At 45.2% G+C, this 71312-nt stretch overlaps 1 protein-coding gene across 1 annotated transcript; it reads right to left on the bottom strand.

The window, feature by feature from the left end:
• Window positions 1-16269: 16269 nt before the first annotated feature.
• Window positions 16270-56535, bottom strand: LOC139162500 (seizure protein 6 homolog). The gene is made up of 15 exons (XM_070742917.1): window positions 56446-56535; window positions 48699-48891; window positions 44418-44603; window positions 40972-41140; window positions 38490-38656; window positions 38185-38379; window positions 33999-34137; window positions 30146-30342; window positions 27015-27209; window positions 25218-25409; window positions 22061-22258; window positions 19809-19847; window positions 17481-17601; window positions 17262-17364; window positions 16270-16305 (listed from the first exon to the last, which is right to left on the bottom strand). Exons 1-15 carry the CDS (start codon window positions 56518-56520, stop codon window positions 16270-16272), a joined length of 2205 nt encoding a protein of 734 aa, XP_070599018.1. The 5' UTR covers window positions 56521-56535.
• Between the last annotated feature and the right edge of the window lie 14777 nt (window positions 56536-71312).

Genomic DNA, 71312 nt, shown 5'->3' with positions numbered 1-71312 from the left:
CCCTGAGGCTTTGAATCCCAGCGAGGGGAACCTCAGGGGAAACCCAGCAGCGCAAGAACGGGCGCTTCAGCTGGCAACGGAAGTCCGGAGGCGGAGATTCCCAGCAGCGCAATGCAAAAGGGGTGAGTTTTGGGATTGCACGCATTATTCGCTTTTACATTGATTCCTATGGGAAACATTTCATCTTAAGAACTTTTCTACTTATGAACCTCGCCATGGAACGAATTAAGTTCATAAGACGAAGTACTGCTGTATATATGTATATAAATATGTGATACGTATATAAATATATATATATTTTTGTAGATTTTCACGGGTACAGGTATGAAGGGTATTGGCATATTCAGGTTTCTTCCCATTCCCCGCCCTGAGTCTGCGGAGAGGGGCGGCATACAAATCCAATAAATTACGTATTGTTATTGTTATTATTATTATTATTATTAATTATTATTATTATATATTATTATGGCACCGGACCAGATTATCTCCGGGACCGCCTTCCGCTGCACGAATCCCAGCGACCAGTTAGGTCTCACAGAGTGGGTCTTCTCCGGGTCCCGTCAACTAAACAATGCTGCTTAGTGGGACCCAGGGGAAGAGCCTTCTCTGTGGCGGCCCCGGCCCTCTGGAACCAACTCCCCCCAGAGATTAGAATTGCCCCCACCCTCCTTGCCTTTCGTAAGCAGCTTAAAATCCACCTCTGCTGCCAGGCATGGGGGAACTGAGATACTCTTTCCTCCTAGGCCTTTACAATTTTATGCATGGTATGTCTGTATGTCTGTTTGGTTTTTATTATAATGGGTTTTTAATTGTTTTTAGTATTGGATTATTATATGCTGTCTTATTATTGCTGTTAGCCGCCCCAAGTCTCCGTAGAGGGGCGGCATACAAATTCAATAAATAAATAAAATAAATTATTATTATTATGTAAGTTTCAGAGATTCCTGGTGACGTTTCGACGGGGTCCCACTGGTCATCTTCAGGCTGGTGCTTCTGTCCTTGTTCTAGGGCAAACACAGCGAGACCTGAGCTGCCTTCCCTCTCTAGAGGAGGGCAATCACAATGGATCCCTTTCCTGCTGGTGTTTCACTTACCTATATATGCCCATGTTTCAGCAACACTCCGCAGTCTGCATTGGTTGCCGATCAACTTCCGGTCACAATTCAAAGTGTTGGTTATGACCTTTAAAGCCCTTCATGGCACTGGACCAGAATATCTCCGAGACCGCCTTCTGCCACACGAATCCCAGCGACCGATTAGGTCCCACAGAGTTGGCCTTCTCCGGGTCCAACTAAACAATGTCGGTTGGCGGGCCCCAGGGGAAGAGCCTTCTCTGTGGTGGCCCCGGCCCTCTGGAATCAACTCCCCCCGGAGATTAGAACTGCCCCTACCCTCCTTGCCTTTCGTAAACTCCTTAAGACCCACCTCTGTCGTCAGGCATGGGGGAACTGAAACATCTCCCCCGGGCAGATACAATTTATGAATGGTATGTTTCTATGTATGTGTGTTTAGAATATGGGGTCTTTTAAATATTTTTAAACAGTAATTTAGATTTGTTGTAGATTGTTTTTTCACTTCTTGTGAGCCGCCCCGAGTCTGCGGAGAGGGGTGGCATACAAATCTAAATAATAAATAAATAAATAAATAAATAAAGCTTCCCTGAACCCTCCGGAGTGCAAAAAACAGCACAAAGGGCAAACCGGAAATTTGGAAAGCATACTTCCCATTTGCCCATTGTGTTATTTTTTGCACTCTGGGACTTCAGGAAGCTTCCCTGAACCCTCCAGAGTGCCAATAACAGCATAATGGCAAACCGGAAGTGCTTTTCCCAAACATCTGGTTTGTCCGTTGGGGGATTTTTTTTGCCTCCGGGGCTTTAGGGAATTTTCCCTGAAGCGTCTAGAAGACGTAACGGCCTTTTCCAAGGCCGAAAATCAGCTGGCCGGTGTGCACATGCGTGCTGGATCTGAAACATGGCAAAGTCTCACATGCCTTCCAAAATGGCTCTACTTGCCACCTTCTCTTCTCATTCTATTCTATTCAATTCTATTTTATTCTATTCCACTTCTCATTCTATTCTCTTTTCTCACTCTATTCTATTTCTCTTATTTTCTCTCCTCTTCTCATTCTACTTTTTTCTCATTCTATTCTATTTTATTCCCACAGTCATTAAATCAAAATTTGGACGCCTGGCAACCAGCTCCTCTTTATGACAGTCGCAGTTGTGATGGGTGTGTGTGTGTGTGTGTGTGTCACGTGATCCTCTTTTGCGACCTTCCAATATGCAAAGTCCATGGGGAAACCCGAGTCACTTAACCACCATGGGCCTAATGCAGGGGTAGGCGAGCAGTTGGCTCTTCTATGACATGTGGACTTCAACTCCCAGAATTCCTGAGCTGGCATGATTGGCTTAGGAATTCTGGGAGTTGAAGTCCACAAGCCATAGAAGAGCCAACTTTGCCTACCTCTGGCCTAATGGAATGACTGGAGATTCGTTTAACCCCGCCACACCGTGGTGAGAAAGGTAAAATGGAGCAAGGACTCATTTCACAAGTGTTCTTGCTTCCCAATGGAGCTTCGGGGGGGGGGGCACCACTGCAGTTGGAAGTCCAGGACTTCCTCTATGGGGAAATCAAAATGGCGGCCCCCAGATTCCCCTAACAAAATGGCGCCCTCAGCTCCCAGTGTCAGGCCGAAGCCAGAATGCTTGGAGGTTTTGGCCTGCCACATCCTGCTATGTTCTTTTGGGATGTTTCTTGCTGGGGGAACTTGGGGGGTGGGGAGTATGGTAGCTGCATGCCGTGACACATTCCTTTTAGGTTCTCAAAGTCAGCCTTTGTTCAGCACCTGGGCGGAAGCTGCTGGGAGTTGCAGGATTACACTGGCAGAATCATGGGATAGGCTTGTGGGAGGAGATGAAAGGAAATGAACTCTAACCCGGACGGAGAGACCCTCGTGACTTAAGAACCTAAGAAGAGCCCTGCTGAATCTAGCCAAAGCCCATCGAGTTTAGCATTCTGTGTCCCACAGTGGCCCCCCAATTGTCCAGGGGGATCTTGAGCAGAAAGAGAAGGCAAGATCCTCCCTTTCCCTAGACCCCAAACAAATGGGACCCAAGGGAACCCTGCCTGCCTCAACCAACAGAGAAGTGGCACTTGGACATCCATTTTGATAACCACCTATGATACACTTGGCATCCCTGAATCTGTCTAATTCTGCCTTGAAGTTATCAAGACTGACAGCTGTCACGACCTCTTCTGGAAGGGAATCCCATCAACCAAGGACCCTCTGGGTGAAGAAATATCTCCCTTGATTTGTCCCCACTTTCTTACCTATGAACTTTAGGGAGGGGCCCCCTCCTCCTAGTATTGTGTGATAGAGAAAAGGATTGTTCTCCATCCACCTTTTCTATCCCATGCAGGATTTTATACCCTTCGATCAAGTCCCCCCTTAAACTTCGTCTTTCAAGGCTGAAGAGACTAAGGCCTTGCAACCTGGTTTTGTAAGGGAGGGGCTCAGTTTCCTTGATAATTCTTGTTGCCCCCTTTTTACACCTTTTCCAGTTCCACTAGATTTGGGTTTATCTGGTTAGAAACATAGAAGACAGACGGCAGAAAAAGACCTCATGGTCCATCTAGTCTGCCCTTATACTATTTCCTCTATTTTTTTTTTTAACAATGGATATATATTTATCCCAGGCATGTTTAAATTCAGTTACTGTGGATTTACCAACCACGTCTGCTGGAAGTTTGTTCCAAGGATCTACTACTCTTTCAGTGAAATAATATTTTTTCACGTTGCTTTTGATTTCCCCCCCAACTAACTTCATATTGTGCCTTCTTGTTCTCTTGTTCACTTTCCTATTAAAACACTTCCCTCCTGAACCTTATTTAACCCTTTAACATATTTAAATGTTTTGGTTGTGCTAACAGGGCCCTGTAAATAAATCAGAAACTTTGAAGATGGCAAAGCCTTGGACTCTGGATTTATTTCTCAGATGCTATTTGGAAAGCTGATGTTCAGAATCCCCATGTTTTAATTTTCTTTGATTTTCTTCTGCACTTACTATTGTGTTTTCTTTTTTAAAAGTGGAGAATGAATAAAAATATTTAAAAAGTAAAAGTAAGACCCCCCCCCATTTTGGCTTTCATGGCCGCCGATACGTCTCTGGATCCCAGATCCCTTCCAGAAAAAGCGAGTCACCAAACCAGATCAGATTTTTTTTTCTAAAACACTGGTTTTATTCATCAAACAGTCCAAAAAAGTTGGTTCTTCCGATCTTCCCATAAGATTCCCCACCCACCCACCCACCCACCACTTGCAAGGGGGGGGCGAGCTCTGTAGTTTGACATTGAATGATTAAAAAGCTCCCCCCCTGCCAGACCTGGGGGGTGGAGTGGGGGCACCAAGGATGCTCGAGACCACCCTGGTCTTCCCCAAACAGTCCAGCCTTCTCATAGAGAAGGGTGGGGGCAGAGGATTTTGGAGGAAGGGTGGGGGGGACAGACCCACAAGGGTTTTCTGTTAATCTATCCCCTCCAACTTCAGAGGGAGGGGGAAAGTCTACAAAATGTGGGTGGGGGAGTGGAGAGATGCAACCTACCCCTTTGGGATTTGAAGGGGGTGTTTGGTCATTTGTAGGGGTGGTCTAGAATGGGTGGGTTCCAGCCAGAGGGACCCCCAAAGGCGGTGGGTTTAGAAACAGAAACATAGAAGTCTGACGGCAGAAAAAGACCCCCTGGTCCATCTAGTCTGCCCTCATACTATTTCCTGTATTTTATCTTAGGATGGATCTATGTTTATCCCAGGCCTGTTTAAATTCAGTTCCTGTGGATTTACCAACCACGTCTGCTGAAAGTTTGTTCCAAGCATCTACCACTCTTTCAAATAATATTTTGTCACGTTGCTTCTGATCTTTGCCCCAACTCGCCTCAGATTGTGCCCCCTTGTTCTTGTGTTCACTTTCCTATTGAAAACACTTCCCTCCTGAACCTCATTTAACCCTTTCACATATTTCAATGTGTCGATCATGTCCCCACTTTCCCTTCTGTCCTCCAGACTATACAGAATGAGTTCATGAAGTCTTTCCTGATAAGTTTTATGCTTAAGATCTTCCACCATTTTTGTAGCCCGTCTTTGGACCCCGTTCAATTTGATCCATATTTTTTTGTAGGTGAGGTCTCCAGAACTGGATATAGTATTTGGACGTTCTCCAGAACATAGTTTCTGGACCTTCTCCAGAAATGTATGGGTCAACAAGGAAGTCCATGCTCTTTTGCTGAGATCTGGAGGCAGGGTTGATCCCTTTTGGCGACCCAGAGATCCTTCTTTTAAGGGATCCTTCCCAAGACTGGAGTTTGGAGGCCAGGTCTTGTACAGGTTCTGCCGATTCCTAGGTGGCCAAATCTTGGTGGAGATCCTTCAGAAGGATGGGACCATTCATCTTGGGTGACCAAGTGATCCTTATGGATCCCCCTCCTAAGATTGGAAGCCACATCTTGTAGCCGTTTTTAAGTGGTCAATCCTTGGGGGAGATCCTTTTTGGAGGATGTTCTTGGTGGGACCCAAGGGTCCTCCTGGATCCCTGCTGAGATTTGGAGATAGGAATCCACCATGTCTCATTGTGATCAGTGTTCCCTCTAATTTTTTTGGGGGGGTGGGCGGAAAAGTATAGTGTCTGAGCGGCAGTCCCTTCGGGACTGGGCAGCACTCTTTCCCTCTCACTCTTTCCCTCTCGGCTTCTGGGCAGGTTTGAAAAACTCTGAGTTGATGATGATTTTTAAGTGAGCCATTGCTCACTGCTCAGCTTAGAGGGAACTATGATTGTGATCCCGAGTCAAGCCTGGGGGATGGGAGGGGTGGTTAAACCAATTAAATCCTTGTGATCTCTCTCCACTGCAGGACATGCTTTTTTCTTGAGGGGAGGCCGCTTGTCAAGCTGGTGCAGAAGTTGTTGATAAATCAATGGCTTGCCACATTATCTTTGTAGATGTTGATGGGAATTTGGGAGGGGGGGATTTTCAGGAGGGAGGAGATGCGTCTACAAAGCATTCTTTCGACAAGTTCAAGGTCATCCTATGCCCACCCACCTGGCCGGAAGTGGAAGGAGGACCAACCACGCTGGCACAATCTGAGTGGGCAACATGACAAATTTGTGGGTGGGGGGAGAAGGGATGTGAGCTTTCAACAGGGTGGGAAACTGAGATCCAGGTTCCCCAGTGTAGGTGCCAGCATGGCTCCAGCAATAAATTGGAATTTTGAGAATTACTTTGACTTGGATTCTGATTCAATCTGGAACCTTGACAGCTGATCCTTCCTAAGTGGCCAATTCCAGCCGGTGAGTGGGGAGGTGGAAGGGCTTGAGATGGGCTTTGCTTTGAGTGGGGAACTCTGGGTGTCTGCTCTCTTTAGACTCTGCAGGACACCACGTGGCCATCCATGGTTTTAGCATGATGTTCCGTCAAAGCGCTGATGAGATCCAGTCGCACATCAGGATCGGATTTGGGGTAGGAGGGCAATCCCGAAGAAGACCTTAGCTGGGTCAAAGCTGGCTTATATCAATTCCTTACAAGATCTGGCTTGGTCCTTACTGAAGGGTTCGCTCAGGATGGCACAACTAGTCCTCGACTTACCACAGTTCATTTAGTGACGGTTCGAAGTTAAAACAGAAACCAGGAAAATAATGGGACCGTTTTTCAGGCTTATGACCATTTGAGGCATCCCCGCGATCACATGATCAAAATTCAGAGACTTGGCAAGTGTTTCATATTTATGATGGTCGTCGTGTCCTGGGTCACGTGGTCCCCTTCTGTCAAGCAAAGTCCACAGGGGAGGTAGACTCACTGTACAACGATGTCCCTAACCTCTGCAGTGATTCGCAGGAAAGGTCTTCAAATGAAGCCAACTCACCTGTCTCATTTAGTGACATAAATCTTAGCAATGTCATTTAGACTTATCTACCACTTCCTAGTGCTTTTCCAGCCCTCTATAAGTCCTTTGCAGAATCAGCACATTTGCCCCCAACAATCTGGGTCCTCATTTGACCCCCCTCGGTGTTGTGGTTAGCTCTGGCCCAGCTCCTGCCCCAAGGACTGTGGATGTGGGGGAGAGATCCACATGCTGCAGGCCTGTTTTGCCCCAGGTGGAATCTGATGATGAGGGCTCCTCTGACCAAGAAGACATGAGTGACAGGGAGGAGGAGAGTAGGGCAGACAGCTCAGAAGGAGATCAATTCTCTAGCTCCTCCTTGGATTCAGAACAAGAGTTGATGATACAGCCACGCATGTGGAGAGTGATGCGTAGGCAACAACGACTGAGAGATTATTATCAAAGAAAATGAGGCCACCTGTGGTTGGGTGGGGCTGTGGTCATTAGTGAGGCTGCTATAAAGAGCAGCCTGTGGGTTTGGCCATTGTGGAGGATTATCTGATCGTTGTGTTTCGTGACTGCTTTACTGACTTTGACCTTTTGTGTGCTGATTTTCCCCCGCTTGGAAACTAAACCAGAGCAAAGTATGTTTCACTTTGTGAAAGAAGAAGGACTGTGAATTGCCTCACAGCTGCAAGCTAAGTATCTCAGAACTGAGAAGGGACTTGTACAAATTACCAGGTTGTTTGGAGATGAGTGCTCTTTGCTATACCAAAAGAGGGGGGCTTGGTTTAAGTGAATTTTCATTATAAAGAACATTGTTTTGAATTTTCAAATGTGTGTGTGTCTGAAATTTGTTCCTGTGAATTTTCGGGAGGATTCTACCAGAGAGCCCGACAGAACACTCGGAAGGATGGAAGGCTGAGTCAACCTTGAGCCAGTGGTGAGATTTGAACTGCTGAACTACAGCTAGCAGTCAGCGGAAGTAGCCTGCAGTGCTGCACTCTAACCACTGCACCACCCCGGCTCTAATTTTGAGCTCAGGTGCTTAGATTGCAGGATTGCAGGCTGACTCTGCCCACTGCCAATAGTTCAATCCTGATCAGTTTTGAGTTTGGCTCAGCCTTCTGTCCTTCTGAGGTCAGGAAGAGGAGAACCTGGATTGTTTGAGGGGGCTGTGGCAATACGCTGACTCTGTAAACAGCTGAGAGAGGGCTGTAAAACCCTGTAAAGGGGCATATAAATCTAAGGGCTATTGCTTAGGAAGGAGGGAAGGGAAAATGGGGAAGGAAGGAAGGAGAATGGGGAAGGAAGGAAGGAGAACTGGAAAAGAAGTGTTAATTGTCGGTTTTAAATTGTTTTGCACTGTTTTTAAGGGGTTTTACATTTTATGTGTATTTGGTTTTAAGCTGCCCAGAGTCCTTTGGGAATGGGATGGCATATAAGTACAAACAGACAAACAAAGGAAGGAAGGAAGAAGAGAAGGAAAGAAGGAAGATGAGAAGGAAGGAAAGAAGGAAGGAAGATGAGAAGGAAGGAAGATGGGAAGGAAGGAAGGAAGATGGGAAGGAAGGAAGGAAGATGGGAAGGAAGGAAGGAAGATGGGAAGGAAGGAAAGAAGGAAGATGAGAAGGAAGGAAGGAAGATAAGAAGGAAGGAAGATGAGAAGGAAGGAAGGAAGATGGGAAGGAAGGAAAGAAGATGAGAAGGAAGGAAGATGAGAAGGAAGGAAGGAAGATGGGAAGGAAGGAAGGAAGATGGGAAGGAAGGAAAGAAGATGGGAAGGAAGGAAGGAAGATGGGAAGGAAGGAAGATGGGAAGGAAGGAAGATGAGAAGGAAGGAAGGAAGATGGGAAGGAAGGAAGGAAGATGGGAAGGAAGGAAGGAAGATGGGAAGGAAGGAAGGAAGATGGGAAGGAAGGAAGGAAGATGGGAAGGAAGGAAGGAAGATGGGAAGGAAGGAAGGAAGATGGGAAGGAAGGAAGATGGGAAGGAAGGAAGATGAGAAGGAAGGAAGGAAGATGGGAAGGAAGGAAGGAAGATGGGAAGGAAGGAAAGAAGGAAGAAGAGAAGGAAAGAAGGAAGATGAGAAGGAAGGAAGATGGGAAGGAAGGAAGATGGGAAGGAAGGAAGGAAGATGGGAAGGAAGGAAGGAAGATGGGAAGGAAGGAAAGAAGGAAGAAGAGAAGGAAGGAAGGAAGATAAGAAGGAAGGAAGATGAGAAGGAAGGAAGGAAGATGGGAAGGAAGGAAGGAAGATGGGAAGGAAGGAAAGAAGGAAGAAGACAAGGAAAGAAGGAAGATGAGAAGGAAGGAAGATGGGAAGGAAGGAAGGAAGATGGGAAGGAAGGAAGGAAGATGGGAAGGAAGGAAAGAAGGAAGAAGAGAAGGAAAGAAGGAAGATGAGAAGGAAGGAAGATGAGAAGGAAGGAAGGAAGATGAGAAGGAAGGAAGGAAGATGGGAAGGAAGGAAAGAAGGAAGGAAGGAAGATAGGAAGGAAGGAAATAAGGAAGAAGAGAAGGAAAGAAGGAAGATGAGAAGGAAGGAAGAAGAGAAGGAAGGAAAGAAGGAAGAAGAGAAGGAAAGAAGGAAGATGAGAAGGAAGGAAGATGAGAAGGAAGGAAGGAAGATGAGAAGGAAGGAAGGAAGATGGGAAGGAAGGAAAGAAGGAAGGAAGGAAGATAGGAAGGAAGGAAATAAGGAAGAAGAGAAGGAAAGAAGGAAGATGAGAAGGAAGGAAGATGAGAAGGAAGGAAGGAAGATGGGAAGGAAGGAAAGAAGGAAGATGAGAAGGAAGGAAGAAGAGAAGGAAGGAAAGAAGGAAGATGAGAAGGAAAGAAGGAAGATGAGAAGGAAGGAAGAAGAGAAGGAAGGAAGATGGGAAGGAAGGAAAGAAGGAAGATGAGAAGGAAGGAAGAAGAGAAGGAAGGAAAGAAGGAAGATGAGAAGGAAAGAAGGAAGATGAGAAGGAAGGAAGAAGAGAAGGAAGGAAGAAGAGAAGGAAGGAAAGAAGGAAGATGAGAAGGAAGGAAGATGGGAAGGAAGGAAAGAAGGAAGAAGAGAAGGAAAGAAGGAAGATGAGAAGGAAGGAAGATGAGAAGGAAGGAAGGAAGATGGGAAGGAAGGAAAGAAGGAAGGAAGGAAGATAGGAAGGAAGGAAAGAAGGAAGAAGAGAAGGAAATAAGGAAGATGAGAAGGAAGGAAGATGAGAAGGAAGGAAGGAAGGAAGATGGGAAGGAAGGAAAGAAGGAAGATGAGAAGGAAGGAAGATGGGAAGGAAGGAAAGAAGGAAGAAGAGAAGGAAAGAAGGAAGATGAGAAGGAAGGAAGATGAGAAGGAAGGAAGGAAGATGGGAAGGAAGGAAAGAAGGAAGGAAGGAAGATGGGAAGGAAGGAAAGAAGGAAGAAGAGAAGGAAAGAAGGAAGATGAGAAGGAAGGAAGATGAGAAGGAAGGAAGGAAGATGGGAAGGAAGGAAAGAAGGAAGAAGAGAAGGAAATAAGGAAGATGAGAAGGAAGGAAGATGAGAAGGAAGGAAGGAAGATGGGAAGGAAGGAAAGAAGGAAGATGAGAAGGAAGGAAGAAGAGAAGGAAGGAAAGAAGGAAGATGAGAAGGAAAGAAGGAAGATGAGAAGGAAGGAAGAAGAGAAGGAAGGAAAGAAGGAAGATGAGAAGGAAGGAAGGAAGGAAGATGGGAAGGAAGGAAAGAAGGAAGATGAGAAGGAAGGAAGATGAGAAGGTAGAAGGAAGACAGAAGGGAGGCAAGAAAGAAGGAAGGGAAGGAGGGAGGGGAAAATCGGGAAGGAACAAAGGTGAAGGGAAGGGAAAAAGGAAGGGAAAATGGGAAAGGAACGAAGGAAGGGAGGAAGAAGGGAGGCAAGAAAGCAGAAAGGAAGGGAGGGAGGGAGGGAGGTTAACTGTAGTGGCATAGTTGTTACAAGATGGTATTTCAGGCCGACTCTGCCAACTTCCAACAGTTCGATCTTGACCGGTTTTGAGTTTGACTCCGCCTTCTCTCCCTCCGTGGTCACCAAACTGAGGACCCAGTTTGTTTTTTGGTGGGGTGGCAATATGTTGACTCTATAAACCACTGGGAGAGGGCTGTAAAGCAGTCTATAAGTCTTAAGTGCTGTTGCTGCTGCTATCCCCAGGACCAGAGGGTCTCCTCCTTCTCTCCTTGAAGTTCTCCACCAAAGAGGGACATCTCCTCTTTCACGCATGGTTGACTCTGTCACCAGACTCTGGTGGCTTAACGCCAGCACCAAATCTCCATTCTGGGACACTGCCACCCACCCACTTTCCTCGAGGTATTAAGAACAACTTTGGAGCAAGGAAATTTTTGGTGGAGTTACAAAGGGAAGTTAAAGCTTTCCTCATGCGTACTTTGATTGAAACCAGAACACCCTGACACAATCCCATATGGCAGTGTTTTTCAACCAGTGTGCCGCGGCACACTAGTGTGCCATGAGACATGGTCAGGTGTGCCGCGAAGCTCAGAGAGAGAAAGAAAACAAGAGAGAAAGAAAGAAAGAGAGAAAGAAAGAGGGAGAGAGAGAAAGAAAGCAAGAGAAAGAGAGAAAGAAAGAGAAAAAGAAAGAAAGCAAGAGAGAGAAAAAGAAAACAAGAGAGAGAAAGAGAGAGAGAGAAAGAAAGCAAGAGAGAGAAAGAGAACAAGAGAGAGCAAGAAAGAGAAAGAAAGAGAGAGAGAGAGAGAGAGAGAGAGGAAGGGATAGTGGGAGAAAGAAAGACATAAAGGGAGGGAGGGAGGGAGAAAGAGAGCAAAAAAGAGGAAGGAAGGAAGGAAGGATGGAGAGAGAGAAAAAAGAAGAAGGGAGAGAAAGAGGGAGGGAGAGAGAAATAGAGCGAAAGGGAGGAAGAGAGAGAAATTTTTTTTGTCTAAACTTTTTTTAGCCGCCCCCCCTCAATGTGCCCCAGGGTTTTGTAAATGTAAAAAATGTGCCATAGCTCAAAAAAGGTTGAAAATCACTCCCATATGGGACTCAGCCTTCCTAACGCTGCCTTCTGCAAATTGTGGCTTTGGTTTTTGCGCCCAGGATGGATCAAATAGCTCAGGGCACAGGCCAAGGACCCCCAAGGACCGCCGTAGCCCTCTTTGCTTCTTGTTCTCCTACACCAGTGATGGTGAACCTATGGCACGGGTGCCACAGGTGGCGTGTACTGTATAGCCATATCTGCTAGCACGCAAGCCGTTGCCCTAGCTCAGCTCCAACCTGCATGTGTGTGCCGCCCAGCTGATTTTTGGCTCGCACAGAGGCTCTGGGAGGGTGTTTTTGGCTTCCAGAGAACCTCCAGGGGGATGGGGGAGGGCGTTTTGATCCTCCCCTGGCTCCAGGGCAGCCTTTGGTGCCTGGGGAGGGTGAAACACGAGCCTACTGGGCCCACCAGAATTTGGGAAACAGGCCACTTCTAGGCTCCAGAGGGCCTCCAGGCAGTGGGGGAAGCTGTTTTAGCCTTCCCCAGGCATTGAATTATGGATGTGGGCATTCACACATGCGCGTGTATGCGCTTTCAGCATCCGAGGAAAAAAAGGCTCGCCATCTCTGTCCTATACCTAGGTTGTTGTACCTGGTTGGGATGTTTGATGGTTATGATTGCAGTGACATTTGCTGGCTGAGGAATTCTGGGAGTTGAAGTCCAAATATCTTCAAGTTGCCAAGGTTGGGAATCACTGCTGTACAGTGTTGGGCTCTTGCTGGTACGCAGCTCTGGCACGCGAGCAAGGGATTGAGCGCAATTTTGCTTCCTGCACCTGTGCAGGTAGCAAAATCTCACACGGGGATGCATGTGTGTGCATTTCAGAGATTTTTTTTGCTTCCACGCATGCGTGCAGTTAGCCATACCGGTAGGAGCACACCACTGGTTTTATATTGCATTAATTAATTGTTGTATTTTATCATTCTGTATTGTTTTTGTCCTTCAGGATTGGGCAGCATACAAATCTAATAATAATAACAAGAGAGTTGGAAGGGACCTTGGAGGTCTTCTAGTCCAACCCCCTGCTTAGGCAGGAAACCCTACACTACTTCAGACAGATGGTTCTCCAACATCTGCTTAAAAACCTCCAGTGTTGGAGCATTCACAACTCCTGGAAATAATTTATTAGAGATACAAGTCGTATTATTATTATTATTATTATTATTATTATTATTATTATTATTATTATTATTCTGGAGGCAAATCCTGTTCCACTGATTAATAATAATAATAATAATAATAATAATAATAATAATAATAATAATTTATTAGATTTATATGCTGCCACTCTCCGAGGACCCGGAGTGGCTTAACTGTTCTGTCTGTCAAGAAATTTCTCCTTAGTTCTAAGTTGCTTCTCTCCTTGTTTAGTTTCCACCCATTGCTTCTTGTTCAGGTGCTTTTTAGAATAGCTTGACTCCCTCTTCTTTGGGGGCAACCCCTGAGATACTGGAAGGCTGCTATCCTGTCTCCCCTGGTCCTTCTTTTCATTCAACTAGCCAGGCCCAGTTCCTGCAACCATTCTTCATAGGTTTTAGCCTCCAGTCCCCTAATCCTCTTTGTCGCTGTTCTCTGTATTTTTCTACAATCTCAGCATCCTTTTGATCTAATAAATGAATGAATGAATGAATAAAATCAAATAAATAAATGATAGATAGATAAACAAATAAAAATAAATAAAATAAATAAATCCAGGATTCCTAAGTGTGTGTGGGGTGTCTTTGCCTCCTTGCCCTTTAAGACCGGGCCCAGCAGCTATGGGGTGCCACTGAGACCATTGCTTGTGCCCCCCAGGGAATGCCCCCTGATCCCAGTATCCTCAAATTGGCAGCACAGTTTCTCTCCCCCCAAAAAAATCTTGAAAGGGAAGCCTCTCCTTGGAATACAAAAACTCCAAAAGCAAAAAAAACCAAAACCCCACCGAAATTCAGAAGCCAAGAGGCAGATGCCAAACCCATGTGAGTACAGAGAGAGCCCACCCACCATCCTCTTCCTCTGCTGGGATCCCCCCTGGCCCCAGCCAAGTTGGCTCAAACCGAACCAGAACCTCAGCTTCGTGGGAGGGATCCTGGGAGGTCATCTAATGCAACCCTCAAACTCCTTCCTGGACATTGATGTAGGAAAATCTAAAATTCTCCTCTCTCTCTCTCTCTCTGTCTCTGTGTGTGTGTGTGTGTGTGTGTGTGTGTGTGTGTGTGTGTGAGTGAGTGCTCTCCACAGAGGGATAGACAGCTAAAGGCCTCTTGAGATGGTATTGTAGCCTTCCTGCCTAGACATGAATGGGGAGAGGACAACCAGTAGAAACATACTCCACCCTGAGTCCACTTGGAGAAGGTTGGCTTATAAATTGGATTAAATAAATAAATACGGGACTTTTGCCAACGTCAAGCCCATCTAGTTTTGCCTCTGCCATCTTTGTGGAAATTTCCCTGAATTTCTCAGAGTAGCCCCCAACCAGGGCCTGTGGGTGGTTGTGTTTCCAGGGTAGTTTTCCTATCTATTTATTAACCCAGTCCAAGTTGGAATCTCCCCGTGGTCCCCTTTCCATGCCCGAAGCAAGTCCAAACCTGCTTAGCTGCTTGGATCAACACCAATGAAAGAGAATCTTTATAGCTCAGGGTTGAACTGCGGGGTTCCTTGGTGCTACCTGATTTTGGTGGCTTTGTTGCTGACGTTTCATTACCTGACTAGGTGACATCATCAGTGATAGAAGGGGGGAAGGAAGAGGAGGAGGAGGAGGAGGAGGAAAAAGAGGAGGAAGAGGAGACTGGGGGTCCTTGGTACACTGTGCTTGAATGGTGACATCGCCAGTGCCAGAAGGGAGGAAGGAGGAGGAGGAAGAGGAGGCTGTGGGTTCCTTGGTGTTCTCTGAGCTTGGTTGTTTTCTTGCTGACGTTTCATTACCCTACTAGGTAACATTGTCAGTGCTCCGCCGAAGCTGACATCTCTCCCTGAAGATCCAGTGCATGATTGACTCCTCAGCCTTTTTGTTGTGAGTGAGCCTGGATCAAGTTTGATAATGTCGAATGAGGATGAGCCAGGCCTGTCTGGGGACACTGGGCCCATCGCCTTGCCAGCCGATGCAGAGGGTGAAGAGGTGTTAATGCAGACTATTTCCGAGTCGGAAGAGGAAGAAGAAGGGGGTGTTAGAGACAATGACCCACTGCTGGATCCTAGATTTAGAAGTCTTCAGAGTAGACAGGAGGAATTCTAGAGGGAAAGGAAGTAATCTGTACGGTGTAATTCTAGAGTTGCTGATTTGGAATGGGAGTCTGGGTAAATGTTTGTGGAGTTGCAACTTTTCAAAAATGATGGTCCATTTCCGTATGATCTGATAAATCTGCTGAGAAAATCCTGGCCTTCTGCTCTAAAAAGGCCCCTCGCCTGAAATGTTGACATGCCTAGACGTTTGGTAAACTGCCGGTGCTAATTTGATGTATTGAGGACTTATCTAAAAGCAGGCCGCAATGATTTAACCCTTTGGCGAGGGTCCCGGAGTAATTGTTCAGAGGCTTCAGTTTGGAATGCCATGTTACAGAGACATAACAAGCTGCTTGGGGGTGAGATGATGTGACTTCTTGGAGAAAAATTAAGTTTGTTTAAAGAAGTGGAGAGTGTTTCCAATTTGATTACGCCTGGCATAGAACACTTTTGGGTTGTTGGTTTTTTTTAAAAAAAAAGGGGAATTATTTCTGCAACTTGTCACAAACCAAGGCAAAATTTTGCCCTTCTACACTCGGGTATGGTTTTCAGCCAGTCCCACAGAAGAAGGCAGAGGGGTGAGCAGAACCGAAGAAGCTTCTTGATATGGGGAGCGAAAGGTTTTTCAAGGAAAAAAACAGAACAGAAGAATTCCAGTAGCTGCCTTTCAGGGGGAAAAGCCCCTTTGGTTTGACCACTCCAGCCTGGAGAGGATGGAGAACCCCCGTAGATATTTATTCCGGAGAGGAAGCAGAGGGGTGGGGGTCTAACAGGAGGAGGGGTCTTGCTCCTGGGGACCCTCACTGGTTGCAGGCTGTTTTGAGGGGGTCTCATCCCAGGCTTGAAAAAGTTGGGGATCCCATCCGGGTTGCTGAAAATTGTCCATTTTTAGAGAGGTTTGCAGGGAAGATGGACGGGAGGATCCCAGGTGGCTTTAGCAGGACAGGAGCCCCCACCAGCTGAGAAAGGGCTGGGGGGGCAACGTTGCAGCTGCCTTGAGGTCCTGGAAAGGGGGTGCACCATCCGCCAGCAGCCCCTGCTGCCCCCCCCCCAGCTGATGATCCTCCAGGGAAGTTCTGACCGGGAGGTATTTACAGGTCCTTTCTCAGTGCAGTGGGGGGGAGGCTTGGGGGGAAGCCTCACATGATCCAGGCGGGTGGGGCTGGCCCCCTCCAGCTCCCCCCCCTTAACGGGCCACGGCTTCTGCCCTAGATGGAGACTTCATACGCTGCCGCCGGCATCTCCTGCAGAGAGAAAAGTCTGCAGAGGGTTGGGCCCTTGGGGGGGGGGGGGGTCAGGCGCTCTGTCTCCCCCCCAGGAACAAGTTAAACAAGGAAACCCCTCCCCCAAAGCAGAGTGGGGGGGTCTCCTGCTGATTGGTCTAAAGTCATTATGTACCTAGCTCTTTGTCTGTCTGTCTATGTATCATCCATCCATCCATCCATCCATCCATCCATCCATCCATCCATCTACTAACTAACTAACTAACTAACTAACTGTCTGTCTGTCTGTCTGTCTGTCTGCCTGCCTGCCTGCCTGCCTGCCTACCTACCTACCTATCTAGCTATCTATCTAATCTATCATATATCTATCTCTCCATCCATCCATCCATCATCTGTCTACTAACTAACTAACTAACTAACTAACTAACTAACTAACTAACTAACTAACTAACTAACTAAATGTCTGTCTGTCTGTCTGTCTGTCTATCTATCTATCTATCTATCTATCTATCTATCTATCTATCTATCTATCTATCATTCTATCTATCTCCTGCCTGTCTCCCTGCCTGTCTGCCTGTCTGTCTCCCTGTCTATCTATCTATCTATCTATCTATCTATCTATCTATCTATCTATCTATCTATCTATCTATCTATCTATCTATCTATCTATCATTCTATCTATCTGCCTGCCTGCCTGCCTGCCTGCCTGCCTGCCTCTCTATCTATCTATCTATCTATCTATCTATCTATCTATCTATCTATCTATCTATCTATCTATCTATCTATCTCCCATCATTTGTCTCTCTCTAACCACCTTCCATCCATCCATCTATCTATCTATCCTATCTATTTATTTCTTTCTCCCTCTCCCTCCTCTCCCTCCTCTCCCTCCCTCCCCCCTCTCTCCATGCACACACCCCCTCTCCCCCACTGAGTGCCCCCCTCTCTCTTTGGGCAAGGAAGCCCCCCCCACTTACTCCAGTCTCATAGGTGGGGTTGTCAAAGGCCGCCTCGTCCGCCATCTGGTCATAGGAGGGTGAAGCCGAGAGGGCTGCTGGCAACGAGGACTTTCCCTGGTGCCTGGGCAGACGGAGAGGAGGGGGCCGGTGGGGGTCAAGGCACAAGGGTGGGGATAAGGGTGCCCTATGTCCCCCCGTCCCTCCGGTCAGCCCTCCTGCCCTGCCACGGCAGCTCACCTGGAAATGCACAGGTAGATGGTGCCCAGAAGGAGCCCCACCATGGCCACCGGGAGGAAGACGGCCAAAGCCACGCTGGAGCCTTGCAGGGGGTCCCTGGCCGGCATCACCTTGGCCATGGCTGCAGGGAGAAAAGGGGACTTTTGGGGAGCGACTTCAGAGCAGCAGAGAGGGTGGGGGAGGGCAGGGGGGTCAGGGTTCATTTCAGTGAGGGTCCCACCTTGGAGGAGGGCTGGGCAGGGGCATGGGGTGGTGGTGGTGGCTATGGGCAGGGCTACAGTGGGCGCATGTTGGGGGTACCTGTGGTGGCTAAGTACTAAAGACTTCCTGAGACCCCCTTTCCTCCCTCCCTCTCTTCCTTCCTTCCTTCCCTCCTTCCCTCCTTTCTTCTTTCCTCCCCCTTCCTTCCTTCCCTCCTTCCCTCCTTTCTTCTTTCCTCCCCCTTCCTTCCTTCCCTCCTTCCCTCCTTTCTTCTTTCCTCCCCCTTCCTTCTTTCCTTCCCTCCTTCCTTCTTTCCTTCCCTCCTTCCTTCTTTCCTCCCCTCCTTCCTTCCCATCAAGCAACTGTGTTCTTTTTGCAGACGATGTAAAACTCTTCAACACCACCGATAACACAACTACTGTACAAAAAGACCTAGACTCAGTTTCTGACTGGTCCAACACATGGCAACTCCACATCTCAACCAGCAAAGGCTCTGTCCTACACATTGGCAAAAAGAATCAGAACTTGAAATACAAACTTAATAAACAAATTATCACAGATAATCCCCACTCGGTCAAGGACCTCGGGATACTAATAACAAAAGACTTAAGTGCCAAAGTCCACTGCAACAACATAGCCAAGAAGGCCTCAAAAGTTGTTAATCTAATCCTACGTAGCTTCTGCTCCGGCAATCTCACACAACTAACCAGAGCTTACAAAACATTCGCCAGACCCATCCTCGAATACAGCTCATCCGTTTGGAACTCATATCGCATCTCAGATATTAACATCCTCAAAAATGTCCAGAGATACTTCACCAGAAGAGCCCTTCACTCCTCCACTTGAAACAGAATATCCTACGAAACTAGACTTTCAATCCTGGGCCTAGAAAGTTTAGAACTAAGACGCCTTAAACAAGATCTAAGTATTGCCCACAAGATCATATGCTGCAACGTCCTGCCTGTCGGCGACTACTTCAGCTTCAACCACAACAACACAAGAGCACACAACAGATTTAAACTTAATATTAACCGCTCCAAACTTGACTGTAAAAAATATGACTTCAGTAACCGAGTTGTCGAAGCGTGGAACTCATTACCGGACTCTGTAGTATCATCCCCTAACCCCCAACACTTTACCCTTAGACTATCCACGGTTGACCTCTCCAGATTCCTAAGAGGTCAGTAAGGGGTGTGCATAAGCGCACTGGAGTACCTTCCGTCCCCTGTCCAATTTTCTCTCCTTTATCTCATATTTCTTCTCTACTATATCTCTATAACCTTCATTGTGTATTATTGTGTATTGGACAAAATAAACAAATAAATAAATAATTTAAAATAAAATAAAATAAATCTTCCTTCCTCCCTCCCTTCTCATCTTCCTTCCTTCTCTCCTTCATTTCCTCCCTCCTTCCTTCCTCCCTTTCCATCTTCCTTCTTTCCTTCATTTCCTCCCTCTCTCCTTCCTTCTTTTCTCCTTCCTTCCTTCCCTCCTTCCCTCCCTCCCTCCTCCCACTCTGCCTCCTTCCTTCCTCCCTTCCTCCCTTCCCATCTTCCTTCTTTCCTTCATTTCCTCCCCCTCTCCTTCCTTCCTTTCTCTCCATCTTCCTTCATTTTCTCCCTCCCTCCTTCCTTCCTTCTTTCCTCTGCCCTTCCTTCCCTCCTTTCCTCCCACCCTGCCTCCTTCCTCCCTTCTCATCTTCCTTCCTTCTTTCCTTCATTTGTTCTCTCCTCCTTCCTCCTTTCCTCCCCCCTCCCTTCCTTCCTCCCTCCCACCCTGACTACTTCCTCCCTCCCTCCCTCCCCATCCTTCCTTGGACAATGTGACAAGGTTGTGGGTGGGTGGGGGAACAAAGGATGTGAACTTTTAACTGGATGGGAAACACAGATTCAGGTTCCCAGTGTGGGTGCCAGGGTGGCTCCGGAAATACATTGGAGCTTTGAGCCTTGACTCAGATTTAGCTTGGATGCTCCCTGGAACCTTGAGAAAGATCGTCACAGCCAGGTGGATGCACACAAACACTGGCAGAGTGTGGTTGCACCTGGCCATCCTGCACACACCCCTCACACCCCCAGCAGAAGAAGGCAGCACCTGGGAAAAGGAGGTTTTGGGGACCCCCCCTCTTACCGTCTAGCTTCGGGTTGGCATAAAACTCATTGCTGGAGGCTGCAAAGGAAGCAGAGGGGGGGCATTATGGAGGGGCATCACAAGCTGGCAATGCCCAAAGCGATTTTAATAATAATAATAATAACAACTTCATGGACTCCATCTGTAGAGTCTGGAGGACAGAAGGAAAAGGGGGGACATGATCGAAACATTTAAATATATTAAAGGGTTAAATAAGGTTCAGGAGGGAAGTGTTTTTAATAGGAAAGTGGACAGAAGAACAAGGGGACACTATCTGAAGTTAGTTGGGGGAAAGATCAAAAGCAACATGAGAAAATATTATTTTACTGAAAGAGTAGTAGATGCTTGGAACAAACTTCCAGCAGACGTGGTTGGTCAATCCACAGTCACTGAAGTGAAACCTGCCTGGGATAAACATTTATCCATCCTAAGATAAAAATACAGGAAATAGTAGAAGGGCAGATTTATTTTATTTATTTATTAGATTTGTATGCCGCCCCTCTCCGTAGACTCAGGGCGGCTAACAACAATAATAAAACAGCCTATGACAAATCTAATATGGATGGACCAGGAGGTCTTTTTCTGCCATCAATCTTCAATGTTTCTAACAACAACAACAGAGTTGGAAGGGACCTTGGAGGTCTTCTAGTCCAACCCCCTGCTTAGGCAGGAAACCCTACACTACTTCAGACAGATGGTTATCTAACATCTTCTTAAAAGTTTCCAGTGTTGGCGCATTCACAATGTCTGGAGACAAGCTGTTCCACGCATTAATTGTTCTAACTGTCAGGAAATTCCTCCTTAGTTCTAAGTTGCTTCTCTCTTTGTTTAGTCTCCACCCATTGCTTCTTGTTCTACCCTCGAGTGCTTTGGAGCAGAGGTCCCCAACCGCTGGTCCGCGGACCGGGCCCGGGCCGTTGGGGTTTGCCAGCCGGTCCGCGGCGCCGCTGCCCTCCCGGCAGAGGAAATTATGCAGGACAGGGTGGGGCGTCGGGCAGGGCGGGGGGAATCAGGAGGCTCCTTTGGCGGCTGGGGGCTGCCTGGCTTTGTGATTTTGGCTGGGGGGGAGTTAGGAAGGTCCTACTTCTCCCCCCCCAGCCAAAAACTCAAAGCCTATCTGCTGGATACGGGCGATGAGCGGGACGAGCGGCGCCGAAGCCGGTGGCTGTGGCAGCTGCTGCAAGAGGCTTCCGCGCCGCTCTGTCCCACTCATCGCCCGTATCCAGCAGATAGGCTTTGAGTTTTTGGCTGGGGGGGGTGACTTAGGAAGGTCCTACTTCTCCCCCCCCAGCCAAAAACTCAAAGCCTATCTGCTGGATACGGGCGATGAGCGGGACGAGCGGTGCCAAAGCCGGTGGCTGTGGCAGCTGCTGCAAGAGGCTTCCACGCCGCTCTGTCCCACTCATCGCCCGTAGCCAGCAGATAGGCTTTGAATTTTTGGCTGGGGGGGGGGAGAAGTAGGACCTTCCTAACTCCCCCCCCCCAGCCAAAATCACAAAGCCAGGCAGCCCCCAGCCGCCAAAGGAGCCTCCTGATTCTCCCCGCCCTGTGGAGAAGTGTGGAGGGCTGCGTCACTAAGCTCCACCCCTCCATAACCCCACCCCCATTTGACCAAAGCCCCCCCCCCCCCACCGGGCCGTGGAAAACTGGTCTAGCTTAAAGCCGGTCCCTGGTGCAAAAAAGGTTGGGGACCTCTGCTTTGGAGAATAGCTTGACTCCCTCTTCTTTGGGGCAACCACTGAGATATTGGAAGATTGCTATCCTGATCCCCCTGGTCCTTCTTTTCATTAAACGAGCCATGCCAAGTTCCTGCAACCGTTCTTCATATGTTTTAGCCTCCAGTCCCCTAAAATCCTCTTTGTTGCTCTTCTCTGCACTCTTTCCAGAGTCTTTTTGCATCGTAGTTACTAAAACTGAATGCCATATTCTAAGTGTGGCCTTACCAAGGCCTTGTAAAGTGATATTAACACGTCCTGTAATCTTGATTCTCTCCCCCTGTTGATGCAGCCTAGAACTGTGTTGGCTTTTTGGGCAGCTGCTGCACACGGCTGGCTCCTATTTCAATGGTTGTCCACTAGGACTCCAAGGTCCCTCTCGCAGTTACTACTACTGAGCAAGGTACCACATATACTGCACCTGTGCATTTTGCATATCTCGAGGATTACCTGGAGAATGTGGGGGTCTTCCCACTCCATGCAGAGGGTTCCGGATAACTGACCCACCATGTCCCCCCCAACCCCACAAAGACTGACCGGCTTTGCAAAGCGGGGTAGGGCCACTCCAGCGCGAGGGGTGTCCAGGCAGGCATCGGAGGACGGCGTTGCCCAGCAGCAGGTAACCGGTGGCACAGGTGAAGCGCAGGGTAGTCCCTGTTTGGTAGAGCCGCTTTTCGGGGTGCTGAGTGCTGTGTTCGGGTCCACCTGGGTTGGAGCAGGGTTCATAGACCTCGGCTGGAATTAAGAGAAGGTCAGGATTCCGTCAGGGTGAGCATTGAAGAGTGGGCTAGCCAAGCTGGCCAGGGGAATTCTGGGAATTGAAGTCCTCCAGACTTAAAGTTGCCAAGGTTGAAGACCCATAATTTAAGAGCTGACCAGCTACTACGAGGATGTAGTGCTAGGAAAGAGTCAGCAAGGTGTTTGGACTGGTATCACTTTAAGAGGCTGTAACAAGAAGGGGCCTGTATCTCTCTCTCCCCCCCATCCCCCATGGGTACTTCCCTGCTGTAATTGCTGATTGTTTGAGGTCTGATTGAAGTATGTCTATGTATATATCCTTTGTAGATAAAACTTGTGCTGGCCCAGTGCCGAGAACCCCAAAATAAGATGTACACTGGGTGTTAGTATTAAAGGTTTTAGTACTAATAAAAGTCTTAGCAGCTAGCCAGGGTCCCAAGAATAAGGAAACCCAGCAATAATTACTAGATTGTAGTAATAGTCCTTATTGTAGACTTACAGAAGTTGGTTGGAAGCCCAGAGGTCATTACAGAAACAAATAATGTGATTTTTTAAAATACAAACTGAATTCAAGAGCTGAAACTAGATTTTCTGGAACAAACTGCGTTGTTCTCTGCACCGAAGGGTCACGTGACTCCCCCTTAAATAGCCCGAGGGCGTGGCCCAATAGCCTGCAGTGCTACTCTAAGGTGACCAGATGTCCCAATTTTGGCGGGACAGTCCTGATTTTAAGCTATTTGTCCTGCGTCCTGTGGTGTTCTAAAAAGTCCCGATTTTTCGAAGAAATACCAGTCGGTTTGACCACTGGCTGGAGATTATGTTGGAGTTGGAAGGACCGGCTGTTCCTCCTTTGATGTCGGGCGATCACGTGGCTTGAAGGAATTGCCTGGCAGGCACTTCAGCTTCCGCACTGCCCGAAATCGGCCCATGCTGAGCTGAGCTTCTTCGCGGCTTCCAAGTTTCCCCCCCCTCGAGAGATTCTACTCGCCGGTGCCGGTAAAAACGTTTGAAGCCACGAAGGAGGGCAAACCGAGCTGCAGTGCATGGAGCGAAGTTTCCTTCAGCCTGGGCAGCCAAGTGGGGAGGGTGGGGGAGAAAAAGAAGAAAGTTGCAAATAGCTGTAGAGGACAATGGGATCTGATCTAAACGCTGAGGTAAAAGTCTGTAGAGATTTTTCAGTTGTCCGTCCTGCCCCCCCAGTCAATGGTGTCCCACTTTACCAAAGTAAAAATCTGGTCACCTTATACTACTCATGAGTAAACCTCCTCCTGAGTAACCACTCTTGCCTCCTAGAGGCCCTGTGCACCCTAGCATCCAGAAGAGGCTCCTCCTCTTCTCCTGAGTCACTCATCTCAGGAGGTGCAGAAACTCCTGGTTGCTCTTCAGCATCTGATACCACGTCCTCTTCGCTGTCAGTCTTGGGGGCCAGGAACACAGGATGCCTCCACTGTCTCTGAGTTCATAACTATTTGCGCAGGACGCAAATGGACCACAACAAAACCACTATTTAAATACAAACCTTACAAACTCCTTTCCTGCCAGGTACTGATTTTTCTCGTTGATTTTTTTTTAGAGATTTTTTTTTTACTCAGTCCCAGGAGAAAACCCTTCAGCCTTTTAAAGATCAAGGTTTCTCAGACCTTGCAATTTTAAAAGATGGGTGAACTTCAACTCCCAGAATTCCCATGTTGGCTGAGGAATTCTGGAAGTTGGTCCACACATTGTGAAGTTGTTGAGGCAATTTTCGTCTGTAGTTCATTTAGTGATTGTTCAAAGTTATGACAAGGAAAAAAGGGACTTATGACCGTTTTTCATGCTTAACAACCGTTGCAGCATCTCCAGGCTCGTGTGATCAAAATTCAGACCCTCATAGTTATGACTCATAGTTATGATGGTTGCAGTGCTCCAGGGTCACGTGATCTCTTTTGCGACCATTTGACAAGCAAAGTCAATGGTGAAGCTGGATTCACTCAGCAAACGTGTGAGTTCTTTCACAACTGCAGTGATTCACTTAACAACTATGTCAAGAGAGGTCATAAAACTGGGCAAGGCTTACTTAACGTATGTCTCAATTAGCAACAAAAATATTGGGCTCAGTTGAAGCTGCAAGTCGAGGACCGCCTGTGCTGATTTGGAAAATGACCCTCAGACTAAATTTTAGGCCACAATTTCGTATTTTTCATAATTTTGACTTAGCAACGCATTTGAGCTCAAAATTTCCATCCCTACACAAGACAGTCGGTAAAGGGAGTTTTGCTCCCTTTTACGACTTTTCTTGCCATAGTTGTTAAGTGAATCACTGAAGTTGTTAAATTAATAACATAGTTGTTAAGTGAATCTGCTCCTTCCAGATGACTTCCGTCGCTTTTATTCCTCTTGTTCTAGAACGTAGTCCGGCGACTATGGCGTCTGAGGTTGTTTCACGCACTGCCAGTCGAGGTCAGAAGCCAGCCAATCGCGGGGTATGCTGACCCCAAAACGGTGGGTGAGCAAGACCCCTTCTTCACCTCCCCTCCAGGGAGGTTCTGGGCCGATTCGAGAGGAATCGGCTTCTCCAAACAGCTGGGATTTGGCATCCCCCTGCAGGAGCGCAAGGGATTCCGTCTCATCGCAGTGCTGACCACGCCCCTCTCCTTTGCTGTTGTTAAGTAAATCCGGCTTCCCTGCTGACTTTGCTTGTCAGAAGGTCACAAAAGGGGATCACGTGACCCCCCTCCCCCAGAGGCAAGTGCAACCCATCATAAATAGGAGACAGAGGCCGAGTATCGGAATTTGGATCATGTGACCAACCACGGTGATGCCGCAATGGTCGTAAGTGTGAAAAAAGGGTCACATGTCTCATGTCTTCAGACAGTCACTAAATGAGTAAATGGTCATAAGTCAAGGACTGCCTGTATTTCTTTGACTGCCTGCCTCTCCTCCTCTCCCTGGCTGGAAGACCCCAGACTCAGCTTACGGATGCATTGAGGTAGCCGGTCACTCCATTTGGGCCCACCGGCTGGCCGGTCATGGCAGACGATCTCCCTGGTACCAGCCAGGAGGTAGCCTTTGTCGCAGAGGAACTGGATGGCAGAGCCCACCGGGAATTTGTTGGCGGAGACCACCCGACGGCTGTGCTCCACATCTCCGGGGTCTGGACAAGCGGTTACTAGGAGAGACAATGAGGGATCCGGTATTAGGGCAGAAACAACAAAGTTAATGACAGGAGGGAAGAAAGCGTGTGTGTGTGTGTGTGTGTGAGAGAGAGAGAAACATAGAAACATAGAAGATTGATGGCAGAAAAAGACCTCCTGGTCCATCTAGTCTGCCCTTATACTATTTCCTGTGTTTTATCTTAGGATGGATATATGTTTATCCCAGGCAGGTTTCAATTCAGTTACTGTGGATTTACCAACCACATCTGCTGGAAGTTTGTTCCAAGCATCTACTACTCTTTCAGTCAAATAATATTTTCTCACGTGGCTTCTGATCTTTCCCCCAACTCACCTCAGATTGTGCTCCCTTATTATATTCTCATTGTTTTTATTCTGTATTTACTACTTTATTATGCTTGTTGTACGCCGCCCAGAGCCCGCAAGGAGTTAGGCAGCTTAAAATTCAATCAATTAAATAGAATAGAATAGAATAGAATTTTATTGGCCAAGTGTGATTGGACAGACAAGGAATTTGCCTTGGTGCAGATGCTCTCAGCGTACATAAAAGAAAAAGAGACATTTGTCAAGAATCAGGAGGTACAACACTTAATGACTGTCATAGGGGTCAAATAAGCAATGAAGAAATTAAATTAAATTAAATTATGCAGAAGGCTGTTTTTGCAATGCCACCTTCGATAGTCCAGACTTAACAACGGTCCCCTCATCAGCCAGTAGGGGGAGCTCTTACCACACCCAACATAAAGTTCAAAGTGGTTTTGCAAGCACAATGGAGGAGCTGTAAGGAAATGTCCTCTCCCCACTCTGGCCATGATGGCGAAAGTATGGCACAGGTGACGTGCAGAGCTGTGTCTACTGGCAGGTGATCTGTTGCCCTAGCTCAGCTCCAGCATACATGTGCGTGCCAGCCAGCTGGAGGGTCTGGGAGGGCGTTTTTGGCCCAGATTGTTGGTGGCAACAGGCTGTCAAGCGGTAGATAAGTCTAAATGCTATTGCTTTTGCTATTCCTTCCTTCCTTCCTTCCTTCCTTCCTTCCTTCCTTCCTTCCTTCCTTCCTTCCTTCCTTCCTTCCTTCCTTCCTCCCTCCCTTCCTATCCTTCCTCCCTTCCTTCCTTCCTATCCTTCTTTACTTACTTATTCACTCACTTTTGCTCTCCCTCCTTCCATCCCCTCTCCTTCTCCTTCCATCTTTCTTTCTTTCTTTCTTTCTCTCTTTCTTTTTCTTTTTTTCCCTCCCTCCCTCCCATCCTCCCTCCCTCCTCCCTTCCTTCCATCCATCCATCTATTCTTCCGAGGTGGGCCTAATGAAGACCCAGATTGTTGGGGGCAAGAGGCTGATTCTGTAAATCACTTCCTTTCTCCCTCCATCCCTTCCTTCTTCCTTCCCTTCCTTTCCCTTCTTTTCCTTTCCTTCCTCCATTCCTCCCTCCCTCCCTCCTCTTCTCTTTCCTTTCCTTCCTTCCCTCCTTCCTTCCCTCCCATCTTTTATCCCATAGCCTTCTTTCCTTTCTTCTCTGCCCTTCCCTCCCTCCCTCCTTCCCTCCCTCCTTTCTACTCTCCCTCCTCCCCCTCCCAGTCCCAGACCTCCATCTCCCCCTTACCTCTCTGGCAGGAGGGCAGGTCCCCACTCCAGACCAAGTCCCAGTGGCACATCAGGAGCTCGGTGCCCACCAACTCATAGCCGGGGTAGCAGTGGTAGGTCACAATGGCCCCGTGGATCAGCTCCGGGTGGGAGGTGGTCTTCCAGCCATTGGGGATTTCTGGCAACTCCGGGCAAGTGTCGTTGCGGGGGACCTCTGCCAGGGAAGAAGACCGTATCAGAAATAAGTTTATTTCTGGAGGTTATTTTATTATTTTATTTTATTTTATTTTATTTTATTTTATTTTATTTTATTTTATTTTATTTTATTTTATTTTATTTTATTTTATTTTATTTTATTTTATTTTATTTTATTTTATTTTATTTTATTTTATTTTATTTTATTTTTTATTTTATTTTATTTTATTAATTAGATTTGTATGCCGCCCCTCTCCGGAGACTCGGAGCGGCATACAATATTGCAATGCAAGTACTGTAAATGGTTTGTAACCATAGGAAAGGCTGATGTAAGCCATAGTCAGTATGTAATCATGGGCTTACTAACTGTGCTGCAACCTGATTGGCTGTAACCTATATAAGGAGGAACACCCTTGCATGGGTGTGGTTGGTATTGAGTGGTTGCTACAGAGTGGTTTTGTGCTGGGTGGTTTGTAGTTAGTCTTAGTGGTTGCAGTGGTGGGTGTATTGGTAGTTATATAATAGTATTGTAGGTAGTTTGTTATAGTGGTTAAATGTAGAGATGATAGTTTATTTAGAGAAAACTTTTTGCTAAGAGGAAAGTAATATATATATAGTATGTCACATGTTTTTTGCTGAATTTGAAAATTAAGGGAGACTAGGATAGATCTATTTCGGCCTTATTTTGGCCTCATCAGCTAGCCATACCCACTGGGACTTGAACCTGCAACCTTTGCCTTGTAAGGCAGAGAATTATCCTCTAGGCTACAGTATCCAATCCCTTCAGCTCTGCACCAGGGAAGGGTTACCCTGGTGTATTGAAGGAACATCACAAGCTCCTTATTTGCCTCTCGGCCCAACCCAGGGCCATTTCCAAGGCAGTTAATTTTATTGATAGCCGACAATTCTATCTATCTATCTATCTATCTATCTATCTATCTATCTATCTATCTATCTATCTATCTATCTATCTATCTATTTAAAAAGCTTACTTAGTTTTTCAAATACAATAAAAAAGAAAGAAATCTCATTATATACATGCAGATCATTACCCGTTTCTATTTCAGTATACAAATATTCTATTTCTAATTGATTATATCCGTCATTAAAAAGATAAATAGGAGAGTAAATAGATACTGTCTTGTTAAACGTAAATATTTATTTGTTGTTGGCTAAATTTGTATAGATTCTATGGTATAGATTCTCTTCTGAATCCAGTTGTACCATTTATCCCAGGGTTCTCATATGTAGACGGAGTCAGTAAAATATATTTTCACAAGAAAGCCTGCTGCAGTGTTTTTCACTGAAGACTTCAGTTGGGTAGAGTTGTGAATTGTGGCTAGTTGGTGGGTTGCCTTCTACACCCACAAAACTCTCCCAACAGGCCGAAAGATGAGTGGGAGGCTGGTGGGAGGGGGAGCCCTTGGCGTCCAATTTTGGGGGTGCGTCCACAAGACCCTCTTTTTTTAATGTTTTATTTATCCATTTTTTCATTTTTAAAGCATCACAATCATATTACATGGACCTAAACCCAGTCTCGTACATTATGTCTATTTCGTTATATACATTATCGTAGTTCCATTTTTCGTATTTTCCTTTCACATTTTGTTTTTATTTTCCATCCAATTATTATACCCTTTGTTTTGAGTTTCATAATATTCTGAATTGTTTAATCCCTTCATCTCCATTCTCAGCCTGTCCCTTTCTGCACACCTATAAATGTTATCTATAATTGAGTTTTCTGATGGTATTGCATTTTCCGGTATTGCTCATAACATATCCTTGCAGCTGTTATTATAGGAGTTATTAGATATTGAATTTTGGGGGGATATTTTTCCTTCCTGATTCCAAGTAAATAACCTTCAGGGGGGGGGGATTCTATTTCAAAAGATGCAAAAAAGGCAACTAGAATGATCAAGGAAATGGAGCCCCTCCCTTATGAAACCAGGTTGCAACGCCTCGGTCTCTTCAGCCTTGAAAGACGGCGTTTGAGGGGGGACTTGATCGAAGGGTATAAAATCAGGCATGGGATAGAAAAGGTGGATGGAGAACAATTCTTTTCTCTATCACACAATACAAGGATGAGGGGCCCCTCCCTAAAGCTCATAGGTGAGAAAGTGAGGACACATCAAGGAAAATATTTCTTCACCCAGAGGGTCCTTGGTTGATGGGATTCCCTTCCAGAAGAGGTCGTGACAGCTGTCAGTCTTGATAGCTTCAAGGCAGGATGAGGCAGATTCATGGATGCCAAGAGTATCATAGATGGTTATTGAAACAGATGTCCAAGTGCCACCTCTATGTTGGTTGAGGCAGGCAGGGTTCCCTTGGGTCCCATTTGTTGGGGGTCTAGGGAAAGGGAGGGTCTTGCCTTCTCTTTCTGCTCAAGATCTCCATGGACAATTGGGGGGCCACTGTGGGACACAGAATGCTGGACTCGATGGGCTTTGGCCTGATTCAGCCGGGCTCTTCTTAGGTTCCTATGTTCCCACTTACACATCTTAATTTACTTAGAAACATAGAAGATTGATGGCAGAAAAAGACTTCCTGGTCCATCTCGTCTGCCCTTATACTATTTACTGTATTTTATCTTAGGATGGATAGATGTTTATCCCAGGCATGTTTAAAATTAAGTTATTATGGTTTGACCAACCACGTCTGCTGGAAGTTTGTTCCACTTTTACCTTCTTATTCTTTACACCTGTTCTCCAACCAATTGTTCCATAAATTCCAACCAACCTTGTCCCTAACTTAACAATGCAGTGATTCACTTAACAACTGAGGCAAGAAAGGTCGTAAAACAGAGCAAAATTCATTTTACAACTGGATTGCTTAGCCATGGAAATTTTTTGCTGTACCACCTGTCATTGCAATACCCCCCCAGACCCCGAGGCAAGTTGGAAGCTGAGCCACGAAGGCCGTTTGAGGGTCTCCAGAGAAGGCAGCTGCTCCGCTTACCGGCAAAATGGATGATGAAACCATGCCGGTAGCCCATGGCGCTGCTTCCAGGATCTGACTGGAACTGGATGGTGACATCAGCCATGGAGGTAAAAAGCTGGAAGTGCCGGTGGGAGCCCGAATACTGGCCCAGGATGCGGGCCGTCAGGTCATCCCCGTCGTAGAAGGTCAGCGTGTCTCCTTTGCCGAGGCGCAACCTTTAAGGGCAAAGAGGGAGGGGAGATAATTGGCTTAAAAATTGGATATTATTCAGTATTTTTCTCAGCTTGGCCTCCACATCTGGATCCCCATCCCCCCACTCCCTACTAGCACTGATGAGGTTACAGAGCTGGGTCATGAGACATCTGCAAAGAAACCGCCCAGCTCCAGGGACCCCAGTCTTTTTCTTAGAAACATGGAAACTTAAAAGATTGACAGCAGAAAAAGAGACCTCCTGGTCCATCTAGTCTGCCCTTATACTATTTCCTGTATTTTATCTTAGGATGGATCTATGTTTATCCCAGGCATGTTTAAATTCAGTTCCTGTGGATTGACCAACCACGTCTGCTGGAAGTTTGTTCCAAGCATCTACTACTCTTTCAGCCAAATCATATTTTCTCATGTTGCTTTTGATCTTTCCCCCAACTAACTTCAGATTGTGTCCCCTTGTTCTTGTGTTCACTTTCCTATTAAAAACACTTCCCTCCTGGACCTTATTTAACCCTTGAACGTATTTAAATCTTTCGATCCTGTCCCTCCCTTTCCCTTCTGTCCTCCAGACTACTGTATACAGATTGAGTTCATTGAGTCTTTCCTGATACGTTTTATGCTTAAGACCTTCCACCGTTTTTGTAGCCCGTCTTTGGACCCCTTCAATTTGATCCATCTCTTTTTGTAGGTGAGGTCTCCAGAACTGGACACAGTGTTATTCCAAATGGGGTCTCACCAGCGTTCTATACAGCGGGATCCCAATCTCCCTCTTCCTGCTTGTTGTACGTCTAGCTATGCAGCCAAACATTCAACTTGCTTTCCCTACCTCCTGACTGCACTGATGTTGTTACCTAGCTGGGTCATAAGACGTCTGCAAAGAAACCACTCAGCTCCGAGCGAGACCCAAGTCCCCACGATCCAACCCTGAGCTACAAATGTTCTATTGATTAATAAGACTTATCAGCTGGGCCCAGATTTGCCACTCTCGGGGCTGTGGCATCCACAAAGGCTGGGGGCTTTAGATCTAATTTTAAATGTAGGTTTCCTATGTGCTGTATTATTGCATTTATTTTGTGTTGAGCCGCCTTGAGTCAGTGGAGGAGAGCGGCATAGAAATCCGACCAAATAAATAATAAAATAAATTTAATTCATTGTCTTTATTTTTTTATTTTTTTGTTTTACCTGACTTTCTAACCAAGAGTAAAATTTATTCCAGCTTTGCTAATATTCCGACTCATGTTTATCTTTTATTTCCATAATTTGTTAATTTGTCCATTTCTGCATAGATCATGATTTTTTTCTAATAATAATTCATCGTCCGTTGTTATGTTTTCACTTTTCCATTGTTGTGCAGAAATTAATCTTGCCGCAGTTGTTATGTGCAGGATTAAGCAAGTTTGACATATTTTGTATCTTTCATGGGTTATTCCCAGGAGAAATAGTTCTGGTTTTCTTTCAATTTTCTTTTTCCATGTCTTTTTCAGTACACCAAGACAAATTCCACAAGTGTCCAATCACACTTGGCCAATAAAGAATTCTATCCTACCCTACCCTACCCTACCCTACCCTATCCCATCCCATCCCATATTTATTCTATTCTATTCCTATTCTATTCTATTTTTATTCCATTTCATTCTCTTCTCTTCTCTTTTCTCTTCTCGTACACTGGGAGCATCTGCACCAAAGACAGATTCCTTGTGTGTCCAATCATACTTGGCCAATAAAGAATTCTATTCTATTCTTTCAACCAACGTTGTCAAGTTTACTTTTCTCACGTTCTCTCGTTTACCCAAAGAAAGCAAATTCAATTTACCATCCTGGTTGGGACGTTGCCACAGGTGGGTTTAGCTGAGCCACACCGGGCACCAAACATGCCGGTATTTCTGACTCATGTTGGCTTAAACAGCCTTCACATCCACCCTGCCTTCTGTTGTCATGTAAATACTAGTGGGCTGAATTTTGGAGAAATGACAAAATTTTCAAATCCCGCAGAGGCAGATAAGCGCTCCTTCAAATGGAACGCTCCATCCCCTTCCTCCCTCTTTCAAATCCCAGGAGCCACCATGTGTGTGTGTGTTTGTGTGTGTGTGTGTGTGTTTGTGTGTGTGTGTGTGTGTGTGTGTGTGTGTGTGTGTGTGAGAGAGAGAGAGAGTATAAAATAATACACTTGGGGGAAAGGAATCCTCAATCTGAGTGTTGTATTGGCAGTTCTGTGTTAGCAAAAACTTCAGAAGAAAAGGATTTAGGGGTCGTGATTTCTGACAGTCTCAAAATGGGTGAACAGTGTAGTCAAGTGGTAGGGAAAGTGAGTAGGATGCTTGGCTGCATAGCTAGAGGTATAACAAGCAGGAAGAGGGAGATTGTGATCCCAAAATATAGAGCGCTGGTGAGACCCCATTTGGAATACTACTGTGTTCAGTTCTGGAGACCTCACCTACAAAAAGATATTGACAAAATTGAACGGGTCCAAAGACGGGCTACAAGAATGGTGGAAGGTCTTAAGCATAAAACGCATCAGGAAAGACTTCATGAACTCAATCTGTATAGTCTGGAGGACAGAAGGAAAAGGGGGGACATGATCGACACATTTAAATATGTTAAAGGGTTAAATAAGGTTCAGGAGGGAAGTGTTTTTAATAGGAAAGTGAACACAAGAACAAGGAGACACAATCTGAAGTTAGTTGGGGGAAAGATCAAAAGCAACATGAGAAAGTATTATTTTACTGAAAGAGTAGTAGATCCTTGGAACAAACTTCCAGCAGACGTGGTTGGCAAATCCACAGTAACTGAATTTAAACATGCCTTGGATAAACATCTATCCATTGTAAGATAAAATACAGGAAATAGTATAAGGGCAGACTAGATGGACCAGGAGGTCTGCTTCTGCCGTCAATCTTCTATGTTTCTCTTTTTCTATGATAGATAGATAGATAGATTAGATAGATAAATAGATAGATAGATAGATAGATAGATAGATAGATAGATCATAGATAAGTTGGTAGGTAGGTAGAGAGTCAGAGAGAAAGAGAGAGAGAAAGATAGATAGAGATAGATAGATAAGTAGATATAGATATATAACATTTTTTGCTGATAGTGAAATACATTTATAATCTTCTTTGGGGCAGCCCATCAAATGGATGGAGCACCCACAATTTCTGAAGGTAAGTTGTCCTTCCTTCCTTCCTTCCTTCCTTCCTTCCTTCCTTCCTTCCTTCCTTCCTTCCTCCCTCCCTCCCTCCCTCCCTCCCTCCCTCCCTCCCTCCCTCCCTTCCCTTCCCACCCAAGCAATAGCCCTTTGACCTATATACTGCTCACAATGCTTTACAGTCTCTCTCTAAGCGCTTTACATAATCAGCCTCTTGCCCCCAATAATCCGGGTCCTCATTTTACCGACCTCAGAAGGACGGAAGACTGAGACAAGCTTGAGCCGGTCAGGATTGAACTCCAGGCAGTGGGCAGTGAAGTTAACCTGCAATACTGCCTTCAACCACTGCGCCACCATGGTTCAAGTGTTGCCTTGCTTAGCAACGTCTGGGCTCAATTGTGGTCGTAAATCAGGGACGGTGGTGGTGGGAGGCTGGGTTCCAATTATGTGGGTTCGCCTGCCTTAAGGAGAGCCGGGACTGGGTGTGAAAGAGGGGGAAGGGAGAAGGAGTCCACTCACACACGTATGTCCAACATGATGCGCTTGTCCTCTTCCACGTGGACACCCCAAATGCAATCCTGCCCCTTTCCGTACGGCTCGGGCCAGTTGGGGGACAAGACCACTCCGGAGGCATCCGTGATCTCACCACTGCACACCGCTGTTGGGGGGGGGGGACACACAGGTGAGACAAAGGGGCCATACGCGGACATTGCCAAGGCTGGGTTTTTGCATTTACTGTATTGCATTTATTTATTTATTGCATTTATATGCCCCTCACTCCGAAACGGACTATAAATACAATACAAGTAAACATCACTGAAACCACGTATATAATAATAATAATAAACCCAGGGTTTCCAGCTTTTAATTTTAAAATTCAGTGCAAGATATATTTCTTTTGTGAATAATGTAAAAGTTAAAAGAAACAGTTTTTAAATCAAAGGCAAACCCACAAAACACACATTACCTTTCTGGTTCAACACCAAAGTCACTGTGCAAAGAACAATAAACAATAAAGAAAAACAACGGAGTTGGAAGGGACCTTGGAGGTCTTCTAGTCCAACCCCCTGCTTAGGCAGGAAATCCTACATTACTTCAGACAGACATCTGCTTAAAAACTTCCAGTGTTGAAGCATTCACAACTTCTGGAGCAAGTAGTTCCACTGGTTAATTGTCAGAAAATTTCTCCTTAGTTCTAAGTTGCTTCTCTCCTTGTTTAGTTTCCACCCATTGCTTCTTGTTCTACCCTCAGGTGCTTTGGAGAATAGCTTGACTCCCTTTTCTTTGTGGCAACCCCTGAGATATTGGAAGATGGCTATCATGTCCCTCCTGGTTCTTCTTTTCATTAAACTAGCCATGCAAAGTTTCTGCAACCGTTCTCCATGTGTTTTTGCCTCCATTTATCCCCTAATCTTCTTTGTTGCTCTTCTCTGCACTTTTTCTAGAGTCTCAACATCCCTTTTGCATCACAGCAACCAAAATTGAATGCAGTATTCCAAGTGTGGCCTTCCCAAGGCCTTATAAAGTGTGGTATTATATTGACATGAATCACAAGAAGAAAAAATCAGGGCGCAGCACTTGGAACTTTTGTTCTTGCTGATTAAAAAAAAGTGGAGTAAACCAATAGAAAGTGGTTAAGTTCCCAGGCTTCTTTTCCCCCTTTGAATTGTGATTAGATTGTAAAAATGATAGCAAGTGGAAACAGAAACATGGAATGAATCCATCCGGATATTAAAGACACTACAAATGAGCAGCGCATGGGAATGAAAGAAATACTGGAAGATGTGGGCTGCACAGAACTAAGACTGGGGAATATAATACAAAGAGTAATAAGCACAGAACAGATAAAGGAGGAAACTAGGAAACCCTGGAAGAGTGGAAGAAAGGAACTGGGGGGGAAAAACAAGAAGAAAGAAAACACAACAAAAGAATGATGGAAACTCCGAGGGTGAAAAATGAGATTAGAGGAGAAGGGGGAAGATCATAGGTGGCAGGGGAAAGATAAAGGAGGAAATACCAGAAAGGGAAAAAGAAGAAAAAGAAGAAAAGATGAAAGCAAAATAAAAGCAACAGGGGGAAAACAGAGGAGAGAAAAATAGACAGTTTAGGGGGAAAAAGGATTTAAGAATAGAAATGAAAGAGTTGAAAGACATTTGGGGCAGGCAACCCAAAAAGAGAAAGAAAAGAGGATTAAAAATATGGAGCAGAGTAAAAGATAAGGGATATAAAAAGAATAAGAATATGTATGTTAAATCAGTATAATAGTATGAAATAATTTTGAACAAGAAACTTTTTTGTGGCGGTAAGAATAAAAAATAATAACACTTTTGAATATATAAGATATGAATAGAGACCGCCTCCTGCCGCACGAATCCCAGCGACCGATTAGGTCCCACAGAGTGGACCTTCTCTGGGTCCCGTCAACTAAACAATGTCGGTTGGCGGGCCCCATGGGAAGAGCCTTCTCTGTGGCGGCACCGGCCCTCTGGAACCAACTCCCCCCGGAGATTAGAACTGCCCCTACTCTTCCTGCCTTCCGTAAACTCCTTAAGACCCACCTTTGCCGTCAGGCATGGGGAAATTGAAACATCTCCCCCTGGGCACGTTTAATGTATACATGGTATGCTTGTGTGTGTGTCTTTAAGTATATGGGTTTTTTTTAAAAAATCTTTAAATATTTTAATTAATTGGATTACTTATGATTGTTTCACTTGTTGTGAGCCGCCCCGAGTCTTCGGAGAGGGGCGGCATACAAATCCAAATAATAAATAAATAAATAAATAATGGGGGAAAAATAACTTGTATTAAACACACGTATGAATTAGTAAATGTTTGAAGTTTGAAGAATGAATGTTTATTATTGGGGTTCTATATTGCATTTTATAACTGTTTTTTTTTTAAAAATTATGGGTTTTTAGCTTTCTAATTATTGAATTTGTATTTTACACAAATAAACATTAGAAAATATGAAAATTGAAAATTGGTAATTTTGAAACCTGTTTTGTATGGGAGGTAAAAGATAAAGGAGAAAGATACAGGATAAAGATAAAGAAGTGTACGTTTGATTCATTAGAGAAAAGTTTTGAATATATTGACATAAAGACATAAATATGTTGCAGAAAGAAGCCTAAGGAACATGGAGAACATGATCATAAACTATTCATTTGAAAGATTAGATCAAAGTGTGGGACATATTTGAGAGCTCATTCCACTGACGTGGCTGTGACGGGGCTGAAATAAACCTGTAATTTTGGATGAGTTGGCTTATAATTTAACGTAACATAACGTAACGTAACATAACATAACAATATAGTATAGTATAATAAATACAATATAATATAATATAATATAATATAATATGTAATAAAATAATAGTAAAAAATAAAATAATACGAAGAAAGAGAGTCCTTAATTAGAAAGCTTGATGAAACATTATAAATGGAGAAAAATGTGAACTAAGCCACTCCCACCCAATCACATGGTAGGTAAGACACTCCCCTCAGTCACATGACCGTTAATCCACCACCACCCCATCACATGATCATCAAACCACTCCCACCTGGTCACACAGTCAGCCAGTTATTCCTATCTGGTCATATGACCATCAAGCCACACCCACAAAATAAGCCACACCCACAGCGTGGCAGTAAAAAATTTGGCAATGCATCACCGGTGCTGTGGACCGTCATAGGACCCCCTGCTGATGCTAAGCGGAGTTGAGAGGATTCCTGAAGAGAGGCTAAGTTAGTTTATTTGGAGATTCAGGGGTGGGCCTGGTCTTTTCTTGCAGGAAGGGAGGGAGGGAGGGAGGGTGGAAGAATGGAGAAAAGAGGAAGAAAGGAAAGAAGGAAGGAAGGAAGGAAGGAAGGAAGAAGAGGGAGGGAAGGAAGGAAGGAAGGAAAGAAGGAAAGACGTGTTGGAGAAGGAATGACAGAAGGTGGGGGTGGAGTTAAAAGAGGCATCAGCCTAGAATCATTATATAGCTGCAAGAGGACTAAATCCAACCCCGTGAATGCCATTCATTCACCCTTAACCAACTAACATGAGTTAAGAAGTTTCCTATGCTTATGCATTTATTCATTTATTCATTCATTTTGTGATATTTATACACTGATCAACTCCAGTAGGACTCTGGGCGGCTCACAATAACCACACAAAAAACCCATATAAAATATAACAACAATAAAACAGCAAAAAAGCATAAAATACATAAATAACCCAAAAAAAAACATGCATACACTCAATTACTCCTAGTCCTAAAATTTATTTTAGCAATAGTGGATCTGGTCTTTTGCACCTGACAATATGGATGGATGGAAGGAAGGAAGGAAATGGAGAGAGGAAGAGAGAAGGGAAGGAGATGGAGGGGGAAAGAAGGAAAAGAGGAAGGAACGAAGGAAATGGAGGGAGGAGATGAATGAAAAAAGAGGAAGGAAGGAAAGAAGGAAGGGAGGAAAGAAGATGGGAAGGAAAGAAGGAAGGAAGGAAGGAAGGAAAGAAGATGGGATGGAAGGGAGGAAGGAAGGAAAGAAGAAAGGAAAAGAAAAAAGATGAGTAGGAAAGAAGTGTAGGAGAAGGAGCAGCAGAGCTTAGAGGTGGTGTGGGTGGAGTCAAGAGAGGCATCAGCCTAGAATCCTTAAGTAGCCACAAGGGAACCAACGTTTTTTATTCCCTCCAGCCACCTCCTTCCCTGTCCGTCCCTCACCTCGACAAGCCGGCTCCGTCTCGTTCCACTGGGGGTTGGAGGGATCCATGCACTCGATGATGACCGAGCCTTGCTCCAGCGTGTAGCCGGGCTCACAGGTGAACTCCACGGTGGTGCCCACTTTGTAGCTCCCGTTGCTGGAGGTGAAGTTCCCGTACTTGACAAAGGGCTCGTAGCAGTGACCGGGCCGAAAAGCTACAAAGGACAGAGCAGAGAGAAGGAGTATGTATGTATGCATGTATTGATTGATTGATTGATTAGACATATGCTGCCCTTCTCTGAGGACTTTTACTACCGACACTCACCCTCATAGCGCAGGGCCACCCCGGCGGCCACGCCACCACTATCCGTGGAAAACTCGACAAAGAAGCCGCGGCTGGTGCTGACCAAGCCCTCGATGGGCAGGTACTCGACCTCGTACGAGTCGTAGATGGGAGGTGCCTCGATGTTGTTGCCGTTGCGGATGATCAGCCTGCAAGGAAGGGGGGCAGACCCCAAGGTTTGGGACAGCAGGCAGGGTCCAAAATGGGGACCACAGTGGCGTGGTTGCCCCTTGCTTGTGGAAATGTGGTTAAAAAAATGAGTTTGATTACAGGTAATCCTCGACTTACATAAGAACCTAAGGACCTAAGAAGAGCCCTGCTGAATTGGGCCAAAGCCCATCGAGTCCAGCATTCTGTGTCCCACAGTGGCCCACCAATTGACCAGAAGGATCTTGAGCAGAAAGGGAAGGCAAGACCCTACCTTTCCCTGGACTCCCAACAAATGGGACCCAAGGGAACCCTGCCTGCATCCACCAACATAGAGGCGGCACATGGACACCCGTTTCAATCACCACCTATGATACTCTTGGCATCCATGAATCTGTCCAATCCTGCCTTGAAGCTCTCTAGGCTGACAGCTGTCATGACCTCTTCTGGAAGGGAATTCCATCAACCAACGACCCTCTGGGTGAAGAAATATCTCCCTTGATTTGTCCTCGCTTTCTTACCTGTGAGCTTTAGGGAGGGCCCCCTCCTCCTAGTATTGTGTGATAGAAAAAAGAACTTTTCTTTATCCACCTTTTCTATCCCATGCAGGATTTTATATCCTTCGATCAAGTCACCTCTTAAACGCCGTCTTTCAAGGTGGAAGAGACCAAGGAGCTGCAACCTGGTTTCATAAGGGAGGGGCTCCCTTATTCAACTTACGATGCAGTACAAGCCAAACTTTTCATGCTAAGCAAGACAGTTGAGTTTTGCCCCATTTTACAACATTTAATTTAATTTAATTTAATTTAATTTAATTTAATTTAATTTAATTTAATTTAATTTAATTTAATTTAATTTAATTTAATTTAATTTAATTTAATTTAATTTAATTTAATTTAATTTAATTTAATTTAATTTAATTTAATTTAATTTAATTTAATTTAATTTAATTTAATTTAATTTAATTTAATTTAATTTAATTTAATTTAATTTAATTTAATTTAATTTAATTTAATTTAATTTAATTTTTTAATTTAATTCATTCGATTTATAAGCTGCCCAACTCCTTCTGGACTCTGGGCCTTCTTGCCACAGTAGTTAGGTCAATCCCTGAAATTGTTTGAAGTTAGTCCCCCTGGTCGTTAAGTGAATCAGGTTTCCCCGGTGACTTTGATTGCCAGGAGGTCGTCAAAGGGGAAATCAGATGATCCCGGGAAACTGTAACCTGTTATGGTGGGCTTCATGTTACGAGCCCCAATTAAGTCAGGAATGTAAATTCAAACACACATGCTGTTGTAAAGTAAATAGAAAAGCAGTTTATCCAAATTAAAGCTGTGCACACGCACTTTAAACTGAGCAAATTAGCTCACACACAGATGACAGTCCTTGAAAGAAACAAACAGCAGATAAGAGCAGCTGTGAGAGTGTCACAGCCAAACCTCTTCAAGTGAGTCCACAAGAAATATCCCCAAAAAGTCTGTGAAAGTCCAGGAACAATGCAAACATGACGTCTCCTTCTCCAAACGGACAAACTCCCACATGCGCTCTCTGCAACGCTGGTAATTTATCAGCAGCCCCATTAGTCTAATTGCCTCAGCCACAGGTGTTCTCCCTTATCTTCGACGATACCTGCACAGTTGGTTCCTTCTAGCCATGAGCCTGTGCATTCTGGCATCTATCCATCGATCCTCCTCTGAGTCCAATGACTCACTAATGGGGCCATTAACTAATGGGCTGGCTGCATCCATCTCTCTATCCGATTCTTCTTCTTCTCCCCCAGCGCCTGACCTTGGCAATGAATCCTCACTGTCAGAAGCTGATGGTAATAAGACAAGTCTCTGGGAACCTGAGGACTCTCCTAAACCAACATCCAGATTCCCCATTGCAGGAGCTGGCCCAGAGCCAACTACAACAGTAATCATTATAAATATGAGCCGTTTGCCCAGCAGACAAATTTTGATCATGTAACTATGATGGAGATGTTGCAATGCTTGTTAAGTAGGGGGGGGGAGAGCCATCAATCACTTTTTAAGTGCCCATTTCTTTTCAAATAGTCACTAAATAAATGGTTGTAAGTCAAGGACTATATGTACATGATCATGGATACCATCTTCATTGTTTTACCCATCTCTCTGTGAATGCCCCAATGGGATGCTGGGATGCTTTAAGAGGGGAGGACTTCCCCTCCCAGAATCCCCCAGCCAGCAAGGTGCACTCTCGTTCACTTTCATCTACCTCCAAGGACTGTGGTGAGAAAGCAGCCAACCCCCCAGCCTGCACAGAACCCCCCTGCAGCTCCCATCCCTCGAAGACTCACCTGTCGTCATCCTCTGCCAAGGAGACTTTCTCGAAATGCAGGTGCAGCCGCTGCCCGGGCGGAGCCTCCAGCACCCAGTGGCAGGTGAGGTTGTTGCTGTAGTTGGCCGGGAAGCCCGGTGACACGATGCGCCCGGTGGTGGCATTCTTGATCAGCCCTCCGCATGCCGCTGCAATAAAGGGCATTGAACGGGCAAGGTCAGAACTCCTTAACAACCCTTGGCTCCATTTGTTGAGAACGATACACAGTGGTGCCTCTACTTACGAACTTAATGCGTTCCATGTCCAGGTTCTTAAGTAGAAAAGTTTGTAAGAAGCAGCAATTTTTCCCATAGGAATCAATGTAAAAGCAAATAATGCGTGTGATTGGGGAAACCACAGGGAGGGTGGAGGCCCTGTTTCCTTCCAGGATATTCCTAGAGAGGCCCCACAGAGGCTTCTCCCCTCCTATTTCCTCCCTGGAGAGTCCTAGAGAGGTCCCACAGAGGCTTCTCCCCACCTTTTCCAGCCCTGTTTCCTCCCAGGAGATTCCTAGAGAGGCCCCACGGAGGCTTCTCCCTGCCTTTTCTGGCTCTGATTCCTCCCAGGAGATTCCTAGAGAGGCCCCACGGAGGCTTCTCCCTGCCTTTTCTGGCTCTGATTCCTCCCAGGAGATTCCTAGAGAGGCCTCACGGAAGCTTCTCCCCACCTTTTCTGGCCCTGTTTCCTCCCAGGAGATCCCTAGAGAGGCCCCACGGAGGCTTCTCCCTGCCTTTTCTGGCTCTGATTCCTCCCAGGAGATTCCTAGAGAGGCCTCACGGAAGCTTCTCCCCACCTTTTCTGGCCCTGTTTCCTCCCAGGAGATTCTTAGAGAGGCCCCACAGAGGCTTGTCCCTGCCTTTTCCAGCCCTGTTTCCTCCCAGGAGATTCCTAGAGAGGCCCCTCACCACCTCTGCAAGCAAGCCGTTCCACTGGTTGATTGCTCTCAATGTCAGAAAGTTCCTCCTTATTTCCAGGTTGAATCTCTCCTTGGACAGCTTCCAACTGTTGCTCCTTGTCTGGCTCTCTGGTGCTTTGGAAAATAACGTGTTCCCCTCCTCCCTGTGGAAGCCCCTCAAGTATTTGTAGACTGCTATCATGTCCCCCCTGGACCTCCTCTTTGCTAGACTATCCATGCCCAGTTCCTGCAACCTTTCCTCCTATGTTTTAGTTGCAAGTCCCTTTATCATTCTGGTTGCCCCCTTCTGCACTTTTTCTAGACTATCAATGTCTCATTCATTCATTCATTCATTCATTCATTCATTCATTCATTCATTCATTCATTCATTCATTCATTTATTAGATTTGTATGCTGCCCCTCTCCGCAGACTTGGGGCGGCTAACAACAGTAAAAAGACAATATGAACAAATCTAATATTAAAAGTAATGTAAAAACCCCCAATTTAAGAAACCAATCATACACACAGACATACCATGCATAAATTGTATAGGCCTAGGGGGAAGGGAATATCTCAATTCCCCCATGCCTGACGACAGAGGTGGGTTTTAAGAAGCTTATGAAAGGCGAGGAGGGTGGGGGGCTGGGGGCTATTCTAATCTCTGGGGGGAGTTGCGTTGATGCTTCAACGCTCATTCGTTTTTGCTTTGCCTTGAGGGGGGAGTGTATTTGCTTAGTGCTTATTATATTGTATGGCTTAGTGCTTGTTATGGATTGTTTCTGTTTTGTATATATGTAAATAGTACTTATTAAGCATTTTGTAGTGTGGTGACCAAAACTGAATGCAGTTAGAATCCAGAATGCAGCTCCTAACCAAAACTGGTTTAGGTTAGGGTGCCTGGCCTCTCCTGGCCTCAAAGAGATACAATCTCCTTCTCTGTTTACTATTGATGAACATCCAAAATAGCTTAATAGCCAAGCTACAAGAATCAAATTGGAATCACTTTATAATATGTCAGTAGATACTTTGCTCTTGAGTTAAAATGGTTTATACAAGAAACACCCTCGATTTGGTGGTGGGGTGTGAATGTTTGCCTGGTGGTGGGCACTAATCACAAAGCACCTGTTTTATGTTGTGTGTGTATTTATATTTTTAAAAAATCAATAAAAATATTTTTCTTTTAAATGAACATCCAAAATACAGTGATCCCTCATTTTTCGTGGGGAAGGCGTTCCAAGACCACCCATGAAAAACGAATTTCCATGAAGTAGAGGAAAGATTTTTTTTAAGGTATTTAACGAGTACAGTATTTGGACTTTTAAAACCCACCCTTTGCATTAAACAGTCGTTCTATAATGTTTCTCAGCTGGAACTACATGGGATGTCCCACCAGTTTGTTTAATAGAGGACAGTAGGACTGTAGACTAATTGTATGGATTTTTAATGGATTTAAAATTTTCAATGGATTTTGTTGTGGTTAGCTCTGGCCCAGCTCCTGTCCCAAGGAATGTGGAGGTGGATGTGTGGGAGACATCTACATGCCGCAGACCTGTTTTGCTCCCAGTAGAATCTGCCGACAAAGTCTCCTCTGACCAAGGAAGTGTGAGTGACAGGGAAGAGAGGAGTTTGGCAGACAGCCCAGGAGGAGATCAATCATCTGTATCATCCCTGGATTCTGAACAAGAATTAATGACACATCCACGCATGCGTAGAGTGATGCATAGGAGACAACAACTGAAGGATTATTACAAGAGAAAATGAGGCCACCTGTGGTTGGGTGGGGCTGCTGTAATTAGTGCTACAGATAAAAGTGCAGCCTGGTGTTTTAGCCTCATGGCAGTTTATCTGATTCATTGTTTCGTCAAGATCATGGTTTTTGCTCTTCAGGATTGTGTGTGTGGACTCTCTGGACTTTAGAATTGGACTCAATTTTCCAATTATTGGGTGAGCAATTGGACTGCATTTAACCTGTGCCTTGTGTGTACCAGAAAATCCCTTGGACATTTAAAAAGGGAGCTGTTTCTGTTTTTCTGTTTATGAAAACTTTTGGGTTTTCCTTTTATCGTGTGGTGTGTGTCTTCCTGGACTAATTACCCTGTAATTACGGGCGGTTGAAACACGCCGGCAGAACAGGATTTAATGGATTTAAGCCCACTTTGAAAACCCGTGAAATAGCGAATCCGTGAAAGATGAACCGTGAAGTAGCGAGGGATTACTGTATACTATTTAATTCTATGCATATATGCCGTATGTGTACATACATATTACACACAGGCACACAAAAATATGTATTATCTACTATATAAACTGCATGTGTATGTACACACACGCACGCACAGCTGTTGTAAAATTATACACATTCAACGTCATTTACTGCAATAGGAAAAACAGACCCAGAGCACAGAAGGGAAAAAAAGGAGGAAAAAAAAATCATTTTTTTTCTACCGGTTCTGCGTACCTGACCGTACCCTTAGGATGTAGCATCACTGCCCCCTTCCCTCCTCTGCCGCCCCATCTCTGGCTGACTCACCGATGCAGCTGGGCTCCTGGCTGCTCCAGAAGGGATGGGTGGCGTTGAGGCACGCCAGGCAGGGCTTCCCCACCAGCTGGTACCCGACAGAGCAGGAGAAGCACGCTCGGCCCCCCGGGTGAGTGTTGGTGACGGAGACGTCGCCGTACGTGGGGCGTGTGGGGAAGACACAGCTGAGCAAGTACGCTGGACATAGAAGAGAGATACAGATGAGAATTTTGTATGCCCAGTACAGTGTTCCCTCGATTTTTGCGGGTTCGAACTTCGCGAATAGCCTATACCACGGTTTTTAAAAAAATATTAATAAAAAAATACTTTGTGGGTTTTTTTCTATACCACGGTTTTTCCTGCCCAATGACATCATACATCATCGCCAAACTAATAATTTTTGCAAATAAATAACAAAAAAAAATAATTATTCTTAATAAATAATTATGTTTATAAATATCAGGATTACTAAGTGTCTTATTCAATGGTGAGTACCAGTAATAATGGTGAGTAAATGATTGTTAAGGGAATGGGAAATGGTAATTTAGGGGTGTTAAAGCGTTAAGGGATGGCTTGTGATACTCTCCATAGCCAAAAATGGTGTATTTACTTCCGCATCTCTACTTGCGGAAATTCGACTTTCGCGGGAGGTCTCGGAACGCATCCCCCGTGAAAATCGAGGGAACACTGTATTGGAAACAAGAAAGAACACCTACTATCGTAAACCTTTTAATTAAAGTTATGGACTACGCAGAAATGTCCAAATTGAGCATGGAATTACAAAATCGGGAAGATACAGTTTTCCACCAAGCCTGGGACAAGTGGTACAATTGGTTAAGGAAAAGAATTTTTTTTGCAAATAATTCAAAAGGAAGATAATCCAACAAATTAACTTCTTAATGAACGATAAAATTTAAAATTCTACCTTATTTATCATATAGAAGACTGATGGCAGAAAAAGACCTCATGATCCATCTAGTCTGCCCTTATACTATTTTCTGTATTTTATCTTAGGATGGATACTGTGGATTTACCAACCTGGAAGTTTGTTCCAAGCATCTACTACTCTTTCAGTAAAATTTTATATTATAAAGTATGTACCTTCCAGGCAACATTGGAAGATCATAATTATCTACTCCCAAACAAATCTAATATAAACCTCCAAAGTAACAAGATGGGGAATAATACATCAACTACACTTTCTAAATTTATGTCGTATTGATCGTTTACACCAGCCAAATTGCTGGTTCCTCTCTATTTCTTATCTATACCCTCTCTCTTTACTCTGTCTCTTCCCAATACTATTCCTTTTCTCTCTGTTTTTCTCTTTTCTTCATTTCTTCACTTTTCCCTATTTCTTTTTCTTATATCCGTATATATATCCTAATATTATGTGATGTTTATGGTATATGTGCCAAATGTACTGATTTATAACCAAATTGCTGTTGACTTATTTCAACTTATCTTTTCTATTTTTATTTCTGCAAAACTCAATAAAGATAATTTTTAACAAGAGATGCAGACATTAGCTTAATGCAGGCGCCCCAAACCCCCAGTCCGTGGATCAGTACTGGGCACGCCGTACCAGAAACCACTCCGTGCGCCATCCACAGGATACAGGAAACAGGTGCTTTTAAAAAAATATTGAAATCTTGTGAGCCTTCCCGAGTCCACGGAGAGGGGCGGCATGTAAGTCCAATAAAGAAATAAATAACACGCTTGTCCAAGACGTGTTGTAAGGTTGTGTGAACCCGATCGCTCCCTTTGCAAGCAGGCTGAACCCCATCCCCCCGGGTGACGTTCATCTGTAGGCAGGTAGGGTGACAGCTGTCCTCCCCCTCCCTGCCCCCCTCCCGCTTCTGTGCAAATTGTGCTAATTGTTGGGGCCAATTACCTCATCATTAGACGCGGCTTCTTCGGAGGTGCCGGCTTTAACCTGGCAGCGTCAGCGATCAGCTCCTGCGGCGATTAGCCCGCTTCCAATTAGCTAATTGCTCTACAGCTGCAAGGGAAAATCCTGGCGCTGCGGCACCTCTCGGCGCTGCTATTGTGGTTTTTGTGTGTTGGGGGTGTGGGTGTATGTGCGTGTCTGTACGTATGTGGCAACAGAGCATTGGGGGGGCTGCCGGTGCAATCAGATGAGCAGGAGGAGGAAGAGGAGGAAGAGGACGAGGAAGAGGAGGAAGAGGAGAAGGAGGAGAGGAGGAAGAAGAGGTGGAGGAGGAAGAGGAGAAGGAGGAGGAGAAGAAAGAGGAGGAAGAGGAGGAAGAGGAGAAGGAGGAGGAAGAAGAGGTGGAGGAGGAAGAGGAGGAGGAGGAAGAAGAGGAGGAGGACGAAGAGGAGAAGGAAGAAGAGGAGAAGAAAGAGGAGGAAGGGGAGGAAGAGGAGAAGGAGGAGGAAGAAGAGGTGGAGGAGGAAGAGGAGGAGGAGGAAGAAGAGGTGGAGGAGGAGGAAGAAGAGGAGAAGGAGGAAGAGGAGAAGAAAGAGGAGGAAGAGGAGGAAGAGGAGAAGGAGGAGGAAGAAGAGGTGGAGGAGGAAGAGGAGGAGGAGGAAGAAGAGGTGGAGGAGGAGGAAGAGGAGGAGGAGGACGAAGAGGAGAAGGAGGAAGAGGAGAAGAAAGAGGAGGAAGAGGAGGAGGAGGAAGAAGAGGAGGAGGAGGAAGAGGAGAAAGAGGAGAAGGAGGAAGAGGAGAAGAGGAGGAAGAGGAGAAGGAGGAGGAAGAGGAGAAGGAGGAGGAGGAGAAGAAAAAGGAGGAGGAAGAGGAAGAGCAGGAGGAGGAGGAAGAGGAGGAAAAGGAGGAGGAGGAGGAAAAGGAGGAAGAGGAGGAGGAAGGGAAGGAGGATGTTTAAGACCTTCCACCATTTTTATAGCCCGTCTTTGGACCCGTTCAATTTGATCCATCTCCTTTTCTAGGAGAGGTCTCCAGAACTGGTGGGAGAAATACTTTTGATCTTGCAAGAATGATTTGATATAACTTGACAGCATAGTTCCCTCTAAGCTGAGCAGTGAGCAATCGCTCACTTAAAAATCATCATCAACTCAGAGTTTTCCAAACCTGCCCAGAAGCCGAGAGGGAAAGAGGGAGAGGGAAGGAGAGAGAGAGGAAGAGAGGAAGAGAGAGAAACAGATAGAAAAAAGAGAGGAAGGAAAAGAGAAAGAAAACGAATGGGAGTAAGGAAGAGAGAAAGAAAATCAAAATCTAGTTTGAAACTAGCTCAACTATTTAAGTGGCATTTTGATATTGACAGAGTTGCCCTATTATGAGCTCACTGTTATAGACACACAGGACAGGATTTTATTTTGAAATTCTCTGAGGCAAAACAGGGTGGGTTTTTTGTTTGTTTGTTTGTTTATTATTTTTGTGCCGCCCAGTCCCGAAGGGACTTCCACTCAGACACTATACTTTTCCGCCCACCCCCCAAAAAAATTAGAGGGAACACTGCTTGACAGTAAAGGCAGAGCTAGTTCTCCTGCGTGTGCTTCTTAGATGGACTACCTCGCAGGCAGTGAAGGGCTACCAAAATCTTTACTACCACCCTGTGGCCGTGGCTTATGCAGGATGCATTTTCTTTCAACATCTTTCAGTGCAAATTGTGTGTTCTGGGGTGGAGCTCCATTTTTGCTACCCCACTGCGTTCCCCCCGTCCAGGCAGCAGCCCACCCCTGCTCACAACAGGAACTCCAGGTCCCAAATCCCTCCTTGGTTGTTCTGCCCAAAAGTCCTCCATGCCTACCTTACAGGGGTGTGTGTGTGTTGGGTTTAACCACTCTACTACATGCTTGCACTGTCTTGTAAACACATCTCTATGGTCAGGTCGCAATTAACTGACCAGTGTGTCACCTTTTGATGACCAAAAGGGGCAGGTCCTTTGCAGACTATATAAACCTCTGCAGAGTAGGTGCTCCTCCCCTTTTGATCCTCTTTTGGCCTTGATGACCCTTCCTTTTCACCTCCTTCTACCTCCTCCATTGTCCTCGGCTGAGGACACATGTGTGAGATGAAATCCAAAGCCATCCTCACACATGGGACCAACCAGAAGTTATTAATATGGACTGGAATATAATAAGCTTATCTGCCTGCAATCTGTAATTGCATGAATGAACAGAATTGTAAGTAAAGATTGCACTTTTTATCCTTATGAAGGAGTGGTCATTCATTGCTAACAAATGGGATTCTGAGCCACGTGTTGATTTCTTGCCTTGCTAACTCCGCTGCAAATTAAGCCACCTGAACTCTGCTAATACTAATAATGTTAATAGTAATCAAAATACCCAACTGTGTGTGAGTCTTACCTTCAAAGTGGAAGTGGAAGCTCCCTGGGTTGGCAGGTGACGGGCTCTGGAACCTGACCAGCACCTGGTTGGTGGGGCCGCGGACCACCTGACCACGCATCAGGAAGGACTCGTTGGCCAGTGGGACGGGCTCCAGGCCTCCGAGGGTCTCCACGGTGATTGTCTCGCCTACTCCCAGGCTGATGTTCTGCACCTACAAGGGGCAGAGGGAGAGAGAGAGAGGCGTCATGGGGCACCCATGACCTTCTGCTCTGACAATCTCACACTACTTACCAGAGCTTACAAAACTTTCGCCAGACCCATCCTCGAATACAGCTCATCTGTTTGGAACCCATATCGCATCTCCGACATTAACACCCTTGAAAATGTCCAGAGATACTTCACCAGAAGAGTCCTTCACTCCTCCACTCGAAACAGAAGACCTATGAGACTAGACTTTCAATCCTGGGTCTGGAAAGCTTAGAACTACAACACCTTAAACATGATCTAAGTATTGCCCACAAGATCTTATGCTGCAGCGTCCTGCCTGTCAGTGATTACTTCAGCTTCAACCACAACAACACAAGAGCACACAACAGACTCCAAACTTGACTGTAAAAAATATGACTTCAGTAACTGAGTTGTCGAAGCGTGAAACTCATTACCGGACTCCATAGTGTCATCCCCAAACCCCCAACACTTTACCCTTAGATTATCTACGGTTGACCTATCCAGATTCCTAAGAGGTCAGTAAGGGGCGAGTACAAGTGCACTAGAGTGCCTTCCGTCCCCTGTCCTATTGCTCTCCTATATCTCCTATACCTTTCTTCTATTCCTATATCTCCTCTTCTATTCTTTCATTGATATGTTCTATTACTATACCTTCTTTTCTATTATTTCTTAGATATGTTTTACTATGAGTATCTCCTCTATAACCTTCATCATGTATTTTATTATGTATATATAGATATATACCCACAAAAACCCTCATTGTTTATTGGACAAAATAAATAAATAAAAAATAATAATAATAAAATAAATAAATACCCGCTCCCACTTTGGGATTAGCAAGGGGGTGTTGAGAGAGTTTTGTGCACATGGAAGTTAAATCCACCAAGAAGCCACGATTCACAACTATACCTTATTTATTTATTTTTATTTATTTATTTATTTTGTCAAACAATTATAGGGTGGTAATTTGTACAAATAAAACATTAGATAAGTAATGATAATAAGTAACAAAAGAAGACAATAGGACAGGGAGGGTAAGCACAGTGGTGCGCTTATGCATGCCCCTTACAGACCTCTTAGAAAGGGGGAGAGGTCGATTGTAGATAGTCTAAGGTTAAAGGTTTTGGGGTTAGGAGTAGAAACCACAGAGTCAGGTGGTGCATTCCAGGCGTTGATTACTCTGTTGCTGAAGTCGTATTTTTTGCAGTCAAGTTTGGAGTGGTTGACATTTAGTTTAAATCGATTTTGTGCTCGTGTGTTGTTGCGGTTGAAGGTGAAGTAGTCGTTAACAGGTAGGACATTTTGGTATATGATTTTACGAACTATAATTAAGTGGGAACGGAGATGACAGAGTTGTAAGTTCTTCTTATGTTCAGACCTACAACCGTTGTAGCGTCCCCCACCATCACAAGATTAAAATTCGGGCACTTGACGTCTAACATTTTACCGTGATCTGTCCACCCGGCCAGTTCCTCACAAAGTCAAAGGGAGAATTCGAATTTGGTGAATGACCAGGTAACTCACTCAAGAATTGCACTGATTCATCTAATAGCCATGCCCCCCACCACCAAACCCCCCCAGAAAAACTGGGTGAGATCAGGGTTGGACTAGAAGACCCCCAAGGTCCCTTCCGACTTTTGTAATTTGGAGATTCACTTAACAACTGCTCTACCCGGCAAAAGGGACTTCTCCTCCCAATTGTCGTCGTAAGTCTGAGGACTACCTACAAAATTGGATTTGGGGCCTTTCTTGAAGTGCAGAGTTTGATCGGTTGGCCTGTGGGGGCTGAAAGAAAGGGCAGAAATTTCAAGGCCCTTTTGCATCGAAAAAAAACCATGCAAGTTGCCTAGGCGTTTTTGCAACCACGCAGGTTTGATCCGAGCGAAGGATGGAGATACAGTGGAGCCTCTACGTACGAACTTAATTCGTTCCGTGTCCAGGTTCTTAAATAGAAAAGTTTGTAAGAAGAAGCAATTTTTCCCATAGGAATCAATGTAAAAGCAAATAATGTGTGCGATTGGTGAAACCCCAGGGAGGGTGGAGGCCCTGTTTCCTCCCAGGAGATTCCTAGAGAGGCCCCACACAGGCTTCTCCTCATCTTTTCCAGCCCTGTTTCCTCCCAGGAGATTCCTAGAGAGGCCCCACACAGGCTTCTCCTCATCTTTTCCAGCCCTGTTTCCTCCCAGGAGATTCCTAGAGAGGCCCCACACAGGCTTCTCCTCATCTTTTCCAGCCCTGTTTCCTCCCAGGACATTCCTAGAGAGGCCCCACACAGGCTTCTCCTCATCTTTTCCAGCCCTGTTTCCTCCCAGGACATTCCTAGAGAGGCCCCACACAGGCTTCTCCTCATCTTTTCCAGCCCTGTTTCCTCCCAGGAGATTCCTAGAGAGGCCCCACACAGGCTTCTCCTCATCTTTTCCAGCCCTGTTTCCTCCCAGGAGATTCCTAGAGAGGCCCCACACAGGCTTCTCCTCATCTTTTCCAGCCCTGTTTCCTCCCAGGACATTCCTAGAGAGGCCCCACACAGGCTTCTCCTCATCTTTTCCAGCCCTGTTTCCTCCCAGGAGATTCCTAGAGAGGCCCCACACAGGCTTCTCCTCATCTTTTCCAGCCCTGTTTCCTCCCAGGAGATTCCTAGAGAGGCCCCACACAGGCTTCTCCTCATCTTTTCCAGCCCTGTTTCCTCCCAGGACATTCCTAGAGAGGCCCCACACAGGCTTCTCCTCATCTTTTCCAGCCCTGTTTCCTCCCAGGAGATTCCTAGAGAGGCCCCATGGAGGCTTCTCCGCGCCATTTCCATTCCTGTTTCCCCCCAGGACATTCCTAGAGAGGCCCCATGAAGGCTTCTCCCTGCCCTTTCCGGCCCTGTTTCCTCCCAGGAGATTCCTATAGAGGCCCCACGGAGGCTTCTCCCTGCCCTTTCCGGCCCTGTTTCCTCCCAGGAGATTTCTAGAGAAGCCCCACGGAGACTTCTCTGTGTCTTTTCTGGCCTTGTTTCCTCCCAGGAGATTCCTAGAGAGGCCCCACGGAGGCTTCTCCCAACCTTTTCCGGTTACAGTTTTGGAGGCTCATGTTTGTAAGTAGAAAATGGTTCTTGAGAAGAGGTAAAAAAATCTTGAACACCCGGTTCTTATCTAGAAAAGTTCGTAAGAGGAAGTGTTCGTATGTAGAGGTACCACTGTATTTAAAGGTGGGTCATTTCTTTTGGATCCTGCCAGGCAGCTCCGGAATGGCCTCATCCACCGGCCGCTGGGCACCAGCCAAGTTCTAATGCCTGGGAGCAGCCCCAGCATGGCTCATCTTGATAAACGAGGTTCTGCTCCTGTCTCTCTCTCGTTGTATATTAATTACGGTAATTAAATGGCGCTGCTTGGTGATAAACGGCCAACAGCAGCAAACCTCTTCCGCTAATTACATCACAAAGGTGCCACAGAGATGGTGGGGGCTGAAGGAGAATGCCAACAGGTGGTAGGGGAGAGGGAAGAGACCAGGTTAGCAGTTGGAAGGGACCCTGGGAGGTCTTCTAGTCCGACCCTCGGCTCGAACAGGGAGACCCCAGAGCAGTTCAGGCTAAGGGCTGTCCGGCCTCTTCTTGAAAACCTCCAGGAATGGAGCAGCCACACGTCTGGGAGATCGACCGTTGCCCTGATTAATTGGGAGCGATTAATCTCAAATGTCAGGGAATTTCTTCTTAATTACAGGTAGGATTTCCCTCTAAGTTTCTTTCTTTCTTTCTTTCTTTCTTTCTTTCTTTCCTTCTTTCTTTCCTTCCTTCCTTCCTTCTTTCCTCTCTCCTGTTTGTACCTTTCTCATCTTCCTCCCTCCCATCTTCCCTCCCTCCCTCCATTTTTCTTACTTTCATTCCTTCCTTTCCTTCCCCCTTGTTCTTTTGTTCCTTCTTTCCCTCCCTCTTGCTTGTTCCTTCATTCCTTCGTTCCTTCATTTTCTCATTTGTTCATTCCTTCCTTCTCTTTTTTGTCTCTTTATCATCTTCCATCCTTCCTTCTTCCCTTCATTTTCTTCCCTTCCTTCCTTTCCCCTTGTTCATCTCTTCCTTCCTTCCCTCCCTCTTGCTGCTTCCTCCCTCCCTCCTTCCCTTCCCTTGTCTCTTTCTCATCTTGCTTCCTCCCTCCCTCCCTCCATTTTTCCCTCCCCTCCCTCCCTCTTGCTCCTTTCTTCCTTCTTCCCTCCCTCCATTTTCCTTCCTTCGTTCTTTCTCTTCCTTGTCTCTTTATCACCTTCCTTCCTCCCTCCCTCCCTCCATTTTTGTTCCCTACCTTCCCTCCCTCTTGCTCCTTTCTTCATTCTTCCCTCCCTCCATTTTTCCTTCCTTCCTTTCCTTTCCCCTTGTTCCTCTCTTCCTTCCTTCCCTCCCTCTTTCTGCTTCCTTCCTTCCTTCCTGCCTTCTCTTCTTTGTCTCTTTATCCCTCCCTCTTCTATCTCCCACTCTTCCATCCTCTCCTTTTCTCCTCCCTCCCTCCCTCCTTCTTTCTCCTTGGTGGGGGGGCTCTATGCCGGGAAGAATTCCTTCTCCAGAGAGGGGGGGGGCTGGCAGAGTGCAGAGCTTTCCCCTTTTAACAGCTTCAGCCTCTTGCCAACACCCTCACACAAATCCCCCCCCCTGCTCCCCCCTCCAGGGACCACTGCCTTGTGTTTGACATGGGTCCCTCGTGGTCCGGGGCTGATGGGCAAGGCCTGCAGCTCGGGGTGGGTGTGGGTGGGGGGTCTCCCTGGGCTCCCCCATGCAAGCTAATGATGCCCCAGGAGCCCGGTGGGCGGGGAATGCAGGGGGGGGGGGGCAGGGATTGTTGAAATGTCGGCCAAATGCCACTGTGATCGATTTGACATTTGCTTCGGCGTGTTGCCGAGTTGGCACGCCTGGCTGCCTCCCCGAAAGCCCCCTGGCGTCGGCCTTTGTAGCTCCTCATTGAGATGCGGGGAAGACACATGGCTTTGCAACGGAGCCCCCAGCATCCCTGCAGGCCCCCCACTCCCCCCATCCTTCCCCAGTCTCTCCCCCACCCTCGCCCACAAGGGCCTCTGGCTCAGCTGCCGAGCGGTGCATCGGGCCCAGAGCCACCAAGGGGGGAAAGCAAGGAAGAGAATCCGTTCACAGAGGTTCAAGTGGGAAGGATTTCAGGGAAGCCCAGAAAGGGAAGTGGAATTAGAATTCATAGGGTAGGAAAGGAAAGGCTGGGAATAGAATAGAAGGAGAAGGAGAAGGAGAGTACAGTACAGTAGACTAGACTAGACTAGACTAGACTAGACTAGAATAGAATGAGAATGAGAATGAGAATGAGAATGAGAGTAGAGTAGAGTAGAATAGAATGAGAATGAGAATAGAATAGAATAGAATGAGAATGAGAATAGAATAGAATAGAATAGAATGAGAATAGAGTAGAATAGAATAGAATGAGAATGAGAATAGAATAGAATAGAATGAGAATGAGAATGAGAATAGAATAGAATAGAATGAGAATAGAGTTGAATAGAATAGAATGAGAATGAGAATGAGAATAGAATAGAATAGAATGAGAATAGAGTAGAATAGAATAGAATGAGAATGAGAATGAGAATAGAATAGAATAGAATAGAATGAGAATGAGAATAGAATGAGAATAGAGTAGAATAGAATAGAATGAGAATAAAATAGAATGAAAATAGAATAGAATGAGAATAGAATAGAATGAGAATGAAAATGAGAATACAATAGAATGAGAATAGAGTAGAATAGAATAGAACGAGAATGAGAATAGAGTAGAGTAGAGTAGAGTAGAATAGAATGAGAATGAGAATAGAATAGAATAGAATGAGAATGAGAATGAGAATAGAGTAGAGTAGAGTAGAGTAGAATAGAATGAGAATGAGAATAGAATAGAATAGAATGAGAATGAGAATAGAATAGAATAGAATGAGAATAGAGTTGAATAGAATAGAATGAGAATGAGAATGAGAATAGAATAGAATAGAATAGAATGAGAATGAGAATAGAATGAGAATAGAGTAGAATAGAATAGAATAGAATGAGAATGAGAATGAGAATAGAGTAGAGTAGAGTAGAGTAGAATAGAATGAGAATGAGAATAGAATAGAATAGAATGAGAATGAGAATAGAATAGAATAGAATAGAATGAGAATGAGAATAGAATGAGAATAGAATAGAATAGAATAGAATAGAATGAGAATGAGAATGAGAATAGAGTAGAGTAGAGTAGAGTAGAATAGAATGAGAATGAGAATAGAATAGAATAGAATGAGAATGAGAATAGAATAGAATAGAATAGAATGAGAATGAGAATAGAATGAGAATAGAGTAGAATAGAATAGAATAGAATGAGAATGAGAATGAGAATAGAGTAGAGTAGAGTAGAGTAGAATAGAATGAGAATGAGAATAGAATAGAATGAGAATGAGAATGAGAATAGAATAGAATAGAATAGAATGAGAATGAGAATAGAATGAGAATAGAATAGAATAGAATAGAATGAGAATGAGAATGAGAATAGAGTAGAGTAGAGTAGAGTAGAATAGAATGAGAATGAGAATAGAATAGAATAGAATGAGAATGAGAATAGAATAGAATAGAATGAGAATAGAGTAGAATAGAATAGAATGAGAATGAGAATGAGAATAGAATAGAATAGAATAGAATGAGAATGAGAATAGAATGAGAATAGAGTAGAATAGAATAGAATGAGAATAAAATAGAATGAAAATAGAATAGAATGAGAATAGAATAGAATGAGAATGAAAATGAGAATACAATAGAATGAGAATAGAATAGAATAGAATAGAACGAGAATGAGAATAGAGTAGAGTAGAGTAGAATAGAACGAGAATGAGAATAGAGTAGAGTACAGTAGAGTAGAATAGAATACAAAATATGGAATGGAATGGAATAGAATAGAATATGGAGTAGAATAGAATAGACTCTGAGCGGCTAACAATCAGAATGAATACAACAACAATAAAAACAGTTAAAATCTAACAATAAAAATCCATAACAACAACAACAACAACAACAATACTTTCTTAGATTTGTATGCCGCCTCTCTCCGAGGACTTGGAGCAGCTCACAACAACAATACACAATGTACAAATCTAATGTTAAAAGAACAATTTAAAACCCTTATTATAAAAAACAAGCACACAACCGAACAAACCATACATAAAAAAACATAGTAGCTAAGGGGCATATCAAAAAGCATACATATTTAGAATCAGCCTAATTCCAGGTCAAGCCAGGTCTTGACGGCTTTCCGGAAGACCAGTAGGGTGGAGAGAATGCGGATCTCTGGAGGCAGTTGGTTCCAAAGGGTCGGAGCCACCACAGAGAAGGCCCTTCCCCGAGGTCCCGCCAGCCAACATTGTTTGGCGGACGGGACCTGGAGAAGGCTGACTCCGAGGGCCCTTACTGGCCACAGCAAGGTATGAGGTGGTCCCGTAAATAGTCTGGCCCTGAGCCATGTAGGGGATAACCAACATCTTGAATTGGACTATCTTCCTAAGCTAGTCGGGTGCTGTCGGACTCACTCACCCGGATCTCCACGCCGTAGCCAGGGTAGACGGAGATGGTGTAGCCGCAGTCCAGCCAGCCGTCTTCGTAGGGCATGTTGCTGGGCAGGGGAGACGCTAGGGAGCCCCTCGGTCCGGTCAGATTCCAGCTGCAGGTTGCTTGGGGGGAGGGGGAGGGAGGAAGGAAGAGAATCTTAGTGGAATAAGAAGAGTTGGAACAGAACTCAGAGGTCCTCTAGTCCAGGGGTAGGCAAAGGAACTGGGAACTGGGCATGGATAGCCTAGAGAAAAGGAGGGCCAGAGCGGACATGATAGCAGTCTACAGGTATACGAGGGGTTGCCACAGAGAGGAGGGGGTCACTTTATTCTCCAGGGCACCGGAGGGTCGGACGAGGAACAACGGCTGGAAGCTGACCAAGGAGAGATTCAACATGGAAATAAGGAATAACTTCCTGACGGTCAGAGCGATCAACCAGTGGAACAACCTACCAGCGGACGTTGTGAACTCCAATACTCTGGACGTTTTTAAGAGGCAATTGGACTGCCATTTGGCTGGGATGCTGTAGGGTTCCTGCTTAGGCAGGGGGTTGGACTTGATGACCCGCATGGTCCCTTCCAACTCTAACAATAAATAAAATAAATAGAATAAATAAAGTTGGCTCTTTTATGACTTGTGGACTTCCACTCCCAGAATTCCTGAGCCAATCATGCTAGCTGGGGAATTCTGGGAGATGAAGTCCACATGTCATAGAAGAGCCGACTTTGCCTACCCCGGCTCTAGTCCAACCCCCCCCCCCCCACTGCCCAACACGAAAGTCCTTATCTATACCACCGTGGACAACTCCACAACTATCATCTAGACCAGTGTTTCCTAACCTTGGCAAGTTGAAGCTATTTGGACTTCAACTCCTTCAACTCACTGGCTGGGGAATTCTGGGAGTTGAAGTCCAAATAGCTTCAAATTGCCAAGGTTAGGAAACACTGGTCTAGACATCACAGCCACAATTCCAGGAGGTCACCGATTCCATTGATTAATTGTTCTCACTTTTGAGAAATTGCTCCTGAGTTCCACCTTGGATCTCGTTCTGATGAACATCTGCTCTCCTTCCTTCCTTCTTTCTTTCTTTCCTTCTTTCCTTCCTTCTTTCCTTCCTCCCTTCCTCTCCTTCCCTTTACTTCCCCTACTTTTTCTTTTATTCTCTTTCTCATCTTGCTTCCTTCTTTCCATCCTCTCCATCCCTTTCCCTTCTTCTCATTCTTCTCTTCCCTTCTTCCTTCCCTCGTTTTCCTTTCTTCTTTTGTCTCCTTTCCCTTCCTCTATTATTTCTGCCTTCCCTCATTTTCTTTTTCCCGTCTTCCCTCCCTTCCTTTTCTTTCTCCATCCCTCCCCTTCTATTTCCCTTTCTTTTCCGGTTGTCCTGGCTTTCTGCCTCTCCTTTCCATTTCATTCCTTCCCTTCTTTCTTCTCTTCCTTCCTTCGTTCCTCCTCTCCTCCTTGTCCCATTTTCCCTCCCCTGCTTTCCTCTTGGCCTCCCTTCACTTCTCCTTTTCCTCCCTCCCTCCCTTCTTTCCTTCCTCCTTCCTCCTCATCTTCCATCCTTTCTTTCTTTCTGTATTTCTTTCTTTCTTTCCGTATTTATTTATTTATTTATTTATTTATTTATTTATTTATTTATTTATTTATTTATTTATTTATTTATTTATTTATTTATTTATTTATTTATTTATTTATTTATTTATTTATTTATTTATTTATTGGATTTGTATGCTGCCCCTCTCCCTCCCTCCCTCCCTTCTCTTCCCCTATCCTTTCCCCTCCCTCCCTCCCAGGAGGAGACCTCAGAGGTCATCTAGTCCAACCCACGGCTCAAGGCCGAGTCCTCATCCCATCCCAGCCCAATGTCTTTTCCTGAAACTCTCCTGGGATGGAGCATCCCACAACTCCTGGGGGAAACTATTCCAATGACTGCTTGCTCTCCCTTTGTGATGTCTTCCCCTCCAGCCCCCCCCCCAACCTTCCTTCCCCCCTGCAGCCCAGGCCCAGGTCTCTCCCCCCACATTCCCTCCCACCCTGTTTTTTCCGATATATGGAGTCTCCATCCAGAACGGATAGCAGCAGGAAGGGTGCCAAGGATCCAAAATTGGATTTTCTACCTGAGCAGGTTTTACTGCCTCCAATGAAAATACTGACCCTCCCTCGAAACGCCTCCTGCAAGGGCTGATGTGGGTGGGGGGAGAAGCCTCCCTTTTACAGGGGGGGTCAGAACAGCAGCCCCCCCTCAAGGAACAATAGGGGAGGGGGCTTCTAGCATCTCGGATTTGCTCCGAGGGACAAAAGACTCCAGACCACAAGGGTTTCAACCTTCGCAACTTTAAGGCCCAGAATCCCCCAGCCTGCCATAAGACTATGACCTGTCCCAGATCTCCCACTGCTCAGGAATAAGAACCAGGATTTTTTCCCCCAAATCAAAATGCAAGAGCTCCTTGGAGGTCATCTAGTCCAGCCCTCTGTGTTAGTACTGTGTGTATACCTAGTTGGGGTTTCCAATATATAACTTAAGCCAGCAATGTATGGTTAAAAGAATTAGCATGGTACAGCTTTAAGAGCTGGTGTTGCAAGCAGCTATAAGAGGGGGTCAGCAGCATCTCCCTCCCCCCCTCCCTCCCCCCCCTCCCTCTCTCTCTCAGAGTCTAGAGCAGGGGTCTTCAAACTTGACAACTTTAAGACTTGGGGACTTCAACTCCCAGAATTCTCCAGCCAGCAGAACCGTAGGGAGAATTATGGGAGTTGAAGTCCACAAGTCTTAAAGTTGCCGAGTTTGAAGACCTCTGGTCTAGAGCTATGAGACTCTCCCTAGTATCTCTCTGATTCTATGCTGGTTTGTTTACATGACTAGACCAGACTAGACTAGAAAAGAACAGAACAGAATAGAATTCTTCATTGGCCAAATGTGATTGGACACACAAGAAGTTGTCTTTGGTGCATATTGTAAGGGCTACTATATACTGTATAGTAAGAAATATGTGTTCTAATCAGAACAAGATCAGAAGCAACGTGAGAAAATATTATTTTACTGAAAGAGTAGTAGATGCTTGGAACAAGCTTCCAGCAGACATGGTTGGTTAATCCACAGGAACTGAATTTAAACCTGCCTGCTTAGATCCATCCTAAGATAAAATACAGGAAATAGTAGAAGGGCAGACTAGATGGACCAGGAAGTCTTTTTCTGCTGTCAATCTTCTATCTTTCTATGTTTTTATGAATTAAAAGGAAGGAAGAGAGGGAGGAAGGAAAGAAGGAAGGAAGGAAAGAAAGAGAAAGAAAGAAAGAAAGAAGAAAGAAAGAAAGGAAGGGAAGGGAAGAGAAGGAACGAAAGAATGAGGAAGGGAAGGAAGGAAAGAATGAGGAAGGAAGGAAGAGAAGGAAGGAAGGAAGGAAAGAAAGAAAAAGAACGAAAGAAAGAAAGAAGAAAGGAAGGGAAGGAAGGAAGGAAAGAATGAGGAAGGAAGAAAGGACGCTAAGGAAGAGAAGGAAGGGTCCACAGTCACTAAATTGAAACATGCCTGAGATAATGTTTCTATGTTTCTATGAATGAGAAAGGAAGGGAGGGAGGAAGGAAAGAAGGAAGGAAAGAAAGAAAGAAAGAACGAAAGAGCAGTAAGGAAGGAAGGAAAGAGAAGGAAGAAAAGGAAGGAAGGAAGGAAGGAAGGAAGAATCCACAGTCACTGGATTTAAACATGCCTGGGATAAACATATATCCATCCTAAGATAAAATACAGGAAATAGTATCAGGGCAGACTAGATGGACCATGAGGTCTTTTTCTGCCATCAGTCTTCTACGTTTCTATGTTTCTATGATTTAGCTACGTCTTTCTCTTCAAGAGCAAATGAACGTATGCCATAATTTGTCAATCAGTTGTCAGAACACGTCCTTCTTTTCCGGTTTCTACTGAAAGTGACATATCAATGCTAGGAAACTGCAGATTAACACCTCTTTACCTTGAATCTCTTTTCTTCTTTTGCTTAGTCTTCTATATTTTGGATCTAACCACTCACTGTGTAATAACTCATAGAAACACAGAAACCTAGAGGACTGACGGCAGAAAAAGACCTCATGGTCCATCTAGTCTGCCCTTCCACTATTTCCTGTCTTTTATCTTAGGATGGATCTGTGTTTATCCCAGGCAGGTTTCAATTCAGTGACTGTGCATTTACCAACCACGTCTGCTGGAAGTTTGTTCCAAGCATCTACTCCTCTTTCAGTCAAATAATATTTTCTCACTTTACTTCTAATCTTTCCCCCAACTAACCTCAGATTGTGTCCCCTTGTTCTCGTGTTCACTTTCCTATTAAAAACACTTCTCTCCTGAACCTTATTTCAGTGTTTCGATCATGTCCCCCCTTTCCCTTCTGTCCTCCAGACTAGACAGATGGAGTTCATCGAGTCTTTCCTGATCAGTTTGATGCTTAAGACCTTCCACCATTTTTGTAGCCCGTCTTTGGACTCATCACTATCTGACAGGGAACCACTTTCCATCATAACTTCACCACCCCGAGGCTCTTCTAAATCATTGTCCACTTCATTCCCGTCTCCCCTACTATAGAAACATAGAAGACTGACGGCAGAAAAAGACCTCCTGGTCCATCTGGTCTGCCCTTATACTATTTCCTGTATTTTATCTTACAATGGATCTATGTTTATCCCAGGCATGTTTAAATTCAGTTCCTGTGGATTTACCAACCATGTCTGCTGGAAGTTTGTTCCAAGGATCTACTACTCTTTCAGTGAAATAATATTTTCTCACGTTGCTTGCTCATAACCTCCCTAACCCAGGATAAATTAAGGCACACGGCTCTTTGTCTTCAGAATCCAACATTTCCTGAAGTTGACAAGGATCACATCAGAAGCCTCCAAATTTGGTCCCCTCCCCTCCTTCCTCATCCTCTCCCTTACCTGCCACAGGTGCAGCGGGGGTCTCAGGACCCCTGCTTGATGTGGCCCCTGGGGAGGGGTCCCAGAGGCCAGAGCCCGCGACCCCCGAGGAACCAGGAGACTTGCGTGCCGGCTGTGGGTCCTGGGCAGAAGCAGGGCTAACAGGGCCCGAGGCTCCAGATGCGGCTGGTGGAGTGGGGGTCACGGCCGGTTCTGGGGCAGGTGGGTGGCGGGGAGTCCCCCAGGCAAGGAAGGGCGCTGGCTGTGAGCCATCCCTGGGCGGGGGCTCCTCGGGAAAGAAGCCCTCCAGCAACGGGTGGTGGTTGAGTAGCTTTAGAGTAGGCGCCGTGGTGGTGAAGGGCGCCTCATGGCCCGGTTGGTCGCGGGTGGGGGGTGCCGTCCGTTCGGCCTCGGAGCTGGCAGGCGCCTCGGGGTCCTCGGGGGAGAAGCCTGCAGAGGGGAGGAAGAGGAGGAGACAGTGAGCCAAGCCGCAGAAGGAGAGGGACCCCCAGGAGCCATCTAGTCCAGCCTCTGGCGCCGCGGGAATTGAGGGCTTCTATCTCCCTGGATGTAGAGGAAACGCTGCAATAATGTTAATTAAGTTAATGAATTGGAAAGTAAATAGGTAGGCAGGCAAGCAAGCAAACGAAATGGCCCTTTGGTGGTTTGCTGCTTACAACTGTGTCCCAGAATTCCCCAGCCAGAATTTTTAAATTGATTTTTATAGTAATAATAGAACATTCACACAACAAGTAACAGTGGGCTCAGAGTGCCCACCACCAAACATCATTCCCCTCCGCCAAGATGAGGATATAGCAATATAGAGTGGGTGGGTGGACATAAAAATGGAAACACCTTGCAGCTCTTCCATGGAATCCAGATTTGTGAAGCTCCCTTGGAACAGTTTTTGTGGAAACTGGGTTCTGTATGTGTCTATTGAGCTCTGCAGTGATTTTAGGAGCTGCGGTCTTACGATCCGCTCTAACAATTCGCTTTAGAGTCCAACGGTCTCTCTCAGACAACTTCGACTTTCGACCAGACCTGTGCTTGGCTGAGGACGTTCTCCCTTCTCTTTCAAAAACAGTCATGACCTTTGAGACATGACCTCTTGAAATGCCACACATTCGGGCACTTTCTGTGACACTAACGCCTGCCATTCGAGCACCAACAATTTGGCCTCTTTGAAAGTCTGAGAGGTCTGCCATTTCTAGAAGGTTATAACCAATATCCTTAAATTTCTGTAAAAAAAAAAAAAATCAAATAAGAGAATTTAAAAAAAACACTAAAATATGTCAAGTTTTGATTGGTTTGAACATGTTCAAACATTGTGATGCCAAAAAGTCAAGTGTTTCCATTTTTGTGTCCATCCCCTGTATATTGCTCTACCGTATCTACCGTAATTCCAATTTATTCTTTGTACCTTGGTCTCAAATGCTACTAACCACGTATCCTCTTGTCCCATCCTCCCACAGTTCCTTCAGACTAGTTTCATTGGGCGAATTCATAGAAACATAGAAACATAAAAGACTGACGGCAGAAAAAGACCTCATGGTCCATCTAGTCTGCCCTTATACTATTTCCTGTATTTTATCTTAGGATGGATATATATGTTTATCCCAGGCAGATTTAAATTCAGTTCCTGTGGATTTATCTACTACGTCTGCTGGAAGTTTGTTCCAAGGATCTACTACTCTTTCAGTGAAATAATATTTTCTCACGTTGCTTTTGATCTTTCCCCAAACTTACTTCAGATTGTGCCCCCTTGTTCTTCTGTTCACTTTCCTATTAAAAACACTTCTCTCCTGGACCTTATTTAACCCTTTAATATATTTAAATGTTTCGATCATGTCCCCCCTTTTCCTTCTGTCCTCCAGACTATACAGATGGAGTTCATGAAGTCTTTCCTGATACGTTTTATGCTTAAGACCTTCCACCATTCTTGTAGCCCGTCTTTGGACCCCTTCAATTTTGTCAATATCTTTTTGTAGGTGAGGTCTCCAGATTCATCCTCTTATCCTTAATCTCAAACTGAATATGATCAACCATGTACCGACACCAGTTTTGTATTGTCCATTTTGTTGCATCCTCCCAACCTAGGACTATTACGACCCCTAGACAGAATACTTTAAGAGAGACGGACCTCAAGATGCTGGCTGGGAGGATTCTGGGAATAGAAGTCCACCCATCTTAAAGGATGAGGAATCCTGGGAGTGGAAGTCCATCCCTATTAAAGCATCCTGGCTGGGGGATTCTGGGAGTGGAAGTCCACCCATCTTAAAGGATGAGGAATCCTGGGAGTGGAAGTCCATCCCTATTAAAGCATCCTGGCTGGGAGGATTCTGGGAATAGAAGTCCACCCATCTTAAAGGATGAGGAATCCTGGGAGTGGAAGTCCATCCCTATTAAAGCATCCTGGCTGGGAGGATTCTGGGAATAGAAGTCCACCCATCTTAAAGGATGAGGAATCCTGGGAGTGGAAGTCCATCCCTATTAAAGCATCCTGGCTGGGGGATTCTGGGAGTGGAAGTCCACCCATCTTAAAGGATGAGGAATCCTGGGAGTGGAAGTCCATCCCTATTAAAGCATCCTGGCTGGGGGATTCTGGGAGTGGAAGTCCACCCATCTTAAAGGATGAGGAATCCTGGGAGTGGAAGTCCATCCCTATTAAAGCATCCTGGCTGGGGGATTCTGGGAGTGGAAGTCCGCCCCTCTTAAAATTGCCAAGATTGAAAACCACTGTGTTAAAGTTGGAAGACAGCATTTCAGAGAAGCTTCTCTTCTGAAAACGATGCCCCAGAAAGGTCTCTTCCCATGCCCCCCTTTTAAGGAAGGTGCTGTGCCCCCCAGAAGAGGCTTTTCTACCTGCTGCTGCAGTCAAGCTGGTTTAAAAACACAGGTTTCCTGCATTCCCATCTTATTCCCAACTCCTGTAAGTTGTGCAACATTTAGAGCCATTAAGCTAAATGCTAAACTGCTTTCATTAGCCGGTAATGAGCCATCCAGAATGCCTCCCGGGTGGGTTGGCCTCCTTAGCTGGTGGAGCCGAAATTGCAGGCGGGCACCCAGGGAGGTGGGCTGGCATTGCTTTCCCCCACTCCCCTTCACTGATTTTGGTGGGGTATAAGGACCCTGTTGCCCCCATGCTCCTGCCAAGGGCCAGTTGAGAGCGGGGCTATTCAGCCGCAGCAGTGGTATTTTTATTTTTATTTTTATTATTTTTTTAATTTTTTTAATTTTTATTATTTTTATTTTTATTTTTATTTTTATTTTTATTGTTTTTGTTTATGTTTTTGTTTTTATTTATTTTATTTTATTTTATTTTATTTTATTTTATTTTATTTTATTTTATTTTATTTTATTTTATTTTATTTTATTTTATTTTATTTTATGTTATGTTATGTTATGTTATTTTATTTTATTTTATTTTATTTTATTTTATTTTATTTTATTATTTTATTTTATTTTATTTTATTTTATTTTATTTTATGTTATGTTATGTTATGTTATTTTATTTTATTTTATTTTATTTTATTTTATTTTATTTTATTTTATTTTATTTTATTTTATTTTATTTTATTTTATTTTATTTTATTTTATTTTATTTTATTTTATTTTATTTTATTTTTTCCAACCTTGGCCACTTTAAGACTTGTGGATTTTAACTCCCAGAATTCTCCAGCTAGCCATGAATGATAGAGTTGGAAGAGGCCAGAAGGGTCATCTAAGTCAGGGCTCTCCAACCTTGGCCACTTATTATTATTATTATTATTATTATTATTATTATTATTATTATTATTAATTAGATTTGTATGCCGCCCCTTTCCATAGACTCGGGGCGGCTTTAAGACTTGTGGACTTCAACTCCCAGAATTCTCCAGCTAGCCATGAATGATAGAGTTGGAAGCGGCCAGAAGGGTCATCTTAGTCAAGGGTCTCCAACCTTGACAACTTGGTGCTCAGCCCAGCAGCTGCCGGGGGAGGGGCAGATTCAGCCACCTACACTTCTCCATCTGCGAGGCCTCCAGGTGGAGACCCAGGAGAAAACACCTGCTAGATCTAAATGTAGTTCAGAAAATCATCTACCACAATGTCCTACCGGTCAATGAATACTTCAGCATCAACTGCAACAACACACAAGCACAAAATAGATTCAAACTCAATGTAAACCGTTCGAAACTCGACTGCAGAAAATACAACAGAGTGATCAACGCCTGGAATGAACTACCTGACTCTGTGGTTTCATCCCAAACCCCCAAAACTTTAACCTTAGATTGTCTACAGTCGACCTCTCCCCCTTTCTAAAAGGTCTGTAAGGGGCGTGCATAAGCGCACCACTGGGCTTACGGTCGCTGTCCTTCTGTCCTATGGTCCAAATTTACCTACACCTACTTTGCTTTGGATTATGTTTATGCCATATTTGTTGAAGGAGGAAAGAAGAGGGAAGGAAAGAAGGAAAGAAAAGAGGAAAAGAAGGGAAGGGAAAGGAAAGGGATTACAACTACAACTCTGGAATATGGGACTGACTCTCCGAACAACATCAGCAAGCCACCGTCAAATAAGCTTCAATTATTTTGTAATAATGACATTAACTTTCATAAATCCGTTACAATTAAAACAACCTTTAAAGATTTTGTTATGATTAAATTAAGCATTTATGATTTTGTTATAATTAAATAAGCATTTATAATCTTATTATAAATAGGTGCATTTCATGTTAATAAAATAGGAGTACTTTGATCATTATTTTACAAGAGTATTTATTTATCTTCATATTAGTGGCCTGCGGGACTTCAAATTATGAATTAGGGTTCATGGGATTTAAAATTATGAATTTTGGGGGTCCCTAAGGTCCAAATGGTAAGGGGCGTGCATAAGCGCACTGTTGTGCCTACCGTTCCTGTCCTACTGTCTTATTGTCCTATTTTTATCATTACTTTCTGTTGTGGTTAGCTCTGGCCCAGCTCCTGCCCCAAGGACTGTGGATGTGGGGGAGACATCCACATGCTGCAGGCCTGTTTTGCCCGCAGTGGAAACTGATGATGAAGGCTCCTCTGACCAAGAAGACATGAGTGACAGGGAGGAGGAGAGTGGGGCAGACAGCTCAGAAGGAGATCAATTATCTAGCTCCTCTTTGGATTCAGAACAAGAGTTAATGATACAGCCACGCATGCGGGGAGCGATGCATAGGCAACAACAACTGAGAGATTATTATCAAAGAAAATGAGGCCACCTGTGGTTGGGTGGGGCTGGGGTCATTAGTGAGGCTGCTATAAAGAACAGCCTGTGGGTTTGGCCATTGTGGAGGATTATCTGATTGTTGTGTTTCGTGACTGCTTTACTGACTTTGACTTTTTGTGTGCTGATTTTCCCCCGCTTTGAAACTAAACCAGAGCAAAGTGTGTTTCACTTTGTGGAAGAAGAAGGACTGTGAATTGCCTCACAGCTGCAAGCTAAGTATCACAGAACTGATAAGGGACTTGTACAAATTACCAGTTTGTTTGGAGACAAGGGCTCTTGGCTATACCAAAAGAGGGCTTGGGTTAAGTGAATTTTCATTATAAAGAACATTGTTTTGAATTTTCAAACGTGTGTGTGTCTGAAATTTGTACCTGTGAATTTTTGAGAGGAGTCTACCAGAGAGCCCAACAGAACACTTTCTTGTCCATCCACCTGTTCAAGCAGGAACACCCCCAATTTCTGGTGGCCAGTTGTTCCACTGGTTAATTGTCCTCACTGTTTGGAAGTTTCTCCTTAAGGGGTCTCCCATTGCAGAAGAGAAAACTGTCTGACTCCCCCCCCCCCCACCTCCATGTCAATAACAGCGTGGTTGATGTTGTTACAGGAAGTCCTCAACTTACAACAGTTCGGTTAGTGACCATGCAGTTAAAATGGTACTTAAAATAAAGACTTATGACTATTTTTTCCACAAAACATTTGCGACACCTCTATAGTTACGTGATCAAAATTAAAAGGTTTGTTAACTGGCATGCAACGCTCTCTACATGGGGCGACCTTTGAAAAGTGTTCGGAAACTTCAGGTCGTGCAGAATGCGGCCGCGAGAGCTATTGTGGGGCTTCCTTGATTCGCCCACGTTTCTGCAACACTCCGTGGACTGCACTGGCTGCCGATCGGTTTCCGGTCACAATTCAACGTGTTGGTAATGACCTTTAAAGCCCTACATGGCATTGGGCCAGAATACCTCCGGAACCGCCTTCTGCTGCACGAATCCCAGCGGCCGATAAGGTCCCACAGTTGGCCTTCTCCGGGTCCTGTCGACCAAACAATGTCGTTTGGCAGGTCTCAGGGGAAGAGCCTTCTCTGTGGCGGCCCCGGCCCTCTGAAACCAACTCCCCCCGGAGATTAGAACAGCCCCCACCCTCCTTGTCTTTCGCAAATTACTTAAGACCCACCTTTGTCGCCAGGCATGGGGGAGTTAAGTTATCCTTTCCCCCTAGGCTATTACAAGTTATGCATGGTATGTTTGTGTGTATGTTTGGTTTTTTTTATAAGGGTTTTTTAGTTGTTTTTATTAATTGGATTGTTCATGTTGTTTTACCACTGTTGTTAGCTGCCCCGAGTCTGCAGAGAGGGGCGGCATACAAATCCAATAAATTAATAATAATAATAATAATAATAATAATAATAATAATAATGTACTCATGGCAGTGTTCTGCCTGGCCATGGGCCACCCAGGAACGAAGTAATTAATCAAACACACACATGCAGGCTTGTAAAAATAAAACAAGGGTTGTTCTCTTTTGGCACTCCAGGCCTTCCGGAAGCTTCCCATAACCTTTCAGAGTGCAAAAAACAGCCCAATGGGCAAACTGGGAGGGCGTTTTCCTGACCTTACGGTTTGCCCACCTACCAGGCTTCAGAAAGGCCTGTGCACATGCACGGGGGGGGGGGGCAGTGCGGGGCGTGTGCATGCGTGGGAGGGGAGGGAAGGGGTGTTGGCAGACGCACGCATGCAAGCATGCCCATACACACCCCTTTTGGCACGCGAACCAAAAAAGGTTTGCCCCAAAGAAGAGGGAGTCCATCTATGCTCCAAAGCACCTGAGGGTAGAACAAGAAGCAATGGGTGGAAACTAAACAAGGAGAGAAGCAACTCAGAACTAAGGAGAGATAACATGACAGTGAGAACACTTAACCAGTGGAACTCCTTGCCTCCAGAAGTTGTGAAGGCCCCAACACTGGAAGTTTTTAAGAAGATGTTGGATAACCATCTGTCTGAAGTGGTGTAGGGTTTACTGTCTAAGCAGAGGGTTGGACTAGATGACCTACAAGGTCCCTTCCAACCAGAGGTCTTCAAATTTGTCAATTTTAAGACTTGTGGACTTCAACTCCCAGAATTCTCCAGCCAGCTGGCTGGAGAATTCTGGGAGTTGAAGTCCACAAGTCTTAAAGTTGCCAAGTTTGGGGATCCCTGCTTCCAACTCTGTTGCTGTTATTATTAAAACAGTTTGTCATGTTGTGGTGACCCCCAACCATAAGCCTAGCGCCAGTTCTCCCAATAGAGCTTGAAGCTGATTGGCAAGAAGGTCAGAGGGACACCTATCCTTCCAACTCTGTTGTTGTTGTTGTTGTTGTTGTTGTTGAAATTGTTAATAATAATAATATAATAATAATAATAATAATAATAATAATAATAATAATAATAATAATAATTTATTATATTTGTATGCCGCCCCCTCCAAAGACTCAATTGTTATTGTTATTGTTGTTGCTGTTATTGTTATTGCTGCTGTTGTTTTGTTATTGTTTTGTTGTTGTTATGTATGTATGTATGTATGTATTCATTCATTCATTCATTCATTCATTCATTCATTTATTTATTGGATTTGTATGCCGCCCCTCTCCGCAGACTCGGGGTGGGTAACAACAGTAATAAAACAGTGTATGACAATAATCCAATTAAAAAAACAGTTAAAAAACCATTATATAACAACCAAACATACATACAAACTTACCATGCATAAAATTGTAAAGGCCTAGGGGGAAAGAGTATCTCAGTTCCCCCATACCTGACGGAAGAGGTGGGTTTTAAGCAGCTTACGAAAGGCAAGGAGGGTGGGGGCAATTCTAATCTCTGGGGGAGTTGGTTCCAGAGGGCCGGGGCCGCCACAGAGAAGGCTCTTCCCCTGGGTCCCACCAAGTGACATCATCATGATCATGATCATCATGATCATCATGATCATGATCATGATCATGATCATGATCATCATTATTATTATTATTATTATTATTATTATTATTATTATTATTATCATCATCCCTGCCCTAGACCATTCAGGACATGATGGGCATCCCTGAGTTGTGTTGTGGCAGTGAGCACAAATAGATGGGAGCTGTCTTATTTTCCTTGGCTGACTGAGTCCAACCCACGTAGCCAGATGCTTCCAAGAACACCTGGATCGGCCGAGGAGAAAGAAAGTTTGAATCGCCTCCAGTGTTTCCCCCACAAGCTGCCGCCACCTGGGCCCAGCTGGGAGGTTGGCACTTTGCAGGTCTCTCTTCCCACACAGTCAGGTGTGTTGGCACGTGTTTGTGTGTCGCAGGCAGGAAACCGAGGAGGCCAAACTTGGCGACTACTTTCAAGCCCTGCGGACTTCCAACTTCCCCAGCCGGTCGAGCAGGTCCTGGAGTTCCCTGGGATTTCCCGGTCGGAAGTGTGGAGTTCTGCCAAGACCAGAAATGGCTCTGTGGGTGTTAGTTGTGAGGGTAGTTGTGCGACACTTGCAAAAAAACCCACCAAGCTAAGGAAGCTCCAAGGACCCCATAGCTGCCTCCTCACAACCCCCCTGGCACTGATGGTGTTGCCTAATTGGGTCGTGAAATGTCTACAAGGAAACTGCTAAGCAGAGAGAGCTACAGGGACCCCACAATCTTTCCTTTCCTGTCCTCCTTCCTTTCTTTGCCTTCCTTCTTTTCTTTGCTTTCCTTCTGTTTTCCTCTTCCTTCCTTCCTTCCTTCTCATCTTCCTTCCTTCCTTCCTCCTTTCCTTCTCTTTTTTGTTTTCAATAGGAAAGTGAACCCAAGAACAAGGGGGCACAATCTGAGGTTAGTTGGGGGAAAGATCAGAAGTAATGTGAGAAAATATTATTTTGCTGAAAGAGTAGTAGATGCTTGGAACAAACTTCCAGCAGACGAGGTCGGTAAATCCTCAGTAACTGAATTGAAACCTGCCTGGGATAAACATAGATCCATCCTAAGATAAAATACAGGAAATAGTATTAAGGGCAGACTAGATGGACCATGAGGTCTTTTTCTGCCGTCAGTCTTCGATGTTTCTATGTTCCCATCTTTTTCCCCTTCTTTTCTTCTTTCATTTCTTCCCATTGTTCCCTTTCCCTTTTCTTTCCCTACTTTCCTTTCCTTTCCTTTTTTCCTTCTCCCTTCTCCTCTCCTCCCTTCTTCTTTCTCCTTCCCTTCCCCTTCTCCTTTCTTTCATTCTTCCTTTCTTTCTCCTTCCCTTCTTCCCTTTCCCTTCTCCTTTTCCCTTCTCCTTTTCCCTTCCCAGACCAGAGGATGTCACCTGCTCAGGTCAGCCAGACCACCAAAACACAAGGAGCATCCAGGAGGCCCCCAATGGCATCGTCAGCCATCCACAAAGCCACCTAGCTAGCTCTGCCGGGGTTTTCCGCCACCCCGGGAGGAACAAAATTCAAACCAGGGACAGGCAGAATTCACACCCAGGGCCCAGAGTGGAACTCCGCGGCAGGTGCACAACCAGGCTTCCATACCTACAGGCCGTGGGGGGCTGGACTAGATGACCTTGGGGGTGACCTCTCCAAGCAGTGCAAGGACAGAGGAGGCTACATTGCAGCTTCGGAGCAGTGACTCTTTTGGCTAGCTGGCTAAGAAACCCCCTCCCCAGCCAACAAGCCAGGGGGTGGGGGCAGAGGTGGCAGGGGGGGAGAAGCCTCATGTGCGGGGGAGGGTTGGGGCAGG

The sequence above is a fragment of the Erythrolamprus reginae genome, chromosome 1 (genome assembly GCF_031021105.1).
Source record: "Erythrolamprus reginae isolate rEryReg1 chromosome 1, rEryReg1.hap1, whole genome shotgun sequence".
NCBI classification, from domain to species: domain Eukaryota; kingdom Metazoa; phylum Chordata; class Lepidosauria; order Squamata; family Dipsadidae; genus Erythrolamprus; species Erythrolamprus reginae.
The sequence above is the reverse complement of the archived record's forward strand: the minus strand, read 5'-3'. Positions and strand labels throughout refer to the sequence as shown.

Excerpts from the sequence above, each read along its gene's own strand:
- LOC139162500 (XM_070742917.1), bottom strand. The coding sequence starts at position 56,520 with ATGCCCTACGAAGACGGCTGGCTGGACTGCGGCTACACCATCTCCGTC. Across the intron at positions 44,604-48,698 it reads CTTCCACTTCCACTTTGAAG|CGTACTTGCTCAGCTGTGTC; the intron begins GTAAGACTCACA and ends TTCTATGTCCAG. Across the intron at positions 16,306-17,261 it reads ACCCCACCTATGAGACTGGA|GAGATGCCGGCGGCAGCGTA; the intron begins GTAAGTGGGGGG and ends TTCTCTCTGCAG.